Source organism: Elaeis guineensis, chromosome 5 (genome assembly GCF_000442705.2).
Source record: "Elaeis guineensis isolate ETL-2024a chromosome 5, EG11, whole genome shotgun sequence".
NCBI classification, from domain to species: Eukaryota; Viridiplantae; Streptophyta; class Magnoliopsida; order Arecales; family Arecaceae; genus Elaeis; species Elaeis guineensis.
The window spans coordinates 124445681-124512037 of NC_025997.2; the positions used below are offsets into that span (position 1 = coordinate 124445681).

General features: G+C 42.4%; 1 protein-coding gene across 2 annotated transcripts; it reads left to right on the forward strand.

The window, feature by feature from the left end:
* Window positions 1–41488: 41488 nt before the first annotated feature.
* Window positions 41489–49662, forward strand: LOC105045963 (probable serine/threonine-protein kinase WNK5). 2 transcript variants are annotated; one of them, XM_010924421.3, is made up of 9 exons: window positions 41527–41743; window positions 41832–41926; window positions 45091–45128; window positions 45251–45478; window positions 46398–46621; window positions 47529–47686; window positions 47776–48097; window positions 48210–48557; window positions 49007–49662. In XM_010924421.3, the coding sequence occupies exons 2-9, from the start codon at window positions 41837–41839 to the stop codon at window positions 49498–49500; spliced, it is 1902 nt and encodes a 633-aa protein (XP_010922723.1). In that variant the 5' UTR covers window positions 41527–41743; window positions 41832–41836; the 3' UTR covers window positions 49501–49662. The 2 variants fall into 2 exon arrangements, with proteins under 2 accessions (XP_010922722.1, XP_010922723.1); XM_010924420.3 differs by having other exon boundaries at window positions 41489–41926.
* Window positions 49663–66357: the final 16695 nt, after the last annotated feature.

Genomic DNA, 66357 nt, shown 5'->3' on the forward strand with positions numbered 1-66357 from the left:
TTAAGGACATATGTGCCCGTCTTTCGGGGACAAAAGAGAGCAGCCGTGGGTCCATGTAATTAAGCTGCTGGGAAATATCCGCCTGGGGGGTTCGGAGTCAGCTTTATTTATCTTGCTGGCGTAGAGAATGTGATAACCCTGTGAAAATGGGGACTCGGCAGGTTTCAAGATTGGAGGTCGACCAATGCTCGAAACCAGGCCTGGTCTGGGAATTCAGCAATGCTCAACCCAGCGCGAGAATCTTACTGCTGCTTTACGCTTGGGATATATTGATGAACATCGCTTATCTCAGGTCAAGTGAGAAATTTATGCTGTTCGTTTCAGAATGGTTATCAGTTTGAGATACATGTATAGCTGGTGGTGAGGTTTGCCAAATGGTTATGTACATGAACATTGTAGATAGGGTCAGCTGCTTTCTCTCTTGCCAAGTAACCAGGCACTATTCTTTAGAATTGATCTGTTTCGACAGACCCTGCTAAGAATGAAATCTGGGTAATTGTAGTCTTGTTGCTGAACCATACGTCAGCCAATGATGGACCCGCTTTATTATGTCTTTTGTGTTGTTCATGGATTTTTTTTTTCCCCCCCCTTTTCGCTACACCAATGGGGCGAGCCTTTGTCTAGTAGTACATGGGGAAAAAGCCCTCAAATTCGTTATATCTTTGGTGCAACCACCACAATGCTTGGTAGGTCAAATCTCTTTTCAGTATGGTGTGTAAACTTTACACCTATAATTTACATCCTCGGACGGTATTTGACCGTCGAATGATCAAGCTTTGAACTAATATGTTTACCGTTATACCATATAAAATAATAAAGAACAAAGCTATCCTCAAAATATGGGTACAAAAATTTTTCTGGGAGGTCTTATGTCCTACTCTTATCTAGAATTATGGATTTAATATCAGTTAGAAACGTAGTCTGCCATCCAAGTCATATTGGAATTGGCAACTAGACCTAAATAGACCTGTTCGATTAGACTCGAAGCTGATTCAGATTGGATCCAAGGTATGGTGGACGAAAGCTACCTCTACTTATTTTCCTGGCATTGAAATTTTATTAAGCATCAACCAGAATGGAATAAATAATGCTATGGGGGCCTAATCCTGGGACCAACTATTATTCCTATATCTCTCACATGCAGGTGCTGGAAGTCTACTAGGATAAAGCTTTTAGCATTACAAGGAGTTAGTGGCACAAAGCACCAAGGAAAAATGTTTAGTAATAGGGTTGGGTTGGGCCTAGCATTTTAAAATGTAAGACCCGGTTTAATGGGATTGTTGAAATTGCAGGGCTTCTACACCGAGATTCTGTTGGACCAATATGGATTCCGTTCATCTCAGCTGTAACCGTAAGCAAGTGACAAGGATACGGTTTTATAATATCTAGAGGGGGTGACCTGTTGTATGATTAACATTGACTTGGCTTTTCATAACATTTTTCATCGATGCTCTGCGTGTGCAAGTACATTCGATGGCACCCGATGGTCTTCGTACTTTTTTAATAAATACTACAGGACGTTCGAATGTGGATCATGCTTGCAATAAATTATGCTGTATTATTGGTAGTAAAATAATATTTTGGATAACGACAGCTACAATAATGCTGATATAATATATGCTCCATAGTTCTAATGTTGACCGTTAGGAGGAGCTTTCGATGCTGTTGCATATTAATCTTATTAAAGTTCAATAAAAGTTCGCATCCCTCTCCATGTTTTCTTGACCGCAGGGCATGCTATGGCTAGTTTATATCTTCCAATTGGTGTCATACATGTGGAAACGTGCAACCACCTTTGTTGCGTTGGTGGCAAGGGCTCTGCTCCTTGGTAGCCTTGTCGAGGGTTGGTATCCTCATTCTCCACAAACACGTGCTAACACGTGCAAATACTTCTGTAATTCAAAAGAAAAGTACTGGTAGATGCATAAGGGATTGGTAGAAATTAAGAGTCATATTTGTGGAACATGTGCTTGCACTAGATGATGCTCCACTATAGCTATTGAAAATAAAATATGAATACAATAACAGTAATAATGAAAAAAAATATTATTCCCCACCCGCCTCCTCTCTTCTTCTCTCTCTCCCCTCCATCCATGGCCGCTGTCTTCTGGTAACCACCCCACCCACACCTCCTCTTTTCTTCTCTCTTTCCCCCCACCCACAACCACCATCTTCTGGTAACCCCCCACCCCTGCCTCTTCTCTTCTTCTCTCTCCCGCGATAGCCGTCTCATTTTCTCCCATGCCGAGTTTTTCACTCCGTGGCCGCCATCTCCTCTCTTCCCAAACCCTCCACCGGCCATTAGTGAATATTTTGTATGAATTACATTCAAACATTTGTATTCTCATTGTCTCTTATTGTTGTTTCTCATTGTTTGTATTTACATCGATAGGATAAACACAGACTGTAAATAACTTTGGATAGGATAAATACAACTGTGGATAGGATAAATACCAAGTACTCCAAAATAATAAACAGAAATTTTGAATAATAAACATAAACTTTGAATAATAAGTACAAACTCTACTGGAACAAACACAAATCCTGTAGAATAAATACAAACTCTGGGATGATAAACATAAATTGCCCAGAATAGACACAAACTTGAGATCAAAATGTTGAATGATCTAAAAGTCCACGCTAGATAAACAACAAAGGGATAGGATAAACACTACGTCCATACAAACCATCTCGGAATAAACACAAACTCTTAATAATAAACACATACGGGCCGAGGATAAACACAAATTTTTTCATAATAAACACAAATTTCGAATAATAAACACAAACTGCATATAATAAACAAAAATTTTTTGAACCACGAGTTTATATTTATCTTGAGAAATTTTTGTTTATCGATACAAAGTCTGTAATTTTTAGTGCCTACACTTCTGGTCCCATGAATTTACTACACGTCTAAATGTCTTCGAAAAGAAAAGCATCCGTGACTTAACAGGAGCGGTTAAGGAACATCCCGTGACTTAATAGAGAGCGGTCAAGGGATGTCCCGTGACTTAATAAGGGTGGGACGCTGTTTTTTTTATAGAGTTCTTTCCCTCCCTCCATCATGCGATAATGGGGTGGAGCAATATCTTCGTGGGCGGCGGTGCTCAGCTTCTTAGTCGAGGCCACCGCTCATCATTTGAGAGGTGTAGCCATCTTGCAAGCTTCATATTGGCTTGGGAGGTTTATAAAAATGTATTCTAATGTTAGAGATTTGAATCTTCCTCAAAGCGCATCATACTAATACAGTTAGCATTGATGGTAAATGATATTACATGAATTATAAAAAAAATTTTAGGTGTTCCTACATTCCACTTCTTCTGATACATTACGATTGAGCTTTTATTTTTTCTTATATTCTTTCCATCGGGTTTTTAGCAAAGTTCTATGATTTATTTTTCTTACATTTTCATCTGAACATATGGGATTTGACACTAGATACAAACCTTCTGGGAGAACTTTCAGCAGAGATTTGAAACTATCCTTGCCGACTTGATCGTGAGTCACTTGTGCTGGAAATTTTTTTGATCGTCAGATTTCAGAGGCTGCAATATCAGTATATCAGCATGAAATATGACGAATATTAGCAGGAGCTTTTTGCTGTCATCTATTTTGTTTGTTATTTTTATTCTGATGCTTGGTGCACCGTCATTGTAATGCTTTACTCGTCCAGAAACTTTAAATTATTTTTAATTTGATGATATATACATTCAAACTGTTTGTGTGAAATTTTAAATTATTTTAATTTGATGATATATACATTCAAACTATATAATATTTCATTCTTTTTAATTCATTTGTTGATGATGTTTGTGTTTTAAAACAGAATGAAACGGAAGATCGACGAATCATTCAGGTATTGTTTAAAAAAATAAGCTAAAAGAATTGAATGAGACGGAAGAATCTGAAAGGAAGAAGCATGAAGGTGCCTACATAGAGTATCTAGGCTGAAACTTTTCAGATTTCTTCGATAATCTCTCTGATTTTAGATTTAAATTTTATTGATTTATTAACCCCTGTTCCGTGAATGAAGGAGAAAAAAGAGGATGCGGGTCCTTTGTTCTTTGGAGCAAAAAATCTTTGAGAAAATATCTTCATGCATGATTGTAGGCGCCTACATCTTGATTGTAGGTGCCTACAATCAAGATGTAGGTACCTATAATCATGCATTAAGGTGCCTTCCTGAAGATTTTTTTCTTCGATCCGCATCCTCCTCTTCCTCTTTCTTCATTCACGGAACAGGGTTAATAAATCAACAAAATTTTAACTTAAAATTGGAGAAAAAAACTTTCAGAAAGGCACCTTTCATGCATGATTGTAGGTGCCTACATCTTGATTGTAGGTGCCTACAATCAAGATGGAGGTGCCTACAATCATGCATGAAAGCACCTATACTTCTTGAAGATTTTTTTTCTTCAATTTAAGTTTAAATTTTATTTATTTATTAATCTCTGTTCTGTAAATGAAGAAGGAGAAAGAAAAGGATGTGGGTCGGAGAAAAAAAATCTTCATACATGATTGGAGGCACCTACATCTTGATTGTAGGCACCTACAATCAAGATGTAGGCACCTACAATCATGCATGAAGGTGCTTGAAGATTTTTTTTCTCTGACCCGCATCCTCTTCTTCTTCCTTCTTCATTCATAGAATATGGGTTAATATATCAACAAAATTTAAACCTAAAATCAAAAAAAAAAAATCTTCAGAAAGATGCCTTTATGCATGATTGTAAGTGCCTATATCTTGATTGTAGGCACCTACAATCAAGATGTAGGCATCTACAGTCATGCATGAAGATGCATGGAGATTTTTTTCTCCAACCCGCATCCTCTTCTTCCTCCTTGTTCATTTATAGAATAGGGATTAATAAATTAACAAAATTTAAACATAAAATTGAAAAAAAAATCTTTAGGAAGGTGCTTCATGCATGTAGGCACCTACAATCAAGATGTAGGCATCTACAATCAAGATGTAGGCATTTGAAGGTTTTTTTTGCTCCATGTAGGTGCCTGGAGCATGTAGGTGCCTTCATTTCAGGTTTCTTCGATAAATTTTTTCGATTTTAGGTTTAAATTTTGTTAATTTATTAACTCCTACTCTATGAATGAAGGAGGAAGAAGAGGATACGAGTCCCCTATTCTGTAGAGAAAAAAAATCTTCAAGAAGGTTGAAGGCACCTTTAACCTTCTAAAGGCATCTTTATGAAGGTGGATAAAAATTATATTTTTCATGTGAAAGAAGGATAACCTTTCTTTACACGAATCCAATTCATTTTAGATCGCTCATGCATAGCTCTGAAAGCTGTCCGAAATCCATCATGGTCAAAAGATAACAATAGATGATAGCAGTTTGTTGGCAAGAAAGCTTTTTCATAACAGCAGACGGCTCTTAGCTGATAAACAGAAACTATGAATAATAAAGTATTGATAAATTGAAACTTTTCAAGAAATTTCATTACCACCACAGACCTCACAAAAAATTTTATTAGGATCACAACGCGAGCTCTTCAAATTGGATCATAATTCGGGCCTTTGCGTAAATAAACAAAAACTGTGAATAATAAATACAAACTCCATATCAATAAATAAAATTTTTTTAAGATAAATACAAAGTCAAAGTTCAAAAGTTGAATGATTCAAAGGTTCATCCAGGATAAAATACAAAGAAAGAGGATGATAAACACTAAGTCCTATCTCAAATAAATACAAACTATCGAAAGATAAATATAAATTTTAAATAATAAACAGAAACTATGAATAATAAATACAAACTTTGAATAATAAATACAAACTATGAATAATAAATAGAAACTATGAATAATAAATATAAACTTTGAATAATAAATAAAAATTATGAATAATAAACATAAACTTCGTATCGATAAATAGAAACTCCTTAGGATAAACATAAACTCATCGAGTGATTCTAGAGTCTACCATGACAAATAACAAGAGAGGATAGACACTAAGTACTGCAGAAATAAATACAAACTATTAGAGAATAAACACAAACTTCAAATAATAAACACAAACTCCAACCAGAGCCCAATCGGAGTTTGTGTTTATTATTCATAATTTATGTTTATCTTTCGATAATTTATGTTTATTTAGGTAGGACTTAGTATTTATCATCTCTCTTATGTTTTATCCTCGGTGCACTATTGGATCACTCAATTTTTGAACCTCGAGTTTGTATTTATTCTGAAAAATTTTTGTTTATCTGCACAGAGTTTGTGTTTAGTATTCAAAGTTTGCGTTTATTTTTCGCTAGTTCATATTTATTTCTGCAACACTTAGTATTTATTCTCTTCTCTTGTTGTTTATCGTTTGTTTATCATGGGTAGACCTAAGATCACTTAACTTTTGAACCTCAAGTTTATGGAAAGTTTTTATTTATCGATATAGAGTTTGCGTTTATTATTCGTAGTTTCTATTTATCCGTACAGAGTTTGTGTTTATTCGCAGTCTATTTGTATTTATTATTCATAGTTTCTATTTATTATTTGAAGTTTGTGTTTATCCTCTGATAGTTTGTATTTATTTTTATAGGACTTAATATTTATCCTCTTCTCTTGTTGTTTGTCTTGGGTTGACCTAGGGTCACTCAACTTTTAAACCATCCATCTCCTTAATTTCGACGGTGAGTCAATGGATCCTGGGGTTAGATTGCTCCTCGAAGGCTGGAAACTAGGAATTAGGAGAAGGAACGACGGTTGCTGGTGATCTGAGCGAACCATGGCATCCGGATCCGATTCCACGAAGGCACCGATGAAGGCACCTTCATGGTGAATAAAAGTGGTGAATAAAGGTGCCTTCATCAACCATGAAGGCACCTTCAGTGTAAGGGTTCGGTGATGTCGCATCTCTCTTTTTTATTTTTTTAACACATCAGGTCAGCTAATGGTGAGAGAAATATTGTTAAGGATTCATACAAAATACTCACTAATGGCCGGTGGGGGGTTTGAGAGGAGAGGAGATGACAACCGCGGGATGAAAAACTCAGCTTGGGAGGAGATGAGACGGCGACCGCGGGAGAGAAAGAAAAAGAGAGGAAGATAGTAGTCATGGGTGGGGGGAGAGAGAAGAGAAGAGAGGAGGCGTGGGTGGGGGAGGGGGTTACCAGAAGACGGCGGCAGTGGGTGGGGGCGAGAGAGAGAATAAGAGAGGAGGCAGGTGGGGGGATTACTGGAAGACGGTGGCGGAGAAGACGATGACGGTCGCGTTGCTTCCTATTGAATGCTATTTTTTTTTTAATATGCCAGCTCAGCTAACGTCCTTCGAACTCCTTCGTTAGCTTATAAAAAATTTTTTTGAGATACGCACCAATCCAACAAAAAAGGATCCAATCGGATGGGAGTTAGAATCCGATCGAGTGCAGCCTAATATACCTATATATATATACATATATATATACATATACATATATATATATATACATATATATACATACATACATATATATATATATGTATATATATATATATATCTATATACATATATATATATATGTATGTATATATATATATATGTATGTATATATATATATATGTATGTATATATACATATGTATGTATGTATATATATGTATATATGTATGTATATATATATATGTATGTATATATATGTATGTATATATATATATATGTATGTATATATATGTATATATGTATGTATATATATATATGTATGTATATATATATATGTATGTATATATATATATATGTATGTATATATATATATATGTATGTATATATATATATATATATGTATGTATATATATATATATGTATGTATATATATATATGTATGTATATATATATATATATGTATGTATATATATATATATGTATATATATATATATATGTATATATATATATGTATATATATATATGGTTTAATTACTAAAATGATCCCTGAGGTTTGGATGCAAAATTATTTTATTGTCTAACTTTAAACAAGTTATAATAGAATCCCTAACTTTTGGGATGTGATCTATTTTGATTTTTACCATCAGTGTTCCATTGCCAATCAAACAGAACTACACATGTGGCTTTGAAGGGCACTTAAATATCCAAGGTGTGGCATAGTGAGTTAGTTTTGGAGTGAATATGCCACGTCATTCCATCAATTGGGGAGAAATTTTTTGTCAAAAAATGAGAGAAGAAGCTCTGTTTTTCAGAGAGAATAAAGCTATTGTGAAGGAAAAAATATGGGATTGAGAGAGAAACAAAAGAGAAGAGAAAAGTTACCTTAATTCAATAGATAGTGCATCCCCATCTATTGCCATCCCCATCTGTTTTTGTGGAAAAAATTCGTCACTGAAGACTTCATGGACAGAGGCCAATCCAGGAAGGAGATTTTTTGGGTGCAAGAGCTATGGAGTGGGTTGCTTTTTTTTTGTTTTTCTCTAGCAGATATCGAATCATGTACTTTTTTTTGTTGATGCACAAAGCATTTGACATCTTCATTTTCTTTTTGATTTCAGGAATCCCATGCATGTGGGTATTTTGCTTGGTATGACCCCTTAATTGGTTATCGTAAGAGGCAGATTGTTATAGGGCTACTGCGAAAGATTAGAAAAATAGAGATGGAAAATACAGCTGAAAGAAGAAGAAAAAAATGCTGCAAACTAGTTTGTCTATTTTTTGGGATTTGCACTGGCCTTTTTGTGTGTTTTATGATCTATCTTACTATTTTCTTGGCTGAAAGTAAAAATGAAGAGGGGCTGTGATGGTCTGCCAGTGGTTTATGCCTTTTCCTATGTGGTTTAAGCTGGGGTAGGTTACATTGCAATGTTTGTGATTGCAAGATTACGTTTTGTGTACTTCTTAAGATAATATGTAATTACAGTTGCAACAGTAATCCTATAATAATCTCAGAAATCTATAATTAATTGCTACTTTTTTGTTCTAAAATAGCTCTTTTTGGTTCAATTTTTTATCTATGATGTTTCATGAGTAGCAAGTTAAATATAAGAGGTACTAATGAAACCTATGTAGCATATCATCCTAGTTAATCTGAATGCTGATATATTCATAAAACTGTGCACATACATGAAACGCTGATATAATTACGTAAGGCAACTTAAGAAAAAATCAGTTGTAGATGCATGAAACTGTCTGGTTACTAAGAACTTGTTTGAATTGCAACATAAATTTTAAGGGTTACTAATCAATCCCTCTAAAAAATATGATATAATAAAAAATTATAGCATAAAATATTTCACTTGGATTAATTTTCTGTAAAAGAGAAAGGTATGCAAAAGGTTTCAGTAACAGTATCAACCTTTGTAGTTTAATACCAACCATTACATAAAAAAAGCAACAATATATAACATATGCCTATAATTACATTGCCACTAACAAGAACTTTTCATACAGCTATAAAAACAAAACACCCTCCACATGCTCAACTTGATATATCCTTCTGTGCTGCAATATTACTTGATTCTACCAGATTGTATTATAGTGGATTCAGCTTGGGGTTGCTGTGTCTGGCTTTGTTGTGTGCTTGAGATTGCTGTGGATTCAGCTACAGTTGATGTGGATTGAGTTGGTGTTGGATATGATGCCATTATATTAGATATGGTAGATGGTGCAGCTCTATTTGGCTGTGAGATTCGATATTGGTTAGAGTCCTGAAATGAAAAATAGCAACAATTAAATTAATAAATATGAAACATATAAGAAGACACATCAGAGATGATAAGCTTACATCAGGCATCCATCTAATAGTGACTGTTGATGAGAGCCCTTGAAGATATGATGGACTCCCTCTATAGTCTTCTTTGTAACCTTCATTTGAAAAAATACAATGTATCAATTGAACTTACAAATGGGATGCAGTTAAGAAATGCAAAATTATATTTGATCATCTTCATTAGTAAACTATTATAGCTGTATTTCCTTTTGTTGGTCCACTTGGCTGACTAAACTGTGGTGGGGCAATGCTGCTTTCACAAGTCCTTTTGCCTTTCAAGTTAAGAAAAATCATTTATCAGTACAAATATTATTCTTTAAAAGATATTGTATTATTGTACTTAAGAAATAACTTATTTTTATAGTTGCATTAGATTCTCTCAAGCCTCTTGGTTGACTAGCTGATGGTGGTTCTAAATTCCTACTAATGCCTCTTTTACATATCCTTTTGTTATGTCCTTTTCCACCATATTGTCTACAATATAACTTTAAGCTTCTTTTGAGCTTGGTTGGATTTTTTGGTTCATCTGGCTCCTTCCTCCTTGATACCTTTGGCCTACCTAGTGTCCTCTTAGAAATATTAGGAGGTTGCATTTCCCCCATACCACATTTTGGCCATAGCTTAAGACCATTAATTGGGTTAACAATTGGGTCATATATTTTTAGGTAAGTATCTTTTTTGAAAAAATCATTCACATAAGCCTCAGGCTCTTCTCTATTATCCCAAATTACTGCCACAGCATGTGCATATGGAATTCCGATCAAGTCCCACTCCTACATGTGTAAGTGTGCTCTCTCAAGTCAACTACAAAACCATCCAAGTTATTAGGACAGGTAATCTCAACTTTTGGACCACCTGAAGAGCTAGGCCAACACTTGGCAGACTGATCCTTGTTCTTTTCTAACTTCTTTTGAATTTTAGGACAACTTTCATCTTTGAATCTCATCATCTTATTCCTCTTGTTCATGATTCTATTCATTATTTTGCTTCTTATAATCTCAAGCATTGTTAACATAGGCTTCTCCCTAGCATTTAAAATGAACCTATTGAAAGCTTCATAGGGATTGTTTAGTAATATATCACACTTTGTTAATGTATTAAAATATGATCTCAACCAATGGAAAGGGGACTTATCTTGAAGCCACTTATAAGCATCCTTAGATAGGTCCTTCAGCTTGTCCATCTTTTCCTCAAAGTCTTCCACATATGTTGCCCTAGTACAGCTCCACAAAGCATCCTTCAACCCCTTTCCTGGATGCTTTATCTTGAAGTTGGAGCATAGATGTCTGACATAGAATCTATATTCAGCATGTGGAAAAAGCTCTTCAAGTGTTGGCACCAATCCCTAGCATATAATGTATATGCACATCAGATTGAAGATAACCATAGTTAATAACAAATAAAAAAAATAAAGAACATAACTTACACCTTCTGTTGATCAGATATCCAAGTCCAAGGATATTGATTTTCCATCCTCAAGTTCTCTCCCATTAGCTGTAAAAATCATGCTCGAGAATCTCTACTCTTAGTTTCAACAACAGCATATGCAATGGGGTGCATGCAATGATTTACATCTATCCCCACAGTAGATAATAACTGACCCCCATATTACTATTGAGGAGACAACCATCAATACCAACCAGGGATCTAGAACAAGCAATAAAGCCTTTTTTACAAGCATCAAGACAAATGCAAAATCTTTTAAAAGTCAGCATATCTAGCTTAGTAATAGTAGTGGTCTTAGGATTCGTCTTTCTGAGCTCGACTGCATAATCACCAAGCCTTTTATATTGCCCCTTATAATCACCCTCTAGTAAGTCAAGGGCTTGGCTTTTAGCCCTCCAATGCTTACTTATAGGCACTGAAATGTTATAGTTCTCCTTAACAGTATTTTCAAATGAACTCAGAGACTATTTGGGATCTGACTTAAATCTGTTCAAATACTTGTGTGCAAGAATCTTTGAACTCATTCTTTTGTTGGTGTGGGATTTACTGTAGTTGTGCTCATTAACATAACTCTTTACTTGATACGTGGACTTTCTCGGAGTATTGCTTACAAAAATTGACCATGGACATCCTTCTTTGCATTTCGCATAAATTCTTCTTTGATCATTTTTAATAAACCTAATGTTATACATGTTCTTCAAAGCATATTCATTAATTACTGTCTTGATTTACTCTGTATTACTGAATTTCATCCCAACCACAAACTTTGAATCACTCATATAACTATCTCTAAACTCAGGATATTTCTATCTATCAGTGCCATCATCATCACTTGAAGTACCAGTACTATACATATCCTTTGAATCCTCATATGAAGTATCATTTTCATCATCATTATCAACTACATTGCTTTCAAATACAAATAGATTGGGCTCTTTGGCTTTCTCTTTTTGCTTTCCCTTATCTCTTACAATCCCTTGGTCCACATTTCTTTCAAATTCTAAATCATCATTTGTGTAACTATAATCATGATCATCAAAATCAGATTCACCATCATCAACACTTGAATCATTTGGCACTCCATCATTAGTGCCTGAATCCTTTGGCATTCCATCATCCATCCTCAAGTTCAATTGCATTACTTCATCAATGCCTGAATCCTTCTGCTCTCTATATCTCCATCTATAGAGAAGAAAATAGTTTTCCTTCAGAATGCTCAGATTGCATCTAAATTTTTTTTCTAATATTCTACTTATTTAAGAATCAAATCTTTACCTGAATCGCAATGGAACCAGAGATCAAATCCCAAATTATCTGATATAAATCTTCATGGAGGCCTGAATATGCAGATCCTCTACTTCGCATGCACGTCAGACGCCACAGAAAAGCAGGATGAACTCCAATCCAATTAGCTTCGCATACACAATTAATCGAGGATGAGATATGATGATGTGACACCTTACACCAGCAGATAGGATGCTCAAGAAGGATCCACGTCCAAGGAGAGGAGGCGGCAACAAAGGGAGATGCCACTCCATAAGGTGCGTGTAAGCCCGCTGTGACTTTTGCCAAGTGCGGGAGCGGAACAGAGCATTCAAGATGGAAAGCAGAAGGATATGTAGAAAGGGAAGGACCTCTCTTTTCACACGTCTGTCTCTCTCTCTTTTTCTCTTCTCTCAATTTGATTTGTTTGCTATTCTATTCTCTTCTTTCATTCATAGGTAGAGACCCTCTCTATTTATAGATGATTCTTATGACCCAATGAGAGGAGGACTCTTTATTCAAATCTGATTTGAATTGATCCAATACTCATGAAAGAAAGACTCCTACATGAGATATAATTGCCATCACTTATGACATCCACTTTGCACCCACTCCCACACCCACTTGGGATGCCCCAAATAAGTACCAAATCAATTTTTGGTCGTGCTTCATGAGTGAGTATTCTCAGTGCAAGTAGGAATACTCATATCTCATTCAAAATAGATTTGATTCGAATCTGATTCGAAGCTGGTTCGAAATAATTTCGAAAGGCTGTCAATCCTAAACTCTTTAGGACTTTTGTACCAAATGTAACTTAGATTTTAGACTTATTTAAGTCTAATTAATTCAAAATTAATTTAAAATTAATCAGTACTTAAATCTAATCTTTCATATATTCTATGGATTATAGATAGAAATTATTCATCTCCGAGATTGAACCTGAACCTCATGTGTAGCGCTAGCTAGAAATAGTCAACTCTTCAATCCCGTTTGACCCATAACTCAATTCTTAATCAAGTTAGCTTATATGTTCAATCAAGTCAAGTACTTTCAGATTGGACATATAAACATAGGTCTATTTCTTTCTACTTTATCTGACTTGTGTGCGTGACTCTATAGGTTCAAATGCTAAGCCGATAGCACAGGAACCAATTCCTGCACTAATCGAGATACCATCTTGCAATGGTTCTCGACGTCCAGATAGATTGAATTATCGCAAAGGAATATTTCAGAATCCATACTCATGGTTACCGCATAATTCATCTTTTTGACCCTGGATGCTCTAGGATGGTCTCAGGTTAACTGTCAACCGAGATTGCTTCATCCATATTGTATTTCAACCTTTCAAATCCATCTCATGGATTACCCTAGCCAAGACTTTACTAAATTGAAATATAGTGATACATCAACTCTAATAATCTGAAGGGGTCAATCCCATCTTGATCCACATACAGACTTCGCAAGTACTTGACTGTACCCAGTAGCCTTCCGTCACTATATTAAAAATCTAGGTAGTTCAGCACCAAAGCACAGTGAGTTGCTTGCAAGTCACTATGATAATCTCATATCTGAAAGATATTTATACCCATATGTTTCACGAGCAGCTCTTGACAGCAGAACGCTCAGCAGGTGAGTCATTTGTTCAGTGACGATGTACCCTTATATCTCATCTGTATGCTATATCAATGTCACCACACTCCTTGATTAAGAGGATAATCAACCCAAATGACACACAACGACCTTCACTCGATAAACGTCATCATCCCGTAATGACGTATCATTTGATCGCAAACTTATTTAAGATCTATACGATAAATCTTTTTTTTATCGTACACTAGCATAGTTTTAGGGACTTCATCACAGTACAAGAGTTCAAGGAAGATGTCACTTTGTAATAAAAAATATTAGAATAACTTATTCAATAATCAATAATTCATATACAAGGATGAACTCAATCATCACATGATTGATTTTAGGATATAATTTTCAATAATTTTCACTTGGACTAAAGCCAATCGGGGCAGTATCTTATACCTATCTTTCATTTGAAGTCATTAAACTTTTTGATCCCGAGAGCTTTAGTGAAGGGATTGGCTAGGTTCTCCTTTTCGTTGATCTTCTGAAGCTCGACGTCATCTCGGTTCACGATCTCTCGCACTAGGTGATAGCGGGATATAACATATTTAGTGCGATGGTGTGACTTAGGTTCTTTCGCCTGAACTATGGCACTGGAGCTGTCATAATACAGCAGGACAAGACTATCAATGAAAGGTATAACTCTCAGCTCGATAATAAACTTTCACAACCACACCACCTCTTTTGCAGTATCCGATGCAGCAATGTATTCCGCTTCGCATACAGAATCGGCCACAGTATGTTGCTTAAAACTTTTCCAGCAAATAGCTCCTCCATTCAAGGTAAATACGTAGTCCGACATGCTTCTGCTGTCATCACAATCTGACTAAAAATTGAAATCAGTATATCCCACAAGTTTCAGATCAGAGTCTCTATAGATAACTTATTAATCTTTAGTATTTCTCAAATACTTAAGAATTATTTTTACAATTTTTTAATGCTTCTCATCCGGATCTGACTGGTACCTACTCACTACCCCTAGTGAATAGGCCACATCCGACCTCATACATATCATAGCATACATGATAGATCTCACTGCTGAAGCATATGGTATTCTACTCATACGCTCTCTCTCCTTAAGAGTTGTCGAACAATCTTTCTTGAAAAGAGTAATTTCATGGCCTATCGGAAGATAGCCTTTTTTGAAATTATCCATGTTGAATCACTTCAACAAGATATCAATGTACGTAGATTGGGACAATCCAAGCAACCTTCTAGATCTATCCCTATAAATCTTCATCTCTAGGATGTAGGATGCTTTTCTCAGGTCCTTCATGGAGAACTGTGATGATAACCATAGCTTCACACTCTGCAAAGTCGGAATGTCATTTTCTAGTAATAGTATGTCATCCACATATAGCACAAAAAAATGATCACAGAATCGGAAGCCCATTTGTAGACACAAGGTTCTTCTCCATTCCTAGCGAAGCCATACATTTTGATTACTTTATCAAAACATATGTTCCAACTCCTTGAAGCTTGCTTAAATTTATAAATTAACCTTTTCAGCTTGCACACTTTCGACTCGTCTGTAGATGTGAACCCTTCAGGTTGTATCATATACACCTCTTCTTCCAACTCTCCATTAAGAAAAATGATTTTGACATCCATCTGTCAGATCTCATAATCTAAGTATACAGCGACAGCAAGCATAATCTGGATGGACTTGAGCATTGCCATAGGAGAGAACGTCTCGTCATAGTCAATACCATAATACTGACAGTAATCCTTAGCAACTAAACGGGCTTTATAGGTCTTTATCTTTTCGTCCGCTCCTCTTTTTCTCTTGAAAATCCATTTACACCCTATGGGTTTTATCCCTTCAGATGGATTGACTAGTGTCCAGACACTATTGATCTTCATGGACTCCATCTCGGACTTCATGGTCTCAAGCTATTTTTAAGAGTCGGGCCTTTGTATGGCCTCCATATAGGTGATCGGATCCTCATCATTCTCATCAAGTTTAATAGGACCACCATCCTGGATCAAAAAATTATAGTATTTGTCTGGCTGACGCGGTACTTTATCGGATCTCTTTAATGGTGCCTCTACTGGCTCCGAATTTGATTCACCAATCAAACCTAATTTTATATGTGTCGGTCCTTTCATCTCATAAACTTTATCAAGTTCAATTTTACAGACATTAGCTCCTTCACCAAGGAACTCTTTTTTCAAAAAGACTGCCCAGCTGCTGACAAACACCTTTTATTCTGCAGCGAGGTAGAAGTAGTACTCTTTAGTTTTCTTTGGGTACCCTACGAACAAGCATCTATTAGACTTCGATCTAAGCTTATGACATAAGCTGGACACCTCCAGATCCTAAGATGTGAGAGCATCGACTTACGTCCAGTCTATATCTCATATGAAGTTTTATCGACAGACTTGCTGGGCACCTTATTCAAAATATAGCAGGCAGTCTCTAGAGCATATTTTCAAAAAGATATTGATAGACTGATAAAGTCCATCATGGATCGGACCATGTCTAACAAGGTTCGATTTTTCCTCTCGGACACACCATTATGTTGTGGTGTTCCAGGAGGGATCCATTGTGAGAGAATCCTATTTTCTTCTAGATATGTCAGAAACTTACTGATGAGGTATTCACCTCTTCGATCTGACTGAAGGATCTTAATACTCTTTTCAGTTTGTTTTTCTACTTCAGCACGGAACCGTTTGAACATTTCAAATGATTTTGACTTATGCTTCATAAGATAGACATACCCATACCTCGATAGGTCATCTGTAAACGTAATGAAGTAGTAGTATCCTTCTCTGACACTTATGTTCATAGGCCCACATACATCAGTATGTATTAGACCTAGGACATCACTGGCTCTTTCATCTTTTTCTTTAAAAGGTGACTTAGTCATCTTATCAAGTAGATAAGATTCATAGGTAGGCAATGATTCACAATCATCTATCTTAAGGACACATTCCTTGATCAACCTACCAATCCTATTCTTGTTTACATGATCAAGCCTATAATGCCAACCAAACGATTCCTATCCCTGCCTATCCGCCTACACCTGACGACAAATCTGAATGGGCAAAAAGACTTAGCTAAGCAAACGTACCTAAGAATCAGCCGGACTGAACGAAAGATAGGATTCGCTGACATTATCTATTTTGGGGTGTTTACTAGGTGTGTACATTACACTAACAGATCATGATATTATGTATATGCCATGTTTTAATTGTCTATGCATAATTGTAGTATCATTCATAATGATATCACAAAAATCATCCTTTATTATAAACTTGTAACCAAGTTTGGCCAAAAAGCTTATAGAGATGACATTCATCATAAAAGAGGAACAATAATGACAATCATCTAACATGACACTACTGGACTTGAAGACGAGCTGCAAAGTTTTCAAGGTCAGAACTAGAACAAGGCTTCCATCTCCAACGTTAAGGAACCGCTCACTCTCTCGAAATTTTTTACTTACTTGCAGTCCTTGCAATGAATTGCATATATTAATAGAACTTCTGGTATCCAATACTCAGGTAGCAGTATCACAAATAGAGAAATTATAAGGTGTTATCATATAAATACCTTGTGAAGCAACCACTTGCCTCTTTCTCTTGTTCTTAGGCCTGTTTGGATCAAGGATGGCTATATAAGTAGGATAATTCTTTTTCCAATGATCCAGCTTCTTACAGAAGAAGCACTTTGCCTGGCTCTTGTCAACTTTTGATGGTTTGCTCTGCTTGAAATCGACAGCATGAGATTTTTATACCTTTTTCTTATTTTTTATCCTAGAGGATCGATGCCCTACAGATGAACCTCCCACTAAATTCACTGGCTCCTTTTAGAGCTGGTGATCCTTCTCAAAAGTCTGCAGTAATCCTAGCAAACCATGGTAGTTTACTGCAGACTTCATCATTTTATAATGACTGAGAAAAGGTAGGTAGGATTTCGGTAGCAAATTGAGGATAGCATTCTTGCTTAACTGTTCATGCAACAGAAAGTCAAGTTTGCTAACGCATTCAATCTGCTCAATAATGTATAATATATGATCGATGACTGAAGCTCTCTCTCGCATACGGGCATTGAATACTGCGCAAGAGGTTTTATATCTCCCTGCATCCTCAGGGGTGCCGAATGACTCATTCAACATTTGAATCATCTCCTCAGATTGCGTATCCTCGAACTTACGACTAAGTTCATCATTCATAGCTACCCTCATCATGCAATGCACAGTCGTACGATCATTGAGCCACTTCATATAAGTGTCTCTCGCAGCACGAGGAGCATTAGCTACAGGTTCTTCAGGTGCCTGATTCGTAAGGACATACAAAATTCTTTCGTGCTCCAACATGATCTTCAACTTTCGATACCAGCTATTGAAGTTGGGTCCGGTGAGCTTGTCGCTGTCCAACAGTGAACAGAGGGATAGTGTGTTGGCCATAATTGAAAGAAAAAATATTAATCTATTAGTATATGAATTATTTTTTTAATCTTAAAGATATAGACTTTAGTCTAAAGGTCCTCCTACTATTTTTTTGTGAATTGGTAGTCTCTACCTCCAACTCGAGGAATTACATTAATTCTTTAGTGGGTACTAGAATCCACACGGACTGCATTCAGACCCGAGTGTGGCTCGGCCAACCCTAGTACATCCATGGGTAGGTTCATAACCAATTATTTTTTCAAACAATTTCTAGCATTGGGTTTTGTCCTAGACATACCTTCAGCAGGCGTGTGGCACCTCCACTGAAAATCCTGGTTAGGTCCAACCATTAACATGACACATCAAGTGCATCCAACAAACGGATGTCCAGGCCCGAGTGTGGCTCGGCCAACCTGATCATTGATTTGAAGGTACATCATGATGGTCATATGATGAATGATAATTTCAATACGTAATAGACACCAGGCGTGTAGCACCTTCAATGCCTATTTAGAATATTAAACTCATTATCACACACCTTAATGGGAGATAATGATCAAGTTATCTCATAACTTTATCACTTTATGGACCTAATAATTTAGAGGATTTGATTTTATTGACTTGAGAATAAGAGAAGAAGTCGACCTGCAAGCTACAAATCCTTCCACTGACTTCACCAAGTCATATAAAGGATTAAACACAAGCTGATCTAAAAATACTTAAATCAGTCATACTGATTCACTTTAATGGTATGGGTCTGCACGAATCGACTAGTAACCTAATCAAAACATAATCTATCATGTTGGTCAGGTAAGTGAGATCAGCGGGAGGGATCTGTCCTTCACTTATCGTAGACACATCTAGGTGAATAGCTCTTAATTAAAAATTACTTGATCGAATCTGCCAAACTTACCTTAGACACCAACTAGTTAATTAGTTTTGATTTGACACACTAGAAGATTCGGACTCAATCACGGAGCCATGATCATGGTCCATTTATTAGGATCAAATACATGGACTTGATCAAACTTTAACTATTGAGATTGATTTAGAGAAATACTGATCTAATCTAATTTAATACTTGATTAGATTTAATTAATTTCTCTACTTGGTCCATATGTATTCCTAACCCTAAGTCTAACCTATTAAAAGGACCTGATCCATGCTAACCCTTTGCTCATCATATTATGTGGTGTCTTAATGATCTTCAATTCTCAATTCTAGATCATTCAAATTTAATTCAAAATTAAGTGTGTGAAATGTGTGTTTCAGTTTGTAGAACTATTCTACAAAGATTTCAAGTGAAGCATACTATATATTTCAATATATGAAAATAAATTTTCATAATATGTTTAACAATTAAACATACATAGATATGATCTAAACTTTATTCATACATCTCATATATCATGATAACTTTTAGATCAATACCAATTACATCATATTGAACATGTAATTCAGATATAAAATAATTTTATATATGAATTTTATCCTATTATAATGAATCATAAATTACTTTAGATCTAATCTAAATATATTTATGATCAAAATAATACATAAAAATCTGTTCATTTTTTTTCTTCATGAAACTGGATCACAATGACACCCCTACATGTTATAAGAGAACCCATTGAATAGGCAAAAGAGAGATTAATCTCTTCAATCTCTTATAATCGGATGGTCTGGTGATCTCATCAATCTGAGTACTAGGCTACTAAGATCTGAAATCTAATTTCATATATAATTATATTAACATGCAATTATTGACAAAACTATTTTATGTCATAAACATATCCTTGATCTCATGAATTATGTTCTTCATCTAATCCAATTAGATTTGATGTATCATATACATCATATCAAATCTAAAACTTATCTTATACTGATTATAAAATTTTAATTTTAGATTTGATATCAAATAAAAAAAAAATTAGATGTAAATATGAACGCATAAGGAATTAATTTTTGATAAAATCTATTTTCATGTAGTGCTGAATTATGATAGGATTCAGATCTAAATATCCATCAAAATAGATCCAATTTAAATCTAAAATAATTCTCACTTCATAAGAAAAATAATAAAATAAAAATTTTATTAAAATAGATTTAAAATAAATTTTTAATCTATATTGTTTTTCATCAAAAATTCAGCAATAGCAGAATTCTGTTATAATAGATTTATAATAACCTCAATCAACCATTAATTAGGCACCTCTAATCCAATCAAAATCAGATCAAAAATTTTATATAAATAGATTTAAATAAGATTTAATGTCACACAAAAAATCTTAATTATATCTTATATAAATAATCATAAAAAATTTTATTTTATATGCATATATTTCAGACTTACTCTGATAACAGTTATAGGGAAGGAAACAGTTTTCCTCCAGAATGTACAGGTTGCATCTAAATTTTTTTTCTAATATTATACTTGTTTAAAGATCAAATCCTTATCTGAATCGCAGCAGAACCAGAGATCAAATATCAAATTATCTGATATAAACCTTTACGGAGATTTGGATATACAGACCCTCTACTTTCATGCACGTCAGACGTCGCAGAAAAATAGGATGAACTCCAATCCAATTGACTTCGCATACATAATTAATCGAAGGATGAGATGTGATGATGTGACATCTCACACCAATAGATAGGATACCCAAGAAGGATCCACGCCCAAGAAGAGGAGGCGGCAATAAAGGGAGAGATGTAGCAGATGAAGGACCTCTCTCTTCACACGTCTGTCTCTCTCTCTTTTTCTCTTCTTTCAATTTGATTTGTTTGCTATTCTATTCTCTTCTTTCATCCATAGGTAGAGACCCTCTCTATTTATAGATGATTCTCATGACCTAATGAGAGGAGGACTCTTTATTCAAATCTGATTTGAATTAGTCCAATACTCATAAAAGAAAGACTTCTACATGAGATATAATTGCCATCACTTATGATATCCACTTTGCACCCACTTTCACACCCACTTGGGACGCCCCAAATAACCACCAAACTAATTTTTGATTGTGCTTTATGAGTGGATATTCCCAGTACAAGTAGGAATACTCATATCTCATTCAAAACAGATCCGATTCGAATCCGATTCGAAGCCGGTTCGAAATAATTTTGAAAGACTGTCAATCCTAAACTCTTTAGGACTTTTGTACCAAGTCTAACTTAGATTTTGAACCTATTTAAGTCTAATTAATTTAGATCTAATCTGAAATTAATTAGTACTTAAATTCAATCTTTCATATGTTACATGGATCATAGATAGAAATTGTTTATCTCCGGGATTGAACCTGAACCTCATGTGTAGTGCTAGCTAGATATAGTCAACTCTTCAATCTCATTTGATCCATAACTTAATTCTCAATCAAGTTAGCTTATATGTTCAATCAAGTCAAGTACTTTCAGATTGGACATATAAACATAGGTCAATTCTTTCCTATTTTGTTTGACTTGTGTACGTGACTCCATAGGTTCAAATACTAAGTCGATAGTACAGGAATCAATTTCTGCATTAATCGAGATACTATCTAGCAATGATTTTCGACATCCAGATAGGTCGAATTATCGTAAAAAAATATTTCAGAATCCATACTCATGGTTACCGCATAATTCATTTTTTTGACTTTGGATGCTCTAGGATGGTCTCAGGTTAACTGTCAACCAAGATTGTTTTATCCATATTGTATTTCAATCTTTCAAATCTATCTCATGGACTACCCTAGCCAAGGCTTTACTAAATTGAAATACAGCAATATATCAATTTCAATAATCCGGAGGGGTCAATCCCATCTTGATCCATACACAGACTTCGCAAGTACTTGATTGTATCCAGTAGCCTTCCTTCACTGTATTAAAAATTCAGGTAGTTCGGCACCAAAGTACAATGAGTTATTTGCAAGTTACTATGATGATCTCAGATCTGAAGAACATTTATACCCATGTGTTTCGCGAGCAGCTCTTAATAGCAGAACGTTCAGCAGGTGAGTCACTTGTTCAGTGACGATGTATCCTTACATCTCATCTGTATGTATGCCATACCAGTGTTACCACACTCCTTAGTTAAGAGGATAACCAACCCATATGGCATACAACGACTTTCACTCGATAAACGTCATCGTTCCTTAATGACGTATCATTTGGTCACAAACTTGTTTAAAAATTATATGATAAATCCTCTCTTTATCATACACTAGCATAGTTCTAGGGCTTCATCACAGTACAAGAGTTCAAGGAAGATGTCACTTTGTGATGAAAAATATCAAAATAATTATTATTCAATAATCAATAATTCATATATAAGGATGAACTCAATCATCACACGATTGATTTTAGGACACAATTTCCAACACCATCTTCATCCTCTATATCAATATCAATTGGAATATCATTTACTTTTTTCATAGAAATATCATTTACATTCTTCATAGGAATATCCCTGGATATCTATTCAATATATACTTCAATCTCCTTGCTTGTAGGGATTTGCTTTATCATTTCTATGACATCTTGATCACACTTAAGAGATCTTAAACTATCGTTCCAAGCTTTTGTTGGTTCTCTTCAAAAATAATTCATACTTAGAAAATCACTGTATCTTAATTTCTCTAACATGTCATCAATTTCAAGCACAGACATCGTGTCTACATTACAATAGTCATAATAGTCAACCTTTCCATTAACATATGATTTATTTGGGAGTTGAACAAAATGACCACTATGATATAAAATAATGGTGAAATGTCCAGGATCATCTGCTATGAACAAAACAAAAAAAAATAGTGATAAATATATTACCATGAAAGTAGACCAATTTTAGAAACATATAAAAATAATGTAAGCGAGCTCAATGTAGTTTAATCACGACCAATAGAGTAAATATTGAAATAGAATAGCAATTAAATAGCTAGTGATTGCAGAACATAAGATAAAATCATAATTTATCTTGGACTTTGTGAAAGATACTTCATAAAAGACTTTAAAGCATAGACAATAGTAGCTCATTGAAGATTTTTTATCTTGAAAGCTGCTTTACTTGTTTACCCTTTCTAAAACAAAAACTAGCAATAGCTCTTCTGTTGAGACTCTATGTTGGCTTCATAGACAAACACGTCCCTATGTATGAATATAATAAAAATATAGCAAATAAAAATAAAAAATAAAGTACCTATTCTCAGTAGATATAATGTGACATTTACAACTGATACACGATCCAAAAATCATGGACCAATTAAGGGAGACTCAATAGAAAAATAGTAGTCAACTATAAGAAACACAGTAACAGCGGAAATAAAAAAATATAAAAAAAAGATCGACAATGTAGAGAAAATGCGGGCTTACTCTTATCATATTGACGACTCGAAATTGTAGATGTAATATTGTGCAACACAATCTCTTTTCCCTCAACCATCCCATTGTTTACTTCACTGTGACACCTCAACTATTTGTGAGGCAATCTACTATCTTTTTCTTTTCCAACTTCTCAATTAATAAAGACAAATCTAGGATTCAAGTGGTATGTGAATAGATGAATGGAAAGGATTCAGGGATCTGAACTTCTTTATTTTTTATTCTCAATTTTGATCGATGGATAGATGAACCCAAAAATCCTTAAATCATTCAGGCTTCCCTCCAACCATATACTAATATGACATATTTCCTCCCAACTCACTCTATCTGCCACGTCTTCAACCTATAAATGCCATCTAGTTGCCACGTCATATAAAAAAAACACCACAAGTGTAGTTCCATTTGATTGGCAATGAAACACTGACATTAAGGATCAAAATAGATCACATCCCATAAGTCAGGATTCTATTATAATTTTTTTTAAAGTTGGGGACTAAAATAATTTTGCATCCAAACCTCATAGACCATTTTAGTAACTAAGCTATATATATATATATATGTGTGTGTGTGTGTGTGTGTGTCATGCATACATGCCATACAAACACACATATTGTTGGATACATTATATGCATCATGCACACATATATGTATGTACATATGTTTGTATATATGTATATATGTACACACACATATATGCACATTGTATTAATGAATGGATGTATGCCTAACCTTTTTTTTTTTGGGAACCTGCGTGTATATAACAATTGAAATAAATTATAGCATTGCTATTTAGAAATATCAAACGGGGTGATCATCTCAACCTAATAAGCTCAGAATGATTTTGCTGTTACAATAGTTACTATCATATTAAACTAGTCAAAATCTGTGGTTACTCTTTAAAACAAATTGAACATTATAGCGAGATCCTAGATTAGGGAGCCAGGATTTTATTTATGTATCCTCGCTGTCTTTTAGTCTGCTTTGAGTTTGGAATCAATTGGTCACCTTCTTCTACCTTGTTTGTTTTCCACTCAAATTTGGAGGAACACGGGACAGATCAATGGGTCATGGACGTACAATTAGGAGAAGATAGCCGCTACAAAAGGCCATTTCCCCTGTGGAGGACTCTCACTTTTGCTATCGCTTGGTTAATCAGGAGAGAGAAACAATATTATCTTTCTCAAAAAAGCCTCCAACTCCCATGGCTTTCTCAGGAAAGCCATCACGACCAATTACTTATCCTGGGAAGTCATCACTCCAGACAACCTCCTTCCACCTACTCTCTTCTAAATTGTCCACTCTTTTATAAGTTGCGCGTCCCTTTCTGGACGTCCTATTATTTGTTTTGGCAGTGTCTTCTTCTAGGTATAGCTCCTTCTATAGTTATTCTTCATTTTCTTGATAAATCCGGTGGAGCTAGTCTCCTCCATGTTTTCAAAAATAGTTCCATCATAATATGATACAAATATATATGGTAAGAACGTACTTCAGAATGCGAACAAATATACGGACAGTAGTGGGACTACGGGTGCCACCACACCAGCACTAGAACACCGAATCTTGTCAGATATTAGTGGAACAATATAGCAATACATGCCAGAAAGATCTATATAAGTCTTGCAAAGCTTTAAAAGAAAAATAGAAAGAAATATATTTGTTACCGCACTGTGCAATCACGATCTAGTTCAAAGTTCTCAGCGCATATATAACTTTGGGACTGTTAGTGCAAAAATTCACCTGCGTCGGAGAAGCTGGAGTCGAGGGAGTCGCGGTCGCCGCCAGGACCTGCAAAAGAAGTCTAAACCGGAGTTGGGGTTGCTCCGGCAAGACCCTCCGACGCTCAAGTCAATTCTCTGCCTCAACAAGAATGGAGTGTTCGAACGAAAATTTTAGCAGAATTTTGAGATAGAAAATGAGAGCTTAGAGAATAACGTATCTGGGGTCCTTTTTTATAGGCGGGGGGCGCGATAGGCTGATAGCGACGTTTGTAACCGTCTGGCAGTGGGCCGTTCGGGGCCAGAAGGAGCTTGTTATGAAGAGTAGTGGAGTGTAATCGTGGCCATCACCGTGACCTGCCACGTGGAGTCTGTTGCGGAGAGTGGAGCGGCGTCCATTGTCGTGACTTGCCAGAGAGTGGAGGAGCCACGTGATATCTGTCGCAGGAAGTGGAGCAGAGTCGTGGCCATTAATATGGTCTGCCAGGGAGTGATGGAGCCGTGCGGAATTCGTCGCAGGAAGTGGAGCAGAGTCGTGGCCATTATTGTGGCCTGCTAGGGGGTCCGGACCTGTCGGTCGAAGTTCGGTTGGAGTCCGATCTCCGTAGAAGCCCGGATGGGGATCATTTGTCGAAGAATCTCGGTCGAGGTCTGTCTGCAATAGAAATCCGAAAGGAATTCGTCCACAATGAATCCGGCATGGACCGCCCGTGATAGAAATTTGAAGTAGATCGTTTGTAGCAGAAGCTCGGAGTGGGTCGCTTGCAGTAGAAGCTCGGAGTCCGACCCTTGTAAAAATTCAGGGTGAGGTCTACCTACAACAGGAGTTCAGGGCGGAAGTCTGGCTCCTGTAGGAGCTCGGACGAAGTCTATCTGTTCGGGAAAGGAGTCCGGATGAAGTCTTCCTGCAGTTGAAGTTGGGGACGAAGTCCGGCTCCCGTAGGAGTCCGAATGAAGTCTTCCTGCAGTTGAAGTCGGGGACGAAGTCCGACTCCCGTAGGAGTCCGGATGAAGTCTTCCTGCAATTGAAGTCGGGGACGAAGTCCGACTCCCGTAGGAGTCTGGATGAAGTCTTCCTGCAGTTGAAGTTGGGGACGAAGTCCGGCTCCCGTAGGAGTCCGGATGAAGTCTACCTGCAGTTGAAGTCGGGGACGAAGTCCGGCTCCTGTAGGAGTTCGGATGAAGTCTTCCAGCAGTTGAAGTTGGGGACGAAGTCCGGCTCCCGTAGAAGTCCGGATGAAGTCTACCTACAGTTGAAGTCGGGGATGAAGTCCGGCTCTCGTAGGAGTCCGGATGAAGTCTACCTGCAGTTGAAGTCGGGTACGAAGTCCGGCTCCCGTAGGAGTCCGGATGAAGTCTTCCTACAGTTGAAGTCGGGGATGAAGTCCGGCTCCCGTAGGAGTCCGGATGAAGTCTACCTGCAGTTGAAGTCGGGGACGAAGTCCGGCTCCCATAAGAGTCCGGATGAAGTCTACCTGCAGTTGAAGTCGGGAACGAAGTCCGGCTCCCGTAGGAGTCCGGATGAAGTCTACCTGTAGTTGAAGTTGGGGATGAAGTCCGGCTCCCGTAGGAGTCCGGATGAAGTCTTTCTGCAGTTGAAGTCGGGGATGAAGTCCGGCTCCCGTAGGAGTTCGGATGAAGTCTACCTGCAGTTGAAGTCGGGGATGAAGTCCGGCTCTCGTAGGAGTCCGGATGAAGTCTACTTGCAGTTGAAGTTGGAGACGAAGTCTGGCTCCCGTAGGAGTTCGGATGAGGTCTTCCTGCAGTTGAAGTTGGGGATGAAGTCCGGCTCCCGTAGGAGTCCGGATGAAGTCTACCTGCAGTTGAAGTCAAGGACGAAGTCCGGCTCCCGTGGGAGTCCGGATAAAGTCTAGCTGCAGTTGAAGTCGGGGACGAAGTCCGGTTCCCGTAGGAGTCCGGATGAAGTCTTCCTGCAGTTGAAGTTGGGGACGAAGTCTGGCTCCCGTAGGAGTCCGAATGAAGTCTTCCTACAGTTGAAGTTGGAGACAAAGTCTGGCTCCCATGGGAGTCCGGATGAAGTCTACCTGCAGTTGAAGTCGGGGATGAAGTCCGGCTCCCGTAGGAGTCCGGATGAAGTCTTCTTGCAGTTGAAGTTGGGGACGAAGTCCGGCTCCCGTAGGAGTCCGGATGAAGTCTTCCTGCAGTTGAAGTTGGGGACGAAGTCCGGCTCCCGTAGGAGTCCGGATGAAGTCTACCTGCAGTTGAAGTCGGGGATGAAGTCCGGATGAAGTCAACCTGCAGTTGAAGTCGGGGACGAAGTCTGGCTCCCGTGGGAGTCCGGATGAAGTCTACCTGCAGTTGAAGTCGGGGACGAAGTCCGGCTCCCGTGGGAGTCCGGATGAAGTCTACCTGCAGTTGAAGTCGGGGACGAAATCCGACTCCCGTAGGAGTCCGGATGAAGTCTTCCTGCAGTTGAAGTTGGGGACGAAGTCCGGCTCCCGTAGGAGTCCGGATGAAGTCTTCCTGCAGTTGAAGTTGGGGACGAAGTCTGGCTCCTGTAGGAGTCCGGATGAAGTCTACCTGCAGTTGAAGTCGGGGATGAAGTCCGGATGAAGTCTACCTACAGTTGAAGTCGGGGACGAAGTCCGGCTCCCGTGGGAGTCCGGATGAAGTCTACCTGTAGTTGAAGTCGGGGACGAAGTCCGGCTCCCGTAGGAGTCCGGATGAAGTCTAGCAGGTGGTGGACCACCGCCGAAACTTGGGTGGAGTCCGCCCGTCGTGGAAAATCTGGTCGATGCCGGTGGGGGTTTATCCGTCGGCAGAACTTGGGAATGTTGCGGAGGCTCGACTGACGGAGAGGTTTCGGAAGGATGCCGTCGAAGGTCGGTCGTCGGTAGAACCCCTGGAGGGTCACTCCTGGTACGAACTTTGACTGGGGGGGCTATTTTATACCCAACACCAGTCCCCCTACTTTCGAGTTTGATTTTCGAATGAAGGAAGTACAGAGAAATTTTCACAGCCGAAGTTGTCCCCTTGAATCCTGTGCACGATCGCCCTCAGATATTCTGGTATTTAATACGCGCGTGCCGGAGTCTTTTCAAATCGCGACGATCCGAAGGGACCTTTCGGAATTTTCGCTGGAGCGTTGGCCTAGATACGGTGCAGTAATGGCTCTGTCAGCTGTCAACCGCTTTTAGCCGCCTGCTGTGGCGAGTGGGACACGTGGCGAGCGTGGGTCGGCCTGGGGAGATCCGCGATCATTATAGCGCCGGATCTCAGGGTCTATTTAAACCCGCCTTTCTGCCTTCAGGAGTCGCATTCCGTCTGAGAGTTCTGTCGGTGTCTGCCTTCTCTCTGAGAGCTCTGACCCTCTTTGGCGTCCACCTTGGCCCTAAGCGTTCTTCGAGTCATCCCTGTCCTCGCACCTCTGCATCCTTCGGAGCGACTTAGGTTAGTCCTGAAACTTTCGTTTCTCTTCTTGCCATCTAGGTGCCCTTTCTCCTCCATTTTTCTTCCGCCGCATTCCCCTGGTTTGGTCCCCTGCGAACCTTTCGCCTCTTATTTTGCCTGATTTCTTCGAGATTTTTAGGGTCCTTGTTTGAAATGTCTTTCGACACCTCCACCTCTAGTGGTTCCGGGAGTTCGTCCGCCTCAGCCCCCCAGAACCCTCATACTGTAGATGAACCCTCATCTAGGGCTGGGCCTCGCCCAGTTTTTGCACCGAGCGCCATTCCTTGTTCTCTGACTCCGGATGAACTTTTACTGATAAGGGTTCAGTATGAAGTTCCTCCGGAGTATGATCTGGAGCTTCTTGGTCCCGTCGACCGGGCTAGCGCCCCCTACCCGACCGTTTCTGCCTGTATCTGGAGGCCTTCCATGCTGGGCTCCGTCTTCCGCTTTCGCCCTTCGTCGTCACTCTTTTCCATTTTTTAGACATTTCCTTAGTTTCAGTTACGCTGAATTCCTTTAGGTTTCTGATAGGATTCCTCTCCCTTTACCATGTAGTCGAAGTTCAGCCATCTCTTTCTTTGTTTAGGCATTTTTACACCTTCAAGCGCTACCCCTTGACAAAGGACTGGTGGTATTTCTCCCCCCAGTTTGGCAAGAAGGAGTTGCTGAAAGATGCTCCCTCTTCAATCCATAACTGGAAGGGGAAGTACCTCTTCGTCCAATACCCGACCTTGAGGCTGGGATTGCCCCCTTGGGGCTCCCTAAGGGACTCTATCCGCCGGGCCCCTAGCCTGGGGGAGGACGACCTTCATGCCGTCCGGAAGCTTCTTAGTTATTCAGCTCCTTCCCTTCCCAACCTTCTGAAGGAGCAGTTTTTGTTCAACATCGGCTTGAGCCCCCTGGATTCTGTGAGTATCTCATCTTTCCTTTCCTCTACTTTTCTCTTGCTCTGCTTCTCTCCCCTTCTTTTTTTTTTGTGTCACTTCTTCCTTTTTCACCCCATCACTGATCTCTTTTTTTTTTTCTCTCTCTCTTTTTTTTTTTTTGAGGAATGGACGCCGAAGCAGCACGGATGCTCGCTAGGGGTCTCAAGGCTCACAAAAGAAAAGGCGTCGCAGCCTCCGGATCGACAAAGAAGGTCAGAATGGAAGAGACGAGCTCGACCACGTCTGCCTAGGCAGCCCTCGCGATCGACGTTCCTTCAGACACCGAACCTCCGGCTCCTCGGGCCTCTTCAAGGAGTTCCCCCGCTGAGGTTCCCGCTTCGGGGGTTCGCTTCGAGGAGGTGCCAGGGGTTGAGAGGGGGAGGAGAAGGAAGTCGGTGGCCCGCAGGGTGAGTAGCCGCCGAGCCGACATCGAAGAGTCCCACGGTCCCGAAGGAGAGCCGGAGGAGAATCCCTTTAATGACAGGGACCTGATAAAGCGACTGATCGACGGCTGCATCCTGCCCGAAGTCGTCTAGAGGATTGATGCGCCGATCCCGAATAGCAGGTTTGGGACTCCCTAGGGTCCTTTGTCGAGGTAAACAGATTCACTTTCCTCCTTCCCTTCGCACCTTCATTTAATTAGCTTCTCAACCTTCGTTCTGACCTCCTAGCCGCCCTTGCAGATCGAGCACCAGCTCCTTGCCAACATCGAGGCGACGAACCGGGCGAGGAGGGACGCCATCCAGGCGGAGGAGAGTCGTCGGACCGAAGTCATTCGCCTCAAAAAAAGGCTGCCGAGGTAGTCAACCTCCAAAAGGCCTTTGAGAAAGAAAAGCAGACCTCGGAGGAGATGGTGAGGAAGGCGGAGGCCGAGGTCACAAATTTGACGGAGCAGATTCCAGTCTTGATCTTGGAGGCCAGGGTTCTAGCGGTGGAGGAGTTCAAGGCCTCTGCAGAGATGAGGGACCTGAACGTCAAGTTCGGCCAAGAAGCATTCATCAAAGGATTCGAGCTATGTCAAGAGAAGGTGGTCAAAAAATTTCCCAAGCTCGACCTCAGCTTTTTGGATGAGGCGTCTGAAGGCGAAGCCGGGCCCTCTCCCACTGCTACTGCCACCGCAGGCCCCCTTTCGGGAACACCGAGCTCCCCAACTCCTATTTCAGAGGTCTGAGATATCTGACTTTGTATTTTTCTTTTATTGCAATTTTTTTTCCTCTTGTCTTTAAGAAATATTCAATCAATAAAATTGGGTTTCTCCTTTTGGAGGGCTTCTCCATCCTTCTTCCCCCCTCTCTTTTTTTTTCTCTCTGTAATGAGGCGCGCCTTGACGCTTTTGTCTCCCGATGGCAGTGTCCTGCCGAAGCGCTTCCCTTGCCACAGAAAATTCCGCTGAAGTCCATGATCCAACGTCTGAAGAAGAAAGCTCATCATTTAGCAAAAAGATCGAAGGAGATGGATGACGAATTTTGCAGGTTGAGGGAGAGTCATTCTGAGGCCACCGCGGAGGCCACCCACTTTCGGAACCTCCACGTGAAGGAGATCATGGAGTACAGTCGGAGGAAAGCGAACTTCGAGAAGGAGCTCGAGGAACATAAGAAGCGCGCTAGCGATCGATCTTGGGCCCAAGCTGTCAGGATCAGCTCTCTCAGAGTGGAGCTGTCGGCTGCACAGGAGAGGATTAGCCAGTTGGAAGGAAGCTCGTCCCGGCTTCCGACTCGGGCCGACTGCGATCGGGAATGGTCGAAGAAGTTCTCCGACCTTCAGCAACAGCTCTAGGATGCTGAGGCGAGCTATAACGCATACTATGCCGGCTGGTGCAAGCAGGTGGATGACTATAGGGGGAAGCTCAGGATGGCGACCGACGAGGTTGCCCGCCTTCAAAGGCAGCTAGCTGAAGGAGCTCAGTTTGCTCCCGTTCGGGATCCCGACGAACTCCAATCCCTGAGAAGAACCGTAGAAGAGCTATCTGTCGTCCTTGGGGAGGGGAAGGCCGAGCTGTAGTAATTGAAGATCCAGCTGGTATACGAGCAGCGGACAGTCAAAGACGCAGAGGCGGAATCCGAGGTCCTGAGAAAAAGGCGTAGAGAGGTGGAGAACGAAAGCCAGCGGCTTCATCGGAGATATATGGAGATGCTAATGAGAGAGAAGGAATTGGAAGAAGAAGTCGAGAGCTTAAAGCACTCCCTGATGAGGGTCGAAGCCGAAAGTTCGAAGTCGGAGGAAACCGGGCCCCCTTAGGGCTCTTTTTATCTTTCATCCTTCTAGGTGTCTTCTTTTGCCGCTTGTCTATTTGTTGTCGTTGTTGTTGTTGTTTGTTGTTGTGTGTTTTTTTTTTGGGCCTTCCAAGCTCTGTAATGCACACTTTGCTAATGAAATGAAAAGGTCTTTGTTACCTTACCCGTACGTCGTGTTGAATTATCGTGCACCGGACATCTTTCATTTTTGTCCCGTGCGATGTCGATGTTGTTCGAAGGTTCCTTGTTCATCTTTGTATTAGGTCGTCATTACCGAGTTTCTTGCATTTTTGATTGGTTCGGCATCGATGTCGCTTCGAGGTTCCTAGCTATCGCCGTGTCGATTTGTCTTTTTGTTCACGACCGTAGATCTTACTTTCTCTTCCTCCCTCTTCATAAAGACGAGGTCCTTTGTGCTTTTAGTGTAGTTTGGCCTCCATTTTTCGTTGGGGTAGCTCGCCGCTGTTCCTTCACGTTTTCCTCCTTCTTTTAGGCAAGGGTTTTCCCTAGCCTTTTACAGAGTCGCGGTAGCGTAGAAGGGCCGTCGAGAAGATTTTTTTCTTTCTTGTCAGGTCTCGAATGACCGGATCTTAATTGGTGTCAGGACGAGGTTCTTCTGATGTGATTGGTTTCAGCTCAGGTTAGGACGAGGTTCTCCTTCTGTTCCTAAAAGGGCTGTGGGGGCACATATGGGCACTGCATGGCCTCTCCCCCCATCCGGTCTACAAACAACCGGGCCTTTGACCTTGCTCATGTTAGGGCGAGGTTCTCCTCCTGTCCCTAACATGGCTGTGGGGGCGCATATGGGCGCTGTATGGCCTCTCCCTCCATCCGGTCTATAAATAACCGGGCCTTCGACCTTGCTCATGTTAGGGCGAGGTTCTCCTCCTGTCCCTAACATGGCTGTGGGGGCGCATATGGGCGCTGTATGGCCTCTCCCCCCATCCGGTCTATAAATAACCGGGCCTTCGACCTTGCTCATGTTAGGGCGAGGTTCTCCTCCTGTTCCTAACGTGGCTGTGGGGGCGCATATGGGCGCTGTATGGCCTCCCCCATCCGATCTACAAATAATTGGGCCTTCAACCTTGCTCATGTTAGGGCGAGGTTCTCCTCCTGTCCCTAATATGACTGTGGGGGCGCATATGGGCACTGTATGGCCTCTCCCCCTATCCGGTCTACAAATAAATCGGGCCTTTGACCTTACTCATGTTAGGGTGAGGTTCTCCTCCTGTCCCTAACATGGCTGTGGGGGCGCATATGGATGCTGTATGGCCTCTTCCCCCATCCGGTCTACAAATAATCGGACTTTCAATTTTGACCACATTAGGATTTATTTTCATTGTCCGAAGGGGTCATCCCCTGTCGTTACAAGTCCATGCCAAAAAGGAAAAGATATGCAGACCTGAAAGGAATCTTGATTTAAAGCGGGATCGTTCGTAATACATTTACAAATTTTTCAAATCCTAGGGCCGTATAAGGTCTGCTTCCTGTCAAGGTCCTCCAGAGACGGAGTTGATGATCTCAATAGGAGGCCGATCTCCGGGCTGCTCTTCTCTCCTTGGTGGCTCAGGCTGCGGCAGAGCCCTTGATCGATCATCTTTACCCTCTGACCGGCGTCGAATGAACCTGTCGAGCCGACCTCGTCGGATAAGCTCCTCGATCTCATCTCAGAGCTGAATGCATTCCTCCGTGTCGTGGTCGTGGTCACGATGGTAGAGGCAGAACTTATTAGGATTGCACTTCCCGGGATGCGTGCGCATCCTTTCTGGCCTAGAGAGCTGCTCTCTGACTTCCATCAGCACCTGGGTTTTCGATGCATTGAGGGGGGCATAGCTGCGGAATCTTCCTGGGGGAGAGCCCCGTCGAACCCGGTGCTCCGGGCTTCTCTGCCTGCATGCTCAGGGAGGAGTCTGGGCGCGCTTGTGCTCGGGAGGAGTTCGAGAACGCGGCCGAGCTTCTCTCAGCCCTTTTTCGATTGCGGGCTTACTCGAGTCTCCCGCCTGTCGCTCTCTCGTGGTCTCCTCATCCTTCATTTTGAAGGCTTCTTCTGCTCGGGCGTACCCTTCGGCCCGAGCCAACAGATCAACAAAATCCTTAGGGCACTTCTTTTCCAGGGAGAATAAAAGGTCGTTCTTCTGAAGGCCGCCTTTCAGAGCGGCCATCACGATCGATTGGTCTAAGTTCCGGACCTCCAACGCGGTGACATTGAAACGATTGATGTAAGCCCGGATGGACTCCCCCTCCCTCTGCTTGATGTTGATGAGGGACTCCGAACCCTTTCGGGGACGCCGGCTGCTAACAAAATGAGCCACAAACTGGTGACTCATCTGATCAAAGAAAAAGATGGTACCCGGCTTCAGCGTCGAGTACCAATTTTTTGCCACTCCCTTCAAGGTAGACGGGAAAGCTTAGCATAGGACGGCGTCGGGTGCACCATGAAGCAGCATCATTGTCCGGAAGGCCTCCAGGTGGTCAACTGGGTCCGAAGTCCCGTCGTAGCTTTCAAATTGAGGGAGCTTGAAGTTTGGCGGGATCGGTTCCTGTATGATCATTTGAGAAAAGGGAGGGTCAATACAAATGTCCTCACCATAAGCGGGGGGTGCGTGGCGGAGTTCCTCGATCCGTCGATTCATCTCCCGGAGCCTTTGATCCAGAAAATCTTCTCAACTGTGGATCTCGAGGGTCTTCTGGCAGAATAGAGGTAGAGATCTTCCAGGAGTAGAATCGTGATCCGACTGCGGGCTCTCCACCCTCGGATTCGTCTTTCTGGGAAAGACGGGGCGGCTGGCCCAAGTGGCCCGTCCTACTGCCGGATTTTGGAGTTCCGACGACATTCTCTCCAGTCGCACTGACGTCTGCGGCTGTTGCTGCTGCTGTATGGCCTGCACCGCTTCAGCGAGGCCTCTGACCTGTTGGACCAGTAGGTCGAATTGTTCTACGCCAACTGCCGTTGCCAGAGGAGGAGGAGGAGGCTGGGAAATCGGAGGTGAGGTCGGAGCCTGAGATCTGACTGCGGAGGCCGTGGATCACCGTGTGGATGCTTTGCGGAGAGGCATCGGGCGAAGATCTAGTGGGGGAAGGAGGAGAGGACGTCCGAAAAGATGACCGGAGGTGGTCCTGTTGAGCGCTCCTTTAAGAACAAGGGTACTGCGAAGACACAGCCCTTCCTCTAGCGCCAATCCTGTTGGTGCAAAAATCTGTCTGCGTCGGAGAAGCTGGAGTCGAGGGAGTCGCGGTCGCCGCCAGGACCTGCAAAAGAAGTCTAAACCGGAGTTGGGGTTGCTCCGGCAAGACCCTCTGATGCTCAAGTCAGTTCTCTGCCTCAACAAGAATGGAGTGCTCGAACGAAAATTTTAGCAGAGTTTTGAGATAGAAAATGAGAGCTTAGAGAATAACGTATCTGGGGTCCCCTTTTATAGGCGGAGGGCGCGATAGGCTGATAGCGACGTTTGTAACCATCTGGCGGTCGACCGTTCGGGGCCAGAAGGAGCTTGTTATGAAGAGTAGTGGAGTGTAATCGTGGCCATCACCGTGACCTGCCACGTGGAGTCTGTTACGGGGAGTGGAGCGGCGTCCGTTGTCGTGACTTGCCAGAGAGTGGAGGAGCCGCATGATATCCGACGCAGGAAGTGGAGCAGAGTCGTGGCCATTATTGTGGTCTGCCAGGGAGTGATGGAGCCGCGCGGAATCCGTCGCAGGAAGTAGAGCAGAGTCGTGGCCATTATTGTGGCCTGCCAGGGGGTCCGGACCTGTCGACCGAAGTTCGATTGGAGTTCGATCTCCGTAGAAGCCTGGATGGGGATCATTTGTCGAGGAATCTCGACCGAGGCCTGTCTGCAATAGAAATCCGAAAGGAATTCGTCCACAATGAATCCGGCACAGACTGTCCGTGATAGAAATTTAAAGTAGATAGTTTGTAGCAGAAGCTCGGAGTGGGTCGCTTGCAGTAGAAGCTCGGAGTCCGACCCTTGTAGAAATTCAGGGTGAGGTCTACCTGCAACAGGAGTTCAGGGTGGAAGTCCGGCTCCCGTAGGAGCTCGGACGAAGTCTACCTGTTCGGGAAAGGAGTCCGGCTCCCGTAGGAGTCCGGATGAAGTCTTCCTGCAGTTGAAGTTGGGGACGAAGTCCGACTCCCGTAGGAGTCCGGATGAAGTCTTCCTGCAGTTGAAGTCGGGGATGAAGTCCGGCTCCCGTAGGAGTCCGGATGAAGTCTTCCTGCAGTTGAAGTCGGGGACGAAGTTTGGCTCCCGTAGGAGTCCGGATGAAGTCTTCCTGCAGTTGAAGTCGGAGATGAAGTCCGGCTCCCGTAGGAGTCCGGATGAAGACTACCTGCAGTTGAAGTCAGGGACGAAGTCCGGCTCCCGTAGGAGTCCGGATGAAGTCTTCCTGCAGTTGAAGTTGGGGACGAAGTCCGGCTCCCGTAGGAGTCCGGATGAAGTCTACCTGCAGTTGAAGTCGGAAACGAAGTCCGACTCCCGTAGGAGTCCGGATGAAGTTTTCCTGCAGTTGAAGTCGGGGACGAAGTCCGGCTCCCGTAGGAGTCCGGATGAAGTCTACCTGCAGTTGAAGTCGGGGACGAAGTCCGGCTCCCGTAGGAGTCCGGATGAAGTCTACCTGCAGTTGAAGTCGGGGATGAAGTCCGGCTCCCGTCGGAGTCCGGATGAAGTCTACCTGCAGTTGAAGTCGGGGACGAAGTCTGGCTCCCGAAGGAGTCCGGATGAAGTCTACCTGCAGTTGAAGTCGGGGATGAAGTGCGGCTCCCATAGGAGTCCGGATGAGGTCTTCCTGCAGTTGAAGTTGGGGATGAAGTCCGGCTTCCGTAGGAGTCCGGATGAAGTCTACCTGCAGTTGAAGTCGGGGACGAAGTCCGGCTCCCGTGGGAGTCTGGATGAAGTCTACCTGCTGTTGAAGTCGGGGACGAAATTCGGCTCCCGTAGGAGTCCGGATGAAGTCTTCCTGCAGTTGAAGTTGGGGACGAAGTCCGGCTCTCGTAGGAGTTCGGATGAAGTCTTCCTGCAGTTGAAGTTGGGGACGAAGTCCGGCTCCCGTGGGAGTCCGGATGAAGTCTACCTGCAGTTGAAGTCGGGGACGAAATCCGGCTCCCGTAGGAGTCCGGATGAAGTCTTCCTGCAGTTGAAGTTGGGGACGAAGTCCGGCTCCCGTAGGAGTCCGGATGAAATCTACCTGCAGTTGAAGTCGGAGACGAAGTCCGGCTTCCGTAGGAGTCCGGATGAAGTCTAGCAGGTGGTCGATCACCGTCGAAACTTGGGTGGAGTCCATCCGTCGTGGAAAATCCGGTCGACGCCGGTGGGGGTTTATCCGTCGGCAGAACTTGGGAATGTTGTGGAGGCTCGGCCGACGGAGAGGTTTCGGAAGGATGCCGCCGAAGGTCGGACGTCGGTAGAACCCCTGGAGGGTCACTCCTGATACGAACTTCGGTTGGGAGGAATATTTTATACCCAACAGGGACCATACTAGATCCGTGATCCATGGCCTCCATCACCTTTTGGTCCATCAGGTCACTTACATCCTAAAGATGTTACTTGGGTCCAATGGCAAGGCTCCTGCGTTAGTTAATTCTGGGGACATTATCAGGCGAACAAGAATGGATCTAGAGCGAAATCACTCTTTTTTTTTCTTTTTTCTTTTTCTGGTGTATGTGTAATCCATCTTAGATCTGATCTATCCAATAATCTCTAAATTCAGGTATAACTCTTGCATGGGTCCTATAAGTTTTAGTAGTACTCGGAACAACTAGCCAATAATTAACCTTGTTTCTCTCGTCTTTTGAGTAATCAACGATGAGAAACTTTGAAAGACTGCTCCCTTGTTGGCTAATGGTAGTATTTAGCGTTCCCAACGGGGCAAATAAGAGCATATACAGGACTCATAAGAATGGCGAAGAGAACCACGTCGCTGGTGACATCTCAAATCGGACAGTATGCTATTCGCGATCAGATACCCTCCACTCCCAGGTGCGGGCCCACCACTCTATGGTGGGTCCCAAATGGCTCTATTATTATGGAGATGTGGGACCCATCCACCACGTAATAACATTTTTTTTTCTTGCCTCCCATAATTGCAAGCGACAAAAGGCCAGGCTATGTGCAAGTGCAAGTATATGCGTGTGATATGTCGTCAACCTTAGCAGTGCATTGCATCCATATCATATTTTGAACCTAAGGTCGGGCGCTTTAAACGGGGAAATATTAGGAGACAGGACCAGGGAGAGGACACTTTCCCTACAACATCAAGATGATGAGATAATTGAAGTAAAGTTTAACTTTTGCTAGCTATGGCCATCACAATCACGTGTGACAGATACACGAACCAAAAGCAGAAAGTTAATCCCAGAAGATGATTGTTTTGGGGCTGAAGAGAGGCTGCTGCTGGATCTTATGAAGCTGAGCTAAGATTAATTAACATGTGTTTGATCTAATTGTGGAGATTATCAGAGTTGGCACCTTCAGAACCAATAAGAGCAGAGTGTGTGGCAGCGTGAATTGGTCAACCCTCGTCCCTCGCTTCTGATGCTTGTCAAGTTCATGGGACCCACATTAGGGATGTTGGTACGAGAGTAGAATTTATTAAGTGGGAGGGGGGCCCGCCCTCTCTAGAAAATGACTTCGACTTTAGCTCCCAGCTGCGATGGCACTCTTTATCCGCGAGAAGAGAAGAGGACAGCTCATTATTGCTTACTTACCTTGGGCAGTTACAATGTTATGCTTTTCGCTTCAACCGTAATCCTTTAATTAAGAATCCAATGACATGATTTCTTTTTTTTTAAAAAAAAATGTGTGCCAATATCCAAATCCAATAACATTATCATTTAGCCACCTCTCCCACCGAGACATAATGAATATCCATCAACATAACATTAGAAGGAGAAAAAAAAATTAATTGATAATTAAGATGCTAAAAAAATATTATTAAAAAAAATAAAATTTTTAGTTATAAATTGAATATATTGATAGTATAAAAATACATACGGACATACATTTAGTCACATCGGTTATTCATCGGAAAGATCTTAAATATTTATACAGGGTCAAAAAATTCAAATAATATTTTTCGACTATTTTTTGAATGAAGTCCTGTGTTGTGACAATCAGAGCCGATCCGAGCTATAGCCTATGGACTAAGAGATACTGCATCACAAGTTCATCAGGACTCATCACGAACCAATCATGATGTTTATAAATGGATATATGGATTTGAACCCTTAGTTTGACGAGAACGTCAGGACTTAAATAAGAAAAGTATGTGAGGACTCGTATGGGCATATATTTAGTTCAATATCGATTATTCGCTAGAAAGATTTTGGGTACTTATATAAGATCAAGAAATTCAAATAATACCTTTTCACTAATATTTTTGGATGAGATTCTGAATTATGACGGATAATATTTTGTAAATGAGATCTATTACACACATATATAAGTTATAAAGTAATTTTAGTATATAAAGAAAAAGGGTTTGGACTAAGAAAAAAAATCCCACATCTTTAATAGCCACAAATTTTTAACCAATTTTAATGGTTCCAAGAACCACATGCCATCACTAATGTAAGATTGCCGTATTGTAATCATTTTTAGATTAAAAGATTATAAGATTTGATCAGAAAGATGGACTTATGTGAAAATGTTATCTATTAATTTCTAGATCATGCTTTTCTGCATTTCATTGTTTAAGCATTACGACAATAATCATTTGAAAAGTAATAACTTTTTTGGATATGCGTATTGTTGTTGAGTAAGTAAGTAACTAATGAACAAAGGAAGTGAAATTGTAAGAATAAAAACTGTGCTGTCGATAGCAATTCCATTTTTGTGAGTGCATAGTGTTAATCCAATGTTTACTTTTATCATCTTAGATATTATATTTTATAAACCATACAAGCTCATAAATGATCAACATGTCATTGCATGTGGTAAATAATTTTGAAAGTAACTTTCCATCAATGTGCTTTAGTGGTTAAAAAAAATTTGTGTATTGCAGTAAATTATCATGCAATAACAGCATCTGAACATGGAAGCAATATTTGGATCAGTTTCATGAATCAAACTATACCAAGGCAAAGTTTGAATAATTTTTATGATTGGTTTTCGATCACAGAATTCATGTGATGAGTTAATACTGAATTTCTTGACAAGGTAATTCACAAGAAAATCTAGAAATACACGACTTGAATGAAAGTCTAGACGAACTATCTATAGTATTTAGACCCTTTTAAGTGGAGAGTATCTTTTAAAGATTTCTCAAAATGAAATGAATGATTAAGTTTTATGCCAAAGGTAAGTTTCAATTGACAGTAACCAAAATCTAACGTAAAGTCATTCAATTAATATAAAAGACTATCCATTCAATCATGCATGGTAATTATCGTTGTCAGAGGTTGTGGTTGGTAGACACATTAACATCTATCAATTTGCCACGAAAATGTTCTTTTGTCCCAAATAATACACCCATCTATTTGTGTATTGCACAAATTTGACCACCACCTATTTCTCTCCACTAAAAAAGTGAACAAAAAGATAAGTGCAGGTGGTTAATATATCACAATCGATTAAAAAATATACAATTAGATGATAATGTCTACATATTTTTCATATGAACCACACATGTCCGAATTCAAACCACGGCCTAGTTCTCATGGTGCCATGATTTCCGAAAGAGTCGGGACAAATAACAGATGTAGGTCAAAACCAAATAGTATGAAGCAAATGAAATGATGCGTATAACATGAAAAAAATGTTTGAAGAAATAAATTAAGGATTTCAGTAGGTCCAAATGTCACGAAGGCAAAAGCCAATTTAAATTAATGCATGGGTTTGCCAAACAAATGGATTACCGAGCCACCTGCTAACGCTTACCCTTTGGGAGGAGCCGCACGAGCCAACCGAATCTTCCGTCGGGTGGCCTGATAACGCCGTTACAGCTCGATGCCACCTTTGACTCCCTCCACCCCCTCATAATGGCGACAAATCCGTAACGGGCGTGGGCCCGCATGCTGAGTGCCGTCTCCCACCCTCTTATCAACGCCACGTCGCCACCTCTCCTCTCTTCTAAGTCCAACCACTTTTTTCTCCCCTCTCGGCCCCCTCATCTCCCAAAAGGCTCACGAAACCTTTGTTTCTTTCCCACAAACTCTTCATCACCACCTCCATCCTTTCAACTCTCTTCTCCGTAGCACCCATCACAAATGGAGTTATCAAAACGTAGTCACAGATTCTTCAAGTTCAGAGCCCCACACCCTCAGAAAACCTTCATTCCTCACCCTCTCTAAACTTTGGATGTTCCCATAATATCCTTGTGGCAGGCCAAATTAAAAGTCCACACCTAGCAGATTAGAAACACCCGCCACTAGCCAAATTCCCCTAGAAAATTCTCCTGAAGGGATAGACAAGAGGAGAAAACGATCTATATACCTTTGTCCATCCCACTTTTCCCATTCCACGCTCTTGTGGTTCACATCAATGATCGGAAGGTGCTTCGACTTCTCACGTGCCGCGGTCGTCAAGATGGCTTGGATCATGCTATGGATAGACTACTCGAGGCTTTTCTGGCTCCTGTTTGGTGTCTTCTCCTACGAGAACCATGAAGGAAAGCCTCGGATTTAGCAAACTTTCTGCTCCTAGCTACAGAACTTGACGCTTCCTGATAGGTGATCCGATCACTCGGGAGCTGCTTTTAGTTTTAGATTTTTTTTTTTTTTGGCTTTCTTCTAAGGTGCAAGAGTTTTGATATATAAGCTAACATGTATGAGTCCCGGCGACGGGAACGGGCCGAGAGGGCCGCCGAAGAGAATGGGTACGTCGAGATCGATCCCACCGGTCGATATGGACGTGTAAGTTCTCCTCAACCATCTTATCACTTAATTCTATCTGATTTGTTTTGCTTACTTCTTTCTAGTTGCTAACTACTAATGAGGAGGTAAACGAGTTCATACTTTGAGTTGGAAGATGTTTCATTTTACTTTCTTAGGTGGTTGGATGTTAGGCTATCATTATTTTGTTCTCCTTTGGAAATTAAAGTTAGCAATGATGTGCATGTTCTGCCAAATACCAATTTGTTTACAAATTCTAGTATGTGAAACATGATCTGTTTGATGTTTTGTCCTTTCTTTTTTGATATGCTAAACTGTGCTTTGGATTTTGCTTTTGTAAGTAGCTAGACACCATCACTAACAGCATTGGAGTTGTTGGGTTATGGTTTATGTTCGGTCTAGACCTTCTCCATGGGAGCATATTATTAGAATCATCCTTTGGACATGACCAGCTAGGAACGGCATGCTATGATCTTTCACTGACTACGGTTCTCATGGCCTAACATATAAAGTAGATGGTTTTGGTATTTTTTTGTTTGTCAATAAGTGCTTGTCTTTTTATGATGGGATAAGGCTTGACGATTTTGTTTTTCTTTTGTTTGTTTGTTTGTTTTTTTTTTTTTTTTGTTTGACTGAAACGATTTTGTTGTTATTACTGTACATATGAATCCAAGTCCAAGAGGCCATATATCCATGAGTTATGACTAAATACAGAGCTGAAGCATTAGCCATGCTACTATAAATTTCCTTGCCGGAATTGTTTTGTGATGCTGGATCTAGATTTCCGAATAAAATCTACTAGGATTGAAAAGGAGAGGTGGTTTTAGCCATCAGATTTCTAAGAGCAAACAGAGACCTCAAGGTTAATTATCTTAAACATCATGGTTGTTTATTTCTTGCAGGCTTGGTAAAGATCGAAATTTTTTTATTTTAATGGTAAAATATCGCAAGTGTTAAGATGGATCACCAAAATCTTCAAGTACTAAATGCTATTTGCATCATCAGAGCTAGAAGACCATGTACATCTGAGGTGTACCTTCAATTCTATATTTGTTAAACGAGGTTCTTATATGTCACTTTAGACAAGATTTGGTGAGACTAATTAAAGAGTTAATTAATATATAAATTTTTTTCGGTTGGGTGATCAAGTGATGTGATTAGAATACATGTACACATATATATAAAATAACGAGCCCTTAGTAGAGTAATGAATCTTAGTAGATCAAAGACATATGGTCAATAAACCAACCTCTAAATTCTGCACAATTGTATTGCCGGTCTTGACGTCACTAGCCTTGTCCTACTATGGACAAAGTGCTGCAACCCTATTGCCTTCCATTGGAGATTATCTTAATATATAAGATAATAATTTGTTCAAAATTAATTTAGAGATGCCTCTAGCAGGAGGAGAAAGAGAAATGTTCCTGGCCAGAGAAAAGAGAGAAAGCTACTGCTTGTTGCTATTTGGAAAGGGACTGACAGACCCTGCGAATATGAATTTTATTCAATGTCTTTGGAGACTACAAACTCACCACAATCACTCTAGAATGATCCCCTTCACTGCGTGACACATAGCCTTGTATTGGTTGTGGCCTACACCATACAAGTGGAGTGCGATCAAATAAAGGTGGATTGTGATATGTGGGGCCTAGACTCCTAGTTCAAGAAAAAACTTAATTCAGATTTTAGAGGCATTTCGCATCACTTAACGTATTTTTTTCCAAGTCATAAGTTTCCAACAAGATGCACCGTTGCAAGTAACAACAATTCTTTTGTCCTAAATAAATAAGATGATAACGTCACCTGTTACGACTTAGGACGGTATATTCATTTAAGAAAGAGTTAATATGATCTCTCTCTCTCTCTCTCTCACACACACACAGTAAAACAAATATGTGCTTACCTTAATAACAAATAACCTCTCTGTGTGTGTGTGTCTGCGTGCGTGTGTATGTGTTTTGGTATTTAACTTTATAGTTATGGGGGAGAGGAAGGTGGGATTCGAATAATTAATCCTTTATGTACAGCAAGCAGGGTTAACAATTTAAGTTACTTGGTTCAAAATGAAGTGGAGGGGGAAGCTTGAGTTATAGAAAATTTTAATTTCATTTAACCATTTAATGCAGGATTATAGATGTGGCAATTATATTATAGAAAAATTAACTTGATTATTTTGACTTTAATGGAATTATTAGGATAGCTTACATGTGCATACACCATAATAAGTGACAATTATAGGTTGGTTGCCTGTTGTTCCTTGAAAGGAAGTGTTAGGATTTATATTGTCCTCATTAATCAAATTATCTTATTTATCCAATGCACAAGTAAATTTTATAAATGCATTCCGCATCTACCAGATACTATGCTCTTTTAATCTTGTATATCTTGGAAGATCTTTCTTGGTCTCCAGAGATGGATAGGTTAGACAACCAGCTGAGATAAGTCTGGTTGGCAAAATATTGAGTGTTAATAAATTTTAAGAAGTTACATGTCATATTTAGCTCAGATGAACATAAATTGCATGTGCCTTGCAGTTCTATCATGGATTAAACGATGATAGAGACCTTTGGATTTAATAATTTCGGTGTTTTAAATTGGAGTGGTACTACTAGTAGCAAGCACATATGTTGCGTATTAGAGGATTACCGAAACCTCCAAGAAAACAATGTATTTGTTCCATTATATATCTGGCCTCTCTCTCTCTCTCTCTCTCTCTCAAAGATTTTGAAGATTAATGACAAATAAATATTAAGAAAAGACAAAGGGCTTAGAGTTTGGGCATACATGATAGATTCTAGACCTTTTTTCAGTAGATCATGTAAAACTTTAGGCAATTTTGAAATTCGAAAATCCATACTAGCTAATGCACTGCCATGTCTGCACCTAACAGCAAGCATGTAAGAAATTTCCTGAGCAGGGCCTACCATCTAAATTGCTGGTAACCTCTGTGATGAATGAAGCCCTAAGAAGCCATTCACCCCTAATGTCAAACAAGTCACAAATTAACTTATGGTGCACTCCACTCATTTCTCTTGTTCTTCTTCATTCTTATCTGTTTCTCTTAAGTGGTCTTCACATTCTTATTCAAATGACAAATCATTAAGATCCAACTGATCTTCTAAATTAATGTCAAATGACTGATGCTAAATCCTCACATTTTTTTTCTGCTGCTACATGCATTGCAGTTCGATGAGGTACTTGGGAAAGGAGCCATGAAGATAGTGTATCCTTCTTTAAACATGACCCATCATTTGCCAACTTTTATAGTGTACATATAAAATGGATGAATTCAAAGTAAAATACCTTGGATTATGTGACATGTCTTCCTTAATTGAGGACCCTCAGCTACAGAGCATTTGATGAGCTAAATGGGATGGAGGTGGCATGGAACCAGGCCAAGATCTGCGATGTGCTGCGGTCCCCGGATGCACTGCAGCGCATGTACTCCGAGGTCCACCTACTCAGCACCCTCCACCATGAATCCATCATCAGATTCCATGCCTCATGGATCGATGTCGAAAAGAGGACCTTCAACTTCATCACCGAGATGTTCACCTCCGGCACCCTTCGTGAGTAAGTTCTTATTGTGCTAGGGTTAGGCCATGCAGCATTTTGGCCTTAATCCAATTTTTCTCTTTTAAGTGAGAATTTATCTAAGAAAGAACCTATTTGGATCTGGGTGTTCTCTTGGTGCAGGTAGTGCATTGGTTCCTATGGTCAGATTGGAACAGTAGATTAGATTGAACCTAGTAGTGCTTCTTTTCTTCCTTGGTATACGAGTCAGGCTAATAATGATAGGAGTTCTGAGTCCAACCTAGTTTTGCTGTAGCTCAGGCTATGCTTGCCTCTTTTGTTGTCAGCTTGGGCTTGTTGTGTCAACTGAAGTTTGAAAAAAAAAAACTGTCATAAGAAATATCTCTACATGTTCCAAATTTTGTTTTTTTAAATATGTCAAACTGATTAAAGTATAAATCATGAGAAAATCAAAGAAAATAATCTTTCTTTTTTGAAAGTAAAGGGGGCTAATCCCTACCCTTCTATCCTTATTTTCAGCCCTTGAGGACAACTCCAATTAAAATCGAACCCTTAGCTTCTTACCTAAGAGACAAGAGATGGTAACCTCTAAACTAAATTTTGATAGCTTAAATAAATCTTTCTTATATAATAATTAAAAATATTATTACAAAAACTACAATTGTAGGAGAATCTAAATGTTTTTTTTTTATTATTATTTTATCAAGTTAATATGTATAGCTTCTGATTTGAGAATTGCCCATGTAATATCCAAGAAGTATCAAAATTCTAAAAGGTTTTTATTGTTGGCTGTTGAAAACTTTTGAATGGTATTTTCTTAAGAAGGTCTAGATTCCCAAAGCCCATGGCCTATTAGTTGCAAGGTTTGTTTCAGAGCAATAGTACAGTAGGCTTATTTGATGTGTTTAGCTAATAAAAAAATCCATTGATGAGTATTAACATAAGAATTTGGATTTAGGTACCGACAAAGATATCGACGGGTTGACATCAGAGCCGTCAAGAATTGGGCCCGCCAGATCTTGCATGGTCTTGTATACTTACATGGCCATGATCCTCCAGTGATACACAGAGACCTCAAATGTGACAACATCTTTGTCAATGGTCATTTAGGGCAGGTCAAGATCGGTGATCTTGGGTTAGCAGCTGTTCTTCGGGGATCACAATCTGCGCACAGTGTTATAGGCAATTAATCCTTGCCCTTATTTTAGTTTTCTTCATATACTACTTACTGTTCTTTTATAGTTTCAATCTTACTTGTTCTGAAACTAATCAGCACAAATTCTAGCACCTTCATTAATACTTAACAACAGTCAATAAACAGTCAAAAAATTATACCATACATACCTGCATCTAGTTTGTTATGCATGGCTTACTGACATGGCAGTGCGCAATTAGCTAGGCAGGAGATGATAACATGCAAAGTTGGTTTATGAATCAGTGTCCTTTTAATTTCCTTGAACTAGAGAATCCAATTCTCAAACACAGATCATCTATCACGCATATAGTCTGTGAATCAATATTGGATCCAGTCTATTGCAATGACCATTGAATCATGGTTGGACAGCTTATCTTTTCCTGATACAGAGCTGATATTATAGATCTAATATAAAATAATTTATACCTTTCAATTATAGAAATTTGCTACAACAAGGTTTGTACAGGATTCACAATCTACTATGGGCCATCCATCCTTACGGTGCTTAATCAACTTCATATAGCTCTTTAGAGCTTAAACTTATGTGTATAACATGCTGCATGTAGGTATAAAAACTAGATTCCATCTGAACCATAGCTGAACAGAGTGGGACTCAATCATATTTTATTAATAAGTAAAAAAATAAAAATGAATGCAAATTGATCTATAACCTAGCTGCAATTCTGCTCTATGTTGGAGGCGGCTCTGGTCCAAAATAAAGGGCATCATATTTCGTTATATAAACCTGACTCGATATGGTCTCACCCATTTAGTCGCCTATTTCCAAAGTACCCCTCTTGGTGGGAAGGGCCTGTAACGGTCGCCGCGCCAAAGATAAAGGCATCTATAGAGAACCTGCTAGTTCTTAACCTTTGTTGCTGCTCCTTGTTCCAGGGACGCCCGAGTTCATGGCACCAGAGCTCTACGAAGAGGATTACAATGAACTCGCCGACGTATACTCCTTTGGTATGTGCATGCTCGAAATGCTTACCTCCGAGTACCCCTATAGCGAGTGTCGCAACCCTGCCCAAATATACAAGAAAGTCACTTCGGTGAGCTAATTTTTCAGTCCCCAGTAACCTGATATTCTTTCTCCAAATAAGTTGTGACCTAACATCTGCATTGCTTCATTTTTGTACAGGGTAAGCTGCCTGATGCCTTCTACCGGATCCAAGATCCCGAGGCCCGGCGTTTCATCGGTAGGTGTCTGGAAACTGCATCGAAGAGGTCATCGGCCAAGAAGCTGCTTCTCGATCCCTTTCTCGCATCCGATGACCGTAATTCTCTCCTGCCTCAAAACGCTCCAACAATCCAGGCCATTGGACTTGAAGGTCAGGCTCACCATGCAGCAGAGAGTCACAACCCTGAGCACACAAAGAGGAGAACTGACATGACGATTACTGGGAAGATGAATCCAGAAGATGATACGATCTTCCTCAAAGTTCAAATAGCCGACAAAGAAGGTATTACATTTCGTTCATGGCACATCTGTGATTGTGGCAACGCTAGAGCACTAGATCTCATCAGTACTTGTCTCTAGGTCATGGAATAACACATTGGAATTGGACATGTCAGGTCATATGAGGAACATATATTTTCCATTTGATATCGTTACCGACACGCCGATCGATGTGGCTAATGAGATGGTCAAGGAGTTGGAGATAACCGATCGAGAGCCTTCAGAGATAGCAGAGATGATAGCTCAAGAGATCTCCATTTTGGTGCCGGGTTGGAAGGAAGGAGATCTGCACGAGGGTAGCCATTATGCGTATAGCTATGGGGATGATGATGAGGATGGATGCAATCACCCTTTCTACTATCTGTCCTCTCCTACTTCCTCCCATGGATCATTCTTTGGGATGGCTCCTTCTCCGGGGTCATTTCATCGGCAGCGCCAGTCTCACCAAGAAGATTGGTTTGGAGGTATGTAAATATGTCATCGACTGCACTAGATACTTGCAATTCTAATGCATCAACTATGAAATCATCGATAAAATTAGGGTCCTGATGTAACCAAGGAAACTCAAAGGGTGATTGGTATCCAGACTTTTAGTTGGTGTTACAGCGAGCTTGATTAGGTGACCAAACTGTTATTGTACCGAATCCGACAAGTATTTTGAAATTTAGGAAGACAACTGCTGATTTTATTGCTAAATTTTATGGCATTCTATTCCTCAATAAGTGTCGATACATGGACAAATAAATGTGATTTATAGAGAGGTTTACAACAAAACATTACTGCCAGCATGGTTTTATTTAACCTTCCCTTGGTTGGAAACATTGTGTTTTAGGTCCAACCAAACACTAGCAAGACATTAGAAGACCATATTCATTAGAAGATATTTTGGTGATGTCTACCTCTAATTATGCAGATGATCCATACTTTGATGATGACGACAAGAGCTCCATGCACTCTAGTAAGTATTCTGCTGTGAACTACATCTCAGGTAATGAACATGAAGGCGATGGAAGCTGCCATCAAAGAGAAACTCAGCCAATCCAGAACAGCCACAAGTCGACAAGGTTTTGTTCCGGAGAAGGCCCTCCAGTTGATACCTCTCTGGCTACCAAGTTCCACCAGCAATGTAACGTATTGCTAGAGTCCTCTAGAGCTTCCAGCTCTCGAGCGGGCAAGAGGCCGGTCGATGGCCGCTGTATGATGAGGAACCGTTCGATGGTTGACATACGGAGCCAACTGCTGCACCGGACCTTGGTGGAGGAGGTGAATAAGAGGCTATTTAAGACTGTTGGAGCGGTCGAAAACATAGGCTTCCAGGATCCAACAGAAGGCTACGGCAAGACTACATCATCCTCAAGGAGAGACCATACGAAGCAAAAAGCAAAGCCAAGAACGGGGAAGGGTTAAAAATTTATGTTGGTCTGTTAGCTCGGGTTGTGATGATATGGTGTCGTGATATTTAAAGTTGACACCTGAGCTGGACCTTGCCATGTACAATTGTGGATATTAGTAATCCTCTTATGGGCCAGTGATGAAAATCTAGTCAGAGAAAGTTCTGCTTGCTTATTATAGCATCGAACATTTTTGCAGTGTCTGAAGAAACAAGTCTATATGCTCAATTACTCTCTTGTAAGCAAAGTTTTCGTTGCTTACTATAGCATCGATCAATCATGTTTGCGGTGTTTGAAGAAAAGAAGTGTATGTGCTCGGTAATTCCCTTGTAAGCACTATGTTTGTTACATGGATCACCTACAATAAGGAGAATGCTTATATCTCCTGTAGCAATCTCAATAATAGGAGGAAAATTATCAGACCATGAGATTGATTCAGCCTATTTCATTGCCCCATCTGCACAACATAACTGATCTGCCAATGCATTACCCTATATAGATCAGTATTTGAATAGTGTAATTTTAACATTAAAATGGATGTCCATTGAAAATGTTATTGGCTGTTCCAATGGTATATAAAGGCCATTATTTCTTAAAACTGCATATCCTGAGACATATTCGTTTCAAAAATAGTGACAGTTGTAATGATATTATAAATGGAAATAAAGGTCTGCAATGAAAAAAATTTCAAATCTATATAAGGAAGAATCAAGATAAAAAAATTGGTCCTACGGTTGAAATCGAATTAAATACAGATCAAATATCAACATATCTATATCCATATTTATTTTATTTGATTATCAGCACACAATCATTCCAACCTAACATTCTATTTTGGCTTGCAGTCTTATTTGGCTCTTTCCTATGTTTAGCAAGTCAACACATATTCATATTTGGCTGGCACTCCTATTTGGTCTTTCTCCTTGTTTAGCTATTCTACATTTGGTTTCTCTTTACTTAGTATGTAATCGAGATATTCCTTCTTCTTGTAATTACTACAATAGCTAGACCTTGTAATCTATATATATACTCCTATTGGAGAACAATGAAATGTAAGAATCAGAAATTATCCTCAATAAAGATATTACCTTCTTTATGGTATCAGAGCCATTGAAGCTCCAACGAGCATCTCTTCTTCTTCCTCCTTCTGTGCTCTCTCATGGCCACCAGTTCATCTATCTCCACCTCCTCCAATCCCTCTTCTCCTCCTCCACCCAACACAACGACCCCTCTCACCTTTCCATCGGCACAGCATTTTCTATCTATCAAATTAAATGCATCCAATTTTTTGATCTGGAGAAAGCAAATTACTCCCTTCTTAAAGGGTCAAGGCCTGTTTGGGTTCCTTGATGGCTCTCACCCACAGCCCACCGATCCGATTGCCGCTACTGCTTGGCAACAACAAGATGCCTAACTCGTAAGCCTTCTTGTTGCTTCATTATCTGAAGATTTGGTTCCTCTTCTTCTTGACAAAGAGACTAGTTTTGAGTGCTGGACCACTCTTCATGAAGCCTTTGGTTCAGCATCTCCTACCAGGCTCATGTCTCTGCATCTAGAGTTGCAGAATCTACGTCAAAAATCAGATGAGACCGTCACCTCTCTGCTCCGACGTGCCAAAGCTGTGGCTGATGAACTTGCTGCCTCTGGTAATACCCTCAAGCCAACCGAATTTAATCTTCATGTATTGCGTGCTCTATGTGATGATCTACAAGATGCGGTCCCTGGCATTCTCAACCGACACACCCCTCCGACATACACTAAACTTCATGGGCTGTTACTAAGCCATGAAAGCATGCGGGCATTTAGAAAATTAACTGTTGCTGATGCCACTCCTACCAATCCTATCGTCAATACTGCTCAACGGTTTGTCCATTCTTCTAATGACCCTAGGCCCTCTATTGGCCGTGGATTTACTAGAGGTCGTGGAGGACGTGGCAAGTTTGGTCGAGGTCGTGGTCGTTTTGGTCCACCTGGTGGCCGTGGTTCTCAATGGTGTTCGTTTTGCAATCGTAACAACCACTCTAATGCCACCTGCTTCTATCGCCCTCAGCAACCATATCCACACTTTTCCTCTCCACAATCAAATGCCAATTTCTCATATTCACCATATCCAAATCCAAATCCAAATCCAAATCCATCTCAACATCACCCTAATCCACCACTTCTCCCTACCCCTCACCCCTCCACTGCCCTCACTTGGTACCCAGATACAGGAGCATCTCACCATATCACTCCTAACATTCATTCTATGTCCTCCTATGATGAGTACACTGGTCCTGATCAGGTGCATGTAGGCAATGGTAAGAGATTACATATATCACATATTGGTCATGGTTCTTTTTCCTCTCTCTACTCTTCTCTTTCTTTTCAGTTATCTAACATCTTACACGTTCCTTCTATTTCTAAAAATTTACTTTCCGTACAACAGTTTGCAAAAGATAACAATGTCTTTTTTGAATTTCACCCCTCTCATTTTCTTGTGAAGGATCGAACTACCAAGACCATAGTGTTATCCGGTCCGAGTAAAGGAGGATTATACACTCTCCATTCCAGCCCTTCTCCGTTGTCTGCATCTGTTCACGTAGCCGAGAGCACCACTCTTGATGGCTGGCACAACCGTTTGGGCCATCCCCATTATCGATTGCTTCGCTCCATGGTAAAGACCAATAATCTACCCTGCAAGTCTGCACATCTTCGTTCCCTTTGTCCCTCATGTCAATTAGGCAAGTCTAGTAAGTTGCATTAACCTCCGTCCCATCGTCGCAGTCAGTTTCCATTAGATCTTATTTATAGTGATGTTTGGGGTCCTTCCCCTACTCCATCTTTGTTAGGACACCGCTACTACATAATTTTTGTTGATGATCAAAGTAAATATATTTGGTTTTATCCATTAATGCGCAAATCTGATGTATTCTCTACTTTCTTACAATTTCAAGCCTTGGTTGAACGGCATTTCTCTCGTACTATTAAATCAATCCAAACTGACTGGGGAGGAGAATTTCGCTCTCTTCCTCAATTTTTTCGTAAAATTGGATTACCCATCGTGTTGCTGCTCCTCACACCCACGAGCAACAAGGGGCTGTCGAACGTCGTCACCGTCATATTATGAAAACCGGCCTATCCCTTCTTGCTCATGGATCCGTGCCCATGTCATACTGGCACTATGCCTTTGAAACGGCTGTTTTTCTCATTAATAGGATGCCATCTAAAGTCTCTAGTGATGTATCCCCCTTCGAACTCATTCACAACAAACCACCATCCTATGCCTTCCTATGAATTTTTGGGTGTCTTTGCTATCCTCTTCTTCGTCCTTACAATCGGCATAAAATGGAGTATCGGTCTCAACCGTGTGTGTTTCTCGGCTATAGTCCATCTCATAGTGCCTATCGATGTCTCGATTTAAAAATAAATCGTACATATATCGCTAGGCACGTTCGCTTCGACGAATCTACCTTTCCTTTTCAATCTCAGTCTTCATTAACTTGTCCACCACCATCATCTCCCTCTTCCCCACCTTGGGGCGTTACATTACTTTACCCTCTACAAGAGGCCACCCCACTACCATCTGTTCCTCCACCAATTCCACATTCTCCTTTGCATCATCTGTCCAACTCATCATCGACTGCATCCCCCTTTTCTCGATCTGCCTCAACACCTTCTCCTATGACCGATCCCACTCCAAGCCCCTTTAGCATTAACGACTCTGCACCTGTTCGGACCAGATTACTTACTGACCTCTCCTCATCAGCAAAACCTTCCCTTCCTACGCCTTCCCCTACAACTAGCTCCCTGCAAGACAAAACCTCCCCTGACCCACCTGCCCAACCCACCCGTACACATTCCATGGTACTTCGACCCCGTTCCAACCAGCCATCCGCCCTCACCACCACTATCCTCACCATAGAACCTACTTGCTTTACTCAAGCCTCTAAACACTCTGAGTGGCATGCTGCAATGACTGAAGAATTTAATGCCTTAATTCGCAATGGTACGTGGTCTCTTGTTCCACGTTCATCTCATCAAAAGAATTTGGTCGGGTGTAAATGGGTGTACAGGATCAAGAGAAAAGCTGATGGGTCTCTCGAGCGTTACAAAGCGCGTCTAGTTGCTAAAGGGTTCCATCAACAACTTGACCTCGAGTACAACGAGACATTCAGTCCGGTTATCAAACCTACCACCATTCGGTCTATTCTAAGTATTGCAATCTCTCAAGGTTGGTCCATCCGGCAATTAGATGTTCATAATGCCTTTTTACATGGCAACCTAACAGAAGAAGTCTACATGTTCCAACCGCCAGGGTTTGAGGATCGCGACCATCCAGATTATATCTGTCATCTCCACAAATCTTTATATAGGTTAAAACAAGCACCCCGTGCCTGGTTTCACCGTCTCTCCCAATTTCTTCTCCGACTAGGGTTTGTTGCCAGCAAAACTGATCCTTCATTATTTATTTTAAGGATGAGGTCTCATGTCCTCTATGTGCTCATCTATGTTTATGATATTTTGGTAACCAGCAATGACTCCAGTCAGATTTCTCTTCTTCTTCAAAAGCTTGCTAAGGAATTTTCTATTAAGGATCTTGGTGATCTCTATTTTTTCTTAGGAATTGAGGTTGTTCGGAACTCTGCTGGATTATTATTATCTCAAAACCGCTACATTAAAGATCTTCTTTTAAAGGCAGGCATGGTTGATTGTAAACCTGTTCAGACCCCAATGGCCATGACAAAGGATTCTGATTCAGGAGGTGCTCCCCATCCGGACCCCACACAGTATCGCTCCATTGTTGGGGCTCTTCAGTATGTTACATTGACACGTCCGGATATTTTCTTTGCAGTGAATAAAGTATGTCAGTTTATGCAGTCTCCTAATACTGATCACTGGATTATGGTCAAACGCATCTTACGGTACCTTCAAGCTACAGCTGATCATGGGTTACACATTCGTCGATCCACCTCTCGCTCTCTCCAAGCTTTCTCGGATGCAGATTGGGCGGGTAGTGGGATTGATAGGCGTTCCACTGGGGGCTATGCAATCTTTCTCGGTCCCAACCTCATTTCTTGGCATCTCGTAAACAGAAAATAGTTGCCCGCTCGTCCACAGAGTCTGAATATAAAGCCTTAGCAGATGCATCAGCTGAACTTATCTGGCTTGAGTCATTGTTTCGGGAATTGGCCATCCCTTACATGGTCCTCCGATTCTATGGTGTGACAATATTGGGGCCACTTATCTGTCGGCCAATCCTGTTTTTCATGCTCGCACAAAGCATGTCGAAATTGATTTTCATTTTGTTCATGAACGTGTTGCAAGACATCAACTATCTGTTCAGTTCATCTCCACCCAAGATCAGCTTGCCGATATTCTCATCAAGCCCTTGGGTACCTCCCGTTTTAGGTTCCTAAAGGACAAGCTGAAGATTCGTGCTCCCGATTCTTCATCTTGAGGGGGTGTATCAGCACACAGTCATTCCAACCCAACATTCTATTTTGGCTTGCAGTCTTATTTGGCTCTTTCCTATGTTTAGCAAGTCAACACATATTCATATTTGGCTGGCACTCCTATTTGGTCTTTCTCCTTGTTTAGCTATTCTACATTTGGTTTCTCTTTACTTAGTATGTAATCGAGATATTCCTTCTTCTTGTAATTGCTACAATAGCTAGACCTTGTAATCTATATATACTCCTATTGGAGAACAATGAAATGTAAGAATCAGAAATTATCCTCAATAAAGATATTACCTTCTTTATTGATGATTATTGAAATATATATAGATATTAGTTTGATAAAAAAAATTATATCGATATTTATTTTTTATAGATATAATATAAATCAGATACTAAAAGATATAAATATGGATATAAATTAGATAATTAAACTTTATGACTGTAAAATCAAAGATATTACTAAGTACATAGTAAATCAAGTTAATAATATATTAATATAGTTATATATTTCGTTAGAAGCATATGAGTACTATATAAAATTAAATTGAATTACAAATAAAATTAAATATTCAAATATGGATTATATAGTTGTCTATTCATATCCTTATCCATTTTTCTTTGATGGATATAGGATATGGATAAGGATATTTATTTAATGCTTAAATTTCTAATCATATTCGGATAGATTTGGATGTTGAAACGGATTTGAACAAATATTATCCAATTCACTTCTATCCCTAATGGGGCCCAACTAATTCTCAGTAAGGAATATATTATAGTCCTAATTGGGATCGAATCTGATTAGCAAGAAGTTATGCAGGCATTAACTTTAGAGCTAAAGGATTTAGAATGTGCATATCCTATCAAAAATTAAATTTAATTTTTAGTTAGAGAAATTTAGCAAACTAGACCCTGGATAGAAAAGGCGTATTGAGAGAGAGAGAGAGAGAGAGAGAGAGAGAGAGAGAGTACCTGGACTAGCCACTAGTTCTTTGGATTCATGCACTTGGGTCAGCTTCAAAAAGAGCAAGGTATCCCAAATCCTTGCATTGGATCCACCATTTATGGTTTTATATAAATGCTTCCTTGATGTTTATCTCTATATAACAATAATTGTTAGAGAAAAGTCTCCATCACAGCATGGCAATTGAAGACTGGTTGGTCTTCTTCTTGCTTACATTTTCTCTAAACAGTAAGCCTCATATTTTCTAAACAAATGATGGGGTTTTCCTATTCTTCTTTGTCCCAAAAAAAAAAAAAAATCACGGCAATTGGGCAATGAAGGTGGCGTCACAACAAGTACCTGTTACTGCGTTCTCAAATATTGTTCTTTTTTGTTATTATAAGATGCTTCTCCCTCAACACATATTAAATTTTTTCCTCTCTCACCTGAAATTTTTTTTCTTTTGCATTGCTTTCTATTTCAGCATTGATGAGTAAGTTTGGATCAAAAGAAGAGAAGATTACACTATTGATTTCATTGTAGCCTAAAGCATATAAGCTGAAGGCAACAACAAAAGAGATCTGCGAGCATGTAAGATTATAATGACAATTTTGAAATATCCAAAAGTCGAAAGCAGAGATTTGATGCTTCTTGCTGCCCTGTCAACTTGCACATGATCGATGCCGCTGATGCTAAGAGCTCTCGTCACTTAAGATTGTAGTTCTCTTCTTTTGTTGAGTTTCCATCTCTCTGTAATAGAAGGAAAAAAAAACAAAAGAGAGGAGGGATGTGGGTGAATGGTGATCCTGGAAGACCTGATGGCAAAAGAAACTTTCCATGTAATCATATTTATATCTTTGAGTGGGCTTTGCTTTTTTTTTTTTTTTTTCTGAAAAAAAAAATGATAATATTTTAATATTTAACTTCTCTTTAGAATACAATGATTATTCATCATACTTCCGTTTTGAATTGAGGACGTCTCAAATAAAAAGATGGCTGCCAAGCATAACTTTGGACTTCAACCATGTGAAGGGAAAGATATAGTCTTTGTTTATCCTAAACGTTCTAATTTTCTCTTCTCCATAGCATACAAGTGGAAACGTGACCAACAAGAGAACTCCAACAAAGTTACTTGATCTACAAGACTATGATATGATTTCAATGATAAGTGTGCAAATGTATATTTTATAGTTTTAGTGAGCAGGTTAGGCCATTGTGAATATATCACATAATACCCGATGGTGATGCAAAAATGTGGAGTCCCTCTGGAATCCTACCGAATTTACGCTAGCTAAGGCAGTGGCACGGATTCATCCTTAACCATATAATAAGAATGGTGAACCATGTTATTGCTCGGTGTAGCACTCTTCCCCTCATTTGAAAAGTTTGTTTATTCAAGTTTATAAGATTTATTTTTTCCAAATCATATGTGGTAGGGATGACAACAGGATATATATAGATGTAGACCATTATCTATACTCGTCTAGAAACTGGAAACCATATATCCATATCTATTTTATACTCAACCGGAGGCAAGATGGGACAGATAAAATTAGATGAGATAGGTTGAAATAGGTTGAGATGGGTAAAGTTATAAAATTTATTTCATAATTACATACAAATTAGATAAATAAAAGAAGAATATAAAAGTAAATCTTAGGATTTCATATAACATTAAATAAAAGAAGAGTAGGAGATTAAGAACATAACAGACCAAATTTTCAATAATAAAAAAATAAAAAAAATAATTTTTAAAAAATTGAATATTTTTTAATTAAAAAAAGTAATCTATGAAAAAAATTGAATTATATATATATATATATATATATAATATATATATATATATATATATATATATATATTATATATATATATCGCCTTTCACATGATGAATGGTTTTTATGATCGATCATGATGTTTTATTCTTTATGATCATCGTGATTATCATAATCATCATCAAGATAAATATATAATCAAACTGGGTTTGGAATAGGTATTACCATTTTATGCATCCATCCTAAATCTGATGGGTATTTCAGAATGGAGATATGTTTTATCCCTGTTGGGGAACACCGACCGACCCCGCTCGGGCCAACTTACGACCGACCGACCGACCGACCGACTGGTGGGGAGACCGTCCGACCGACCGACTGCCGGAGAGACCGACCGACCGACCGACTGGTGGGGGGACCGTCCGACCGACCGACTGTCGGAGGGACCAACCGACCGACCGATCGATTAACGGCCCCTTTCCGTCCGTGGATATGTCGATCGGGTTTCACTCTCCGGGCTGACTGAACCAGGGAGTCTGATGGCCGACTCTCGCACATGACTCGCTGACCACAAAGGGGCCCGAATCTCCACCCGACGCCACACAGATGGCCACCGACCTAGGGTCGGTCGACTCCTCCGATCACCGTACAGCCGTCAGAGCTTGTCAGTCCTGACAGCAACATGCGGCACTGCCACCTAAGGGCATTATTTCGCCTAGGATATTGTCAACCCTAGTGATTTGACAGCCCCACGACGATATGACACTATTACGGTGACTCTGACAGTCTAAAGTGAGTTGACAATTCCTCAATTGTCCGCGCCATTAATGACGGCGCCATACCACGCTCCACTATAAATATCGGGGAAGGCAACAGTGCAAAGGGAGGAGAAAACCACAGGCTTGCTCCCCCTCTCTCTCTCTCTCGTTTGAGCTCTTGTCTTCATTTCACTGTTGCCCAGTCACCTCTCTGACTTGACCGTCGGAGGGTCCCCGTCGGAGCTGCCTCCGGTCAGTGTGGACTTCTTTTTTTGCAGGCGCTCGTTTCCGACGATCAGGCGACGAGGGGATTGGCCGCAACAGATTGGCGCACCAGGTAGGGGGGAACGACACGACACCAAGCCTCCCCAAGCAGAAGATACTGATGATGAAGACAAGAGCCCAGCGATCGAGGGTCACGGGTCGGCGAGGCGCTCTTCCCACCGGGAAGAGGCCTCCCCGCCACCCTCAGCGGTGGAGCCCAGCTCTCCACACCCCACGGTGACCACGGAGGCGCAGATCGCGGCCATCGTACGGCAGATGACCGTACTGACGGACGCGGTCAAGAGCCTCCAGCAACAACCGACGGCCCGTCCGATGCCCTCCAGGAGCAGCCGCCGACGCCCGCGCCGATCCCCGTCGCCTCCGCGCGAGCGCCCGCAACAGCGCTCCCACGGAGAGGAGGAGGGACGGCCATGGCGCAATGACCGACAGTCCCAGCAGCTCTCTCCTTCCCTGCTGGAACGGGCGAGGAAGGAGAAGCGACCGCGAACGCCGTCCGCCTCCCTCTCGAAATCTTCCAGAGACTCCACTCCTGGGGTCTCCCAGCACCGACGGACGGATGACTACGAGCGTAGGTTCGAGGAAATCGACCGTCGGCTTGCGCAGTTGCAGGTGGACGGCCAGAAGTCTTCGAACGACGTCGACTTTCAGACCGCCCAACCTCTCTCCCGACTCGTTCTCGACGAACCGATCTCCAGTCGGTTCAAGATGCCGCACGTGGAGCCATACGATGGCTCCACCGACCCAATCGACCACCTTGAGAGCTACAAAGCTCTCATGACGATTCAGGGGGCGACCGATGCTCTCTTTTGCATCGGCTTCCCCGCCACACTCCGCAAGGTTGTCAGGGCCTGGTACTCCAGTCTTCGATCGGGAAGTATCCACTCCTTCGGACAGCTCGAGCACTCTTTCGTGGCTCACTTTAGCACCAGCCAGAAGCCGCCGCGAACGTCGGACAGCCTTTTCTCCCTCAAACAGGGAGAGAATGAGACGCTCCGACACTTCGTGGCGCGATTCAACACGGCCACGCTTGAGGTCCGGGACCTCAACGAAGACATGGCTATCTCAGCCATGAAACGGGGGCTGAGGGCATCCCGATTTACTTATTCTCTGGACAAGACCCTCCCCCGGACGTACGCCGAGCTGCTGGAGCGCGCATACAAGCACATGCACGCGGATGAAGGAGCTTCCGACCGACGCTTGGCCAAACCCAGAGGCCCGAAGGAGAAGCGGAGGAAGGGTCGGGAACCCGCTGCACCCAGCAGGCCCCGACCGATAGTCGGGTCTCGACACCGCGACAGAACCAAAAGTCACCCCAGCAGCAGACTCCAAGGCCGACACGCTCCAGGTATGATTCCTACACTCCTCTCTCTGCCCCCCGTGCACAGATTTTGATGGAGATCGAGGGGAAAGAATACCTGCGACGGCCTCCGCCTCTGAAGGCAAAAGGCCTCGACCGACGGAAGTACTGTCGATTCCATCGAGGCCACGGCCACAACACCGAGCAATGCATCCAGCTTAAGGATGAGATCGAAGCCCTCATCCGCCGGGGGTATCTCGGTAAATTTCAGAAGAACCCGCCGACCCAACCAGTTGCCGACCGACGACCCCAGCCGACCGAAGAAGCGACGACTAATCAACCGACGATCGGGGTCATCAATATGATCTCCAGGCGACTGGGCCCGGGGACATCTGCGGGAGGGGAGCCAACGAAAAAGTCGTGCCCAGACGACGTGATCACCTTTACGGAGGAAGACGTTCGGGGCATCCAAACTCCCCACGACGACGCTGTTGTTGTTTCGGCAACAATAGCAAACTATGATGTAAAAAGAATTTTTGTAGATAATGGAAGTTCGACAAATATTTTGTTTTACTCGACCTTCTCCCGGATGCAACTGTCAACCGACCGACTTAAGAGGGTCTCTATGCCCTTGATCGGCTTTGTCGGGGACGCTGTCGCGATGGAAGGAGAAATTACCCTGCCTGTGACGGCCGGCACCGAACCACGACAAAGCACGGTTTCCTTAACTTTTACGGTTGTCCAAGTGCCTTTGGCCTACAACGCCATACTTGGACGATCCGGACTAAATGCCCTCAAGGCGATTGTCTCGACTTACCATCTCCTCATTCGGTTCCCGACCAGAAACGGAGTCGGGGAGATGCACGGAGACCAACAGCTCGCTCGTCGATGCTTCCAGATCTTCGCTCAAAATGATGAGTTGAGGGGCTCCTTGACGATCGACAAACTGGATCAACGAGAGAAGGAAGAACGGGGTTCGCCGGCCGAGTAGCTCGTGTCGATCCCGATAGCGAAAAATCCTGACCGGAAGGTATGGATCGGGTCTCAACTGTCCGACCCCGAACGATGACGATTGACGGAGCTGCTGACGGCCAATGCCGACATATTTGCTTGGTCGACAGCAGATATGTCGGGCATCCCCCCAGAGACAATAACCCACCGACTCAACGTCGACCCGACGATGAGGCCGGTGAGGCAAAAGAAGAGGTCCTTCGCTCCAGAGAGACAGAGGGCCATCAACGAAGAAGTGGACAAGCTGCTAGAAGCAGGCTTCATCCGAGAATCCACGTATCCCGATTGGCTCACCAATGTTGTCATGGTCAAAAAAGCCAACGAAAAGTGGAGGATTTGCATCGACTATACCGGCCTGAACCGAGCCTGTCCAAAAGATAGCTTTTCACTTTCAAAGATCGACCAGCTGGTGGACGCGACGTCCGGAATTCGACTACTCAGCTTCATGGACGCCTTCGCCGGATACAACCAGATCTGGATGGCGCCTGAAGACGAGGAGCGCACTGCCTTTGTGACCCCCAAGGGCCTCTACTGTTATCGGGTGATGCCCTTCGGGCTGAAGAACGCCGGTGCCACCTACCAGCGACTTGTCAATAAGGTCTTTAAAGACCAGATCGGACGCAATATGGAGGTATACGTGGACGACATGTTGGTGAAAAGTGCGCAGATCCCGGATCATGTTCGGGATCTCGAGGAGACCTTCCGCACTCTACGACGACATCGAATGAAGCTTAATCCGACCAAGTGTGCTTTTGGGGTGACCTCGGAGAAGTTCCTCGGATTCCTCGTTTCTCAGAGAGGGATCGAGGCCAATCCCAAAAAATAAAGACGATCATCGACATGCATCATCCGAACACCAAGAAGGAAGTCCAGCGGCTGAACGAAAAAATCGTCGCTCTTAGCCGGTTCATTTTCCGATCAGCTGAAAGATGCCTCCCATTTTTCAAAACTTTACGGCTGGCAAATGGTTTTTCTTGGTCGGATGAGTGCCAACGGACCTTCGAAGATTTGAAGAAGTACTTGGCTTCCCCGCCGCTGCTCGTAAAGTCGCAGGTCGGGGAGATCTTGTATCTCTATTTGGCCACATCCTCTGAGGCGGTCAGTTCGGTGCTCGTCCGAGAAAATGAGAGCCGAACCCATCAGCCTATCTACTATACCAGCAAGGTACTCCACGGCACCGAAGCCCGATATTCGGAGACGAAAAAGATGATTTTCGCCCTGACCATCTCCGCACAGCGACTCCATCCATACTTCCAGGCTCATGCCATAGTGGTTCTCACCAACCAGCCCCTGAGGGTGATATTGCGCCGACCGGACACATCGGGACGACTGGCAAAGTGGGCGATGAAGCTCAGCGAGTTCGACATTCAGTACCGGCCGCGGCCTGCCCTGAAGGCTCAGGTCCTGGCCGACTTCATCGCCGAATGCCCGACCACCGACCTAGGGTCGGGAGCTGCGGACCCGAGACGAGACGCGGTCTCCGAGCCAGACCCGGTCTCTACCTGGGTACTGCACATCGACGGAGCTTCAAACGCTCAGGGGAGCGGGGCAGGGTTCCTGCTCACAAATTCGGATGGGGTAGTCACCGAGTACGCCCTCTGATTCGACTTCAAGGCCTTCAATAACCAAGCCGAGTACGAAGCACTCCTCGCCGGCTTGAGGACGGCAATGGAGCTGGGCGTCGACAGCCTCCGGGCATTCTCCGATTCTCAGCTGATCGTGGGGCAGGTCAAAGGTGAATTTGAGGCGCGAGATCCGACCATGGCCAAATATCTCCAGAAAGTGAAGGACCTCATGGCGCGCCTCAAGTATTTTGAAATTTCCCACATCCCTAGGTCAGAGAACGCCCGTACCGACGCACTCTCCAGACTGGCGACTTCGGCCTTCGACTCTTTGGGTCGGACGTTCGTGGAGAACCTCGAGCAGCCGAGTATCGATCGGGTTGAAGAAATACAGCAGCTGGTGGCCGAACCAAGCTGGATGGATCCGATCGTTCGGTATTTGACCGACGGGATCAGCCCCGAGGATCCCACGGAGGCCAGGCGGCTCCGATGGTCGGCCTCCCAATATGTAATCATGGACGGCCGACTCTACAAAAGGTCATTCTCCCTCCCCTTGCTTAGATGCTTGGGACCGACCGACGCAGACTATGCTCTCTGGGAAGTGCACGAAGGGATCTGCAGGAATCACTTGGGGGGCAAGTCTCTAGCCTACAAAGTCCTGCGACAGGGTTACTACTGGCCTACCATGAGGAAGGACGCGGCCGAGTTGGTCCAGAGGTGCGAACCTTGCCAGAAGTATGCTAACGTTCAGCACCGACCGGCCAGCCAAATCGCTCCTATTGTTGCTCCATGGTCCTTCGCTCAGTGGGGGGTCGACATTCTTGATCCTTTTCCTTCAGCATCGGGTCAAAGAAAGTTCATAGTCATCGCCATCGACTACTTCACCAAATGGGTGGAGGCCGAACCCTTGGCGCAGAATACCGAGCGGAAGATGGAGGACTTTGTCCAAAAATCTATCATCTTCAGGTTCGGATTGCCGCATACTATCATCACCGACAATGGGCGACAATTCGACAACCAAAACTTCAGAGACTTCTGCGCAAGGTTTCACATCACGCACCGACTGACTTCAGTCGGGCACCCACAGTCCAACGGTGAAGTCGAGGTGACCAACCGGACCTTACTCCACGGACTCAAAACCCGACTAAATGAAGCCAAAGGTCACTGGGTCGACGAGCTAGGCTCCGTCCTGTGGGCTTACCGAACGATCCCCCGCGTTCCGACCGGGGAGTCACCTTTCAGCTTGGCCTATGGGACGGAGGCGATGATCCCACTCGAGGTTGGACTGCCGTCTACAAGGGTCGAGCGGTATCAAGAGCCGGACAACTCCGATTGTCGGAGGGCCGACCTAGACCTCCTCCTCGAACTGCGAAACGAGGCTCAAATTCACATGGCTTCATACCGACAGAAGGTAGCTCGGTATTACAATGCCAAAGTCAGACCAAAGCTCTTCAGGCCTGGTGACTTGGTCCTGAGAAAGGCAGAGGTCTCGAAGCCCCTGGACCAAGGGAAGTTGGCTCCAAACTGGGAAGGGCCCTAGACGGTAGCAGAAACCTATGGTCTGAGAGCCTACCGACTGGAGACTCTGGGAGGGAAACCCATTCCCCGAACGTGGAACGCCGACAACCTGAAGTTGTATCACCAATGAACTTTGTACTTGTCCAGTCGGAATACGAATCCCGTTTGAGATCTCGGAGTTTTAACTCTTCGACTAACGATCGGCACTCATCAAGGTCGAACCCCGACATGCCGACTCGGACTTGGTATCCGCCTGAGACCGACGATCCTATCATCGGTGACGCATCGGACTCTTACGAGGACCGATATATCTACATGGATGGGGGTCACACTCCTCCGACCTTCGGCGACACATCGGACTCTTACGAGGACCGATGCATCTATATTGACGGGAGTTGACACTCCTTCTACGGTCGAACTTTCGGGCCAGACCATCGGCTAACATGCCGATCGAGCCCCGACCAAAGAAAGGCAGAATGCCTGCGCGACCGCCGTCGCGACTCCCGACCGAGCTACGACCGGTCGAAGGATATTCGGCTTGCCACCGTCTATCGCACAATGCGACCTCGGTCGCATTCATGATTAACCGACCGGGCTACGGCCGGCCGGAAGATATTCGGCTTACCACCGTATATCGTGAGGCACAGTACGGATAACCGACATAAGAGTATCGGGGTCCGACTTATCGATGCTCCTCCGACTAAATGCGCCGGACGACATCCGACTGAACGCGTCGGAAGAGACTCGACTACCACCCTTATCCCACGGTTGGTCGGCTTCCGACTCAACGGACGCACCTGACTTATGGCCGGAGGAAGGATGCCCGACATACGACCTCGACCACCGAAGGCCGGTTCAAAGTCGGGACTTGTCCTACCTGCGTGGCGGCATGAGTTGCCGAACGTCCTAACCGACCTATATGAGTTAGCGACTTACGAAGGCATTCAACAACACATAAGAGAAAGAAGAACAAGCAGAGAAAAAAGTAAAGGACTAATTTCATTCAAGGTCAAAAGGAGTTTACGAAATCGGGCCGAAGCCCAGTTACAATAGTTCTAAGAAGTAAAACGAAAAAAGATAAAAGCCGACGAGACCGCGGTCATCCTTCCGAGTCGATCTCCTCGACCGACGGAAGATCGGGGATGACCGACGTATCCACCATGATCGGTGCTGGATCGACGGCCGAAGCAGGATCGTCGGTCGGTAGGGAGCTGGCAGTCGGCGCCAGGACACGAGTCGCAGCCGCCTCTCCTTCGGCCACTTGTTTCTGGACGGCCTCCCCCGCCACGACGACGCCTCCCGATGGCGGGTCGGCCATCTCTTCAGTGACTTGCTCCTCGGCCCCCGACGGGACGATATTGCTAAGGTCCAGCTCCGGGTACAGGGCTTGGACCGCATCCCGACCGTCCTCGTACCCCACCCGGTACGACGCGAAGCCAGACTCCAGCATTTTCTCCCGGTACTGGTCGGTGGCGCGAAAGTCATCCACCACCCGACTGGCCGACTCCTTCGCCGACCTCACTTCCGCTTCCGCCCGGCCGAGCGAGTCCCTTGCCGACTCTGCCTCTGCCTTCGATATGTCGGCGTCGGCCTGGGCGATTGACAGATCCTCCTCAGCCTTGGCAAGCTTTTTTAGGCTGACTCGAAGCTGCTCACGCTCACCCTCGAGTTCGGCGGCAACACCGTCGCGCTCGCGCCGCAGACGGTGCACGGTTCGACCCTTGCGTTTGGCTTCTTTTTTGGCCGACCTTAGCTCGGACCCGAGGTGGGAGACTTCGTCCACCAACTTGGCCTCCCGGTCGGCCGACTGCTTCAGGTGGTCGACCAGCATTGCCCGGTCGGCTTCAGCCGCCGCCGACCTTTCTTTCCAAGCTGCCCGGACGTTCCCGAACCTCCGGTATCCGGCTTCGAGTTCCGACATGGTGTAGATCAGCTGCCGACGCAAGCGTTTCGTCAGAAAAATAAAGTAACGAAAATACTAAGGAAAAAGGAGGCGAAACGGAACTTACCTCGACCATGGTCGGGTAGAATGAAGATAATATCTCGGTCACTTGCCGAGACCTTAGTGCCTCCACGTCGGCTGGGAGGAGGATTCCTTAGCACAGCCTCCTGGCCAGGTTGTGATCGGCCAACGCCGACGCCCCTTCGGGGAACTGTGCGCTGGGCGGCACGGTGCGACTCCCCGACCTCGCGTCGTCCGCGGGGTCCATCGGGGCCTTCCCACGATCGGCCGCCTCGATCGACGGAACCGGCAGGGAGGGGATGCTCGAGTTTGAACCGGCACCC

What these genes read in the sequence shown, in the direction of transcription:
- LOC105045963 (XM_010924420.3), top strand. Translation starts at nt 41,837, where the DNA reads ATGTATGAGTCCCGGCGACGGGAACGGGCCGAGAGGGCCGCCGAAGAG. An exon ending in AAAGGAGCCATGAAGATAGT is followed by an intron (nt 45,129 to 45,250) that starts GTATCCTTCTTT and finishes GAGGACCCTCAG; the next exon opens with CTACAGAGCATTTGATGAGC. An exon ending in TATACAAGAAAGTCACTTCG is followed by an intron (nt 47,687 to 47,775) that starts GTGAGCTAATTT and finishes ATTTTTGTACAG; the next exon opens with GGTAAGCTGCCTGATGCCTT.